General features: G+C 37.5%; 1 protein-coding gene across 3 annotated transcripts; it reads left to right on the top strand.

Moving 5' to 3' along the window:
- Positions 1–12,678: 12,678 nt before the first annotated feature.
- On the top strand, positions 12,679–60,163 carry cyth1a (cytohesin 1a). 3 transcript variants are annotated; one of them, XM_079379318.1, is made up of 13 exons: positions 12,679–13,094; positions 43,135–43,217; positions 45,121–45,185; positions 45,442–45,508; positions 45,601–45,719; positions 47,115–47,195; positions 47,684–47,796; positions 48,060–48,208; positions 49,027–49,138; positions 55,025–55,101; positions 55,733–55,801; positions 55,922–56,076; positions 58,762–60,162. In XM_079379318.1, the coding sequence occupies exons 1-13, from the start codon at positions 13,019–13,021 to the stop codon at positions 58,838–58,840; spliced, it is 1,245 nt and encodes a 414-aa protein (XP_079235444.1). In that variant the 5' UTR covers positions 12,679–13,018; the 3' UTR covers positions 58,841–60,162. The 3 variants fall into 3 exon arrangements, with proteins under 3 accessions (XP_079235444.1, XP_079235445.1, XP_079235446.1); XM_079379319.1 differs by lacking the exon at positions 12,679–13,094 and adding an exon at positions 27,079–27,245 and having other exon boundaries at positions 58,762–60,163; XM_079379320.1 differs by lacking the exon at positions 12,679–13,094 and adding an exon at positions 36,644–36,867.
- Positions 60,164–63,330: the final 3,167 nt, after the last annotated feature.

The raw sequence follows: 63,330 nt of genomic DNA, 5'->3' as shown, positions 1-63,330 counted from the left end.
TTCAACCCACTGGAATTCACAGAGAGTCATATAAATACATGCTTTACACAACTGTTGCTGTTATTATAAAGGCTCGTTTGAATAGTGTACATCATGTTTGTCATGTTATTTTCAAGTCATCGTTGTGGCGTGGCAACACAATTATTTTAAGCAATACATTTCTCAAATACAAGCCTTCATTTCACTCAAAATGCAGAAATGTTCATTTTACACTTACAGGTTAATTATTTTCGGACAATTGCTCCTTGTAAACTCAAAGATATCGAACAGGACAGTTACCACATGACCCTGAAAACAACAGGTCTGAAGACAGCCTAGAATTTTCTCCAGGTATTTGGAAAAAAAAAACACATTTCCGATTCGGCTGGCAATCACAGTGACTGATATGTTCATGGTGAAATTACATAACGTCTGAAATAATCAAGACACAGGTCACGCCGAGGCGTTCCCCATAGTGACCCCTAGAGGACGTTCCCTACTCTCAGGGAACCATGGTAACCTGAGACGATCTTTCTTATCTATTTCTTCTATTTCTTAAAAATGAACATGATTAAACTAAAGGTTTAATCATGTTATCATATAGAAAACACAAATTACGTAATATAACTACCCCAAGAATCACAAAATGAACACAAATAGCACACATTTATCCGTATTTGAACATTCAGTAGCAAAACTGATGACACGGCAGTCAAAATCTCAGGATAATATGAACAAGAGCACAGGTGGCTATGTGTTTTGGAAAATTAATCCCGGTAGTGGGAGACAAAGAGGAATAGGATGAGGAAAGAAAAATGAAGGGGATGAGGTCAAAGGTCATTTGTTCCTGATGAAATATAAAGCACTATAGTTGAGGATGTTCTTGTTCATGGAATAAGCATTAGGAGAGCTGCCTGAAGGCTCATCTACTTACACATTACAATTACAGTACTTAGTAGAAGTATTTCAGATGAGAGAACTTTCACTGTTCTTTGTACTGTAAATACTGTAGCACTCACCCTCAAACTTGTAACTGTTGAACTGATTTGTAGCCAAGTACTTTTTACATGTATTTGTGCAGAACTGAGAGTCGACTGTCTAGGGGAGGCAGAGAAAGTCTTTTCTCAGAAGACTAAGAAACTGAATTAGTACAAATAAGGATATTACCAATACTGTAATGCAACTTGGCAGAGGATGCTGTATTTATTTATTTATTTACAGTATTGCTGTACAGAAACTGACAGGATATTCCAATGTGTGTTTACTGTATATTCAGTTGTTTGGTTTTTGTACTTTTCTCTTCTAGTGCTTTTCATCTACTGTAAGATAACTTTACAGTAGTGTAATGAAAGTAAACTTTTCCTAAAGTTTATTGGTGAATTTTACTGTATCTGCACATCTCTATTTATGCTGCATACTGCATACATTGACTTGCAAGATGTTTCATGTTTCCCAAAAGGAGGTTTTGTAACAGTGTTTTGAATTGATCCCACTAGCGTTCTCTAGTCAGAAAAATAGTCTGTGTATTTGTCAGGTTTGTGTGTCATCTGAGGCCAAAGATTAGATTCCAACAAAAGAGAATATGTTTTTGACTAAAATGTTTGACTTTGACCTGGAAGTTTGAAGTTTGCACAAGTTGGTGTGTAGTTTTGAGATTGTGTTTATAGTTGTGAAAAATGGTGAATTGTTTCATGAATTGTGTGTTAGCAATCGAGAAAAACTGTAATCACTGACAGCAATTTCATTTTGCCAGTAAAGCCTTTACTGCTGCAATTCTGTCACTTTTCTTTTACATTCCATAAAGTACTGATGACTCCTTCACTATGCTGTAAACATACTATCTAAAATTAATTCACTCTAAAATTCACTCTAAAATTAATTCACTCACACAAAAATGAACTTGCTAACCTAAAACTAACCATTGTTCTCTATACGTTTTTTTTTTTTTGGTTATTTTGAAAATATCCACCCTGCGACGTTCTGGGAACGTTATTTTATGGTTGCAAAAAAATAACCTAAAACTAACCATTAGGGAGCGTTCTCTATAAGTTAGTTTTTGGTTATTTAATAATAACCACCATGCAACGTTCTGGGAACGTTATTTTGTGGTTACAAAAAATAACCTAAAAAGAACGTTTCCCTAACGTTAGTATTTGGTTCCCAAAACAAATAACCAAACGGGAACCAAAAACTGACATTAGGGGAATCTTCTGTGTTTGCTGGGATGTTAGTGTGTGTGCAAACTGTAACTGTATGTATGTGCGGTCTGTGAGGGAGAGAGAGCGGGAGAGATAGAGTATGTGCTTTCCGTATAAAGCATAATTTTGTGGTAAGAACATGGACATAATCTGTTGTTTTTATCCTTTTGTTTACTATATTTATTTGTTTGGCCAGTGTCATTGTGGGTTTTGGTTCTTTTGCTGTTTTAGGCTGTAACTAAGGACCTTTGAAATAACAGAAATCATTTGGCGAAGTGATATGGTCATGTAATGCGGTCAAGAGCTGCCTGGAACTACGTTTCCCTGAAAATAATTGCACACCTTAGAACGTTCGTCAGCCAATCAGTTTCAATTTGTGTGTGTGTGTTCCACTGTGCTGCATTTTAATTGTTATTGTTGCACTAGATATATGAGTTTGACCTTTGCCATTGCATATTGTTTAGTTTTCACCCTTTAACCAAACTTCTGTATGTCTGTCAGGGGGAAAAAAGTACTTCTACTTTTTTAATACTTGAGTACAATTTTTCAGTGTACTTTTTTACTTTTACTCAAGTATGTTTTTGGCCAGATATTGTACTTTTAATTGAGTAAAAGTTTCACTGAGTATCTGTACTTTCACTTGAGTAAAAGTTTTGAGTACTTTTTACACCTCTGGAAAAAAAATACTTTCTGTGATATACAAAAGACCATTGTACATCTTTTTTTTTTTTGCGTTATTATTATTTTTAAATTAATTTATTTATTTTTAGAATGAGTTATGTACCCATCTCTCTCTCTCTCAAAAAAATAAAAAATTAAATAAAAAGGTCAGAATATGTATTAACATTTTTTATATTATTTTCTGATATTTTAACTTTAAATCCCATATTCTATATATTGTTAATCTTTTACTTGCCAAATTTTGTTTATTCACAAATGTACATTTTTGGGTAAGAGCCCACTACTGTCAGTTTTCCTAGTTGATTAGCCTATAATTCTTACGTTTTGTGTTTAATGGCCATTAAAATATATATATATATACAGTGCTCTCCATAAGTATTGGAAGAGTGAAGACAAAATTGCTCTGTTGGCTGTGGAGTCAAGACATTTGAAAATATGATTAAAAGATGAATATGAGACAAAACTACAGAATGTCACATTTTATTATTAGCTGTTTCAACACATAGATGTTTTACCAAATAAAAAGAACAGCACTTTTAGAGTTCATCCCACTCATTGATGTGAGCATAAGTATTGGGACAGGTGAACATAAGGCAGATATAAAAGATTAAAAGCTATTATTTAGTTGCAGATCCCTTGCACACAATCACAGCAGTGAGTCTGTGACCCATAGACATCACCAGACTCTTGGTCTCATCCTTTGAAATGCTTTTCCCAGCCTTTAATGCAGCCAATTCCAATTGTTGCTTGTTTTGGGGAGTTTCTGCCTTTCCTCTCCTCTTCAGCTGGTGAAATTCATGTTCAATCGGATTTAAATCTGGAGATTGACTTGGGCAATCTAAGACTTTCCATTTCTTTGCCCTTATAAATTCCTTGACTGAACTGGGAGGGTGTTTTGGGTCATTGTCCTGATGCAATATGAAGCACTTCCCAATGAATCTGGTGGCATTTTCTTGAATATTGGTAGGCAAAATGGTTTTGTACCCTTCCAAATTCATTCTGCTACTGTCATCATACATTAAGTCATCAGTAAAGTTGAGAGGGCCTGATCCAGAGGCAGCCATGCATCCCCATGCCACGACACCACCTCCACCATGCTTTACAGATGAGGCTGTATGCTTGGGATCATTGCAGTTCCCTTTTTTCTCCATATTTTTGCTTTCCCATCACTTAGATAAAGGTTCATCTTTGTCTCATCGGTCCATAAACACAGTTCCAAAACTCTTCTGGCTTACCTTTGTGCTTTTTTGCAAACTCTAATCTTGCCTTTCTATTTTTGGTGCTGGTCAGAGGTGTAGCATCTGTAATTCTGTGTCAAAGTCTCCTGAGGACAGTAGATTGTGAGAGCATCACCCCAGCTTTCTGGAAGTTGTTGGTGATTTTACAGACATGTCTTTTAGGATTCATTTTCACAGCTTTTATGATTTGTCTGTCATCAACTACTGTTGTTTTCTCAGCCGATCATGTAGTTGTTGGTTGCTGGTGTCGCTGGTGGTTTCCAAACTCTTGATTTCTCCATGCCCTTTATTTTGCTATAACTCTAATTGACTTCCTCTTTTCTTTTAGCATCCAAATTGCTTGCTTTTCTCTCAAAGTGAGCTCCCTCATCTTCATCCTGGTTTGTGTGTGTCATCATCGAATGCAAGATTCAGAATACAGAAGTAATGGATATAACTGATACAACACATTCCCTGCTTTTAATATCTAAAGAATGAATGCAACAGGACACAGCTGATCACTTAGATCTGTGAGGCAACTGATCCAATACTTATCCTCACATCAGATAGGGGGATGAAACTCTAAAAGTGCTGAACTTCTTAGCTGGTAAAACATCTATGTGTTGAAGTGGCTAATAATAAAATGTGACATTCTGTAGTTTTGTCTCATATTCATCTTTTAATTTGTAAATGTCTTGACTCCACAGCCAACAGAGCAATTTTGTCTTTACTGTTCCAATACTTTTGGAGGGCACTGTATATGTATGTGTATGTGTGTGTGTGTGTGTGTGTGTGTGTATATATATATATAGCTATATATATATATATATATATATATATATATATTCAAAAGTAAAAAAAATTGCTTTCATTGTATAACCTTGTATAATTTTCCCTCTCGGGTTCATGTTATGTTATTTGCTTTTTTTAGTTTGTTTATTTATTTTACTTTCTTCCTGGTATTATTTTTGCTATATGTTGTCCTCTATTGTTCATGATATTGTATAAGTTTGTACTAGTTATAAAGGATTTTGGCATTAATAATAAAAAATAAATACTCTGACTCTGAGTGAGTGACATCATCACATGTGTCTAGGAGGAGTCAGTGAGAGAAAGAGAGAGAGAGAGAGAGACTGCATGGGCTGGGCAGAAGAGAGCAGGTGGATGCTCGATGTTACTGCTGACAGTCGCCCTGAGACACAGCTTCACTGCTCTGCGTCAGTGTCACTTCACTGGAGATGGATGAGGAGAGCTACGGTAGGGCACGCGCTTCAGCATCTGATAAAAACAGTACTGCACGCGCAGGGCTGTGATTTACTGCATTGAAGGAAATACTGTACATGCTGCATGTTTCTGGATTGGTTTCGCAGTGCTAGGATGTTGATTTCACATGCAGTGTTTTGTTTGCATGGGAAACACGTTTGATATTTCTGAGGATTCGTACAGTATGTTTTAAGTTTTGGGCATGTCTCAAACAGGTCCTTTAGGCTTACCGCGGATTCTGAATTATTGAAGAGCATTAAGCTCACGTACCTTATTCGAATATTAAACATAATATATGGGTAGAGCGAGCTAGTTTACTTAGGTGGATATTTATTATTTAATTGTTATTTGTTGTTATGTATTTAAATATATTTAATTACACATAAAAATGAAACTGCAATTTAGTAAATGTAAAATATACTCACTTTAAATGTAATATCCTAGTGCTGTCAAACGATTAATTGTGATTAATCGCATCCAAAATAAAAGTTTTTGTTTACGTAATATATGTATGCGTGCTGTGTATATTTATTATGTATGTATAAGTACACTCACATGCATGTATATACTTCAGAGAAATATATAGCTTATATATTAAATAGATTTATATATAATATAAATTGAATTAATATAAATATGTACATGTAAATGCATGTAAATATTTTCAAAATATATACTGTATGTGTGTGTATTTATATATACATAAATGTACACAGTACACAAATTATGTAAACAAAAACTCTTTTTTTTTGGATGCGATTAATCGGGATTAATAGTTTGACAGCACTAAATCACACAATATAGGCCTAGTTAAAATCATAATCAAGTAGACCTACATTAGGCTATATGTGTATGTTAGTCAACACATCAAAAATCAAGTACTGCTTTAAAATCGCAACAAAAAATTACTGAAACATAACGATTTAAAATGTCCTTTAAAGCAAGGCCTTTTATTTGACATTGCACAGTAGATTTTTTTTTAAAGAATCCTTAAGTAGCAGGATGATCTTGGAATTTTAGTTTGATAGAAGTGACAATTTATTTATTTGTATAGCCATATATTTAATAAACCACTGCTAGAGAAAATAAACATTTGAGTCAACAAATTTTGTCTCAAAACTTCTTAAAGTTTTTTTATAAAGTCCTTAAAGCCAGAATCTCGCTTAAAAAAAAAGAGTAAACAATGTAACATTTCCACAAAGCTTTGTTGAGGAAAACAGGATGCCTATACAATCATACAATTTACTCTTAGTTCTGTAACTTCTGAATTCATTAAATCAATTCTTAGAAAATCAACAATAAAGACATTAATGCAATTTGCATAAATGTGGAGACTGATCATGCTGAGACTGACCAGCTTCAAAATGCTCTTCTTCAGGATAGTGTGTGCTGTTTTATGATGTTCATCTGATGGAAAGACTCTCAATTATTCATTGTTCAGTTTACTGAGAGCAGAATGCATTCCAAAATAGAAAAGTGTTGGCAAGTGCCTTGTTACAGGATGCATCTGATGTAGCATCTTCATGGAAATCACATGTCAATTGCATTTGGTTTGATTGATAGTTCACAGGGAGATTCTTGTTCGTTTGATAAAACTATGGAAAATTCAGTAGACTTCAACTGAAGGAGACCACAACAACCACATACTGTCTAAACATCTGACACCCACCCACAAACCCTAGCATTGTGACAATGACTTTTGAATGAGAATGTTAAAAACAATTTATGATCCTGTAATCTAAAATGGACTTTAAACAGTCTTGTCTAGTACCTTCAATGTTTTGAATGACCTGAACTCACTAGACCTGAATGAACTTCACATGTTGCTGAGTTTCAAAATTGAGGCATTTTGTGACCTGCGAGTCAAGAATGAGATTCATTCGTTTAGTTTTTCGGCATACAAAAGATTTTCACAAGTTATATTTGTGTGTCATTTTATAAATACTTTAGACACTAAACCTGTTAGTTGAGATTAATTCAGTGCTATCTCACGACCAATTCGTATGTATTTTACGAGGTGGCTAATTTGTACGAATTCGTACGTTCTCACTCATACGATTTTGTACGATTTGTCTAGACCCCAGTGATGGGTAGGTTTAGGGGTGGGGTTAGCTGTAGGTAATTCGTACAAATTCCTACGCATTGTGAAACTCGTAAAATACATACGATTTAGCAAAATTTGTACGAGTGAGGTCATACGAATTCAATGGGCTGGATTAATTAGTGTAAGCTTACTGTTGAAAAGTGAGTAAAATCTGAAGCAAACTGATGAGGAATCAATGCTTATATCAGTCTTCACTGATCCGGTGTGTTTCTGTCTGTTGTGAGGTCAGTGTTTATAATTCAATATTAGAGGACAAGATCTCATATCATCTCAGTGTTGACTCTGACTGTAGATCAGTTCATTTCTTGAATGCACAGGCTTTAAGACCAGGAAACCCAGCCTGCTGGAAGATGTTTGAGATTCAGATGCATGTAACATCTGAACCAGCACGAGTGAGGGTTTCTGAGCTGTTTTTGTAGGTATTTGAACTGCTGTGGGCCGAAAGCTTGAAGTTCTGGCCACCTAAGAGCTCTCTTCCTCCCACACAAACAGCGCTATAGTTCAACACAATACACCGTAAACTCACAAACAAATGCGGAAAACTTCCACGCCACATTTAACCGCATTTATAGTTCTGTCAAACTATTCAGATGTGTAAAATATTGTCTAAAACAAACAGTTCCATAAACTAATGAACACTGTCTTCATATGAAAATGAAAATTCTGTCATCATAAGTTAAGTTAAGTTAAGTCGTGACGTATTGTCAAGTATGGTGACCCATACTCGAAATTGGTGCTCTGTGTTTAACCCATCCAAGTGCACACACACAGCAGTGAGTAGTGAACAAATGCACACACACACACACACACACACACACACCGTGAACACACACCCGGAGCAGTGGGCAGCCATGCTGCGGCGCCCGGGGAGCAGTTGGGGGTTCGGTGCCTTGCTCAAGGGCACCTCAGTCATGGTATTGAGGGTGGAGAGAGCGCTGGACATTCACTCCCCCCACCTACAATCCCTGCCGGCCGGGGACTCGAACCCGCAACCTTTCGATTACGAGTCCGACTCTCTAACCATTAGGCCACGACTTCCCCACACCCACGCCTCCATGTGGAGACCAGAAACCTCAACAACTGAGAAGGTGGAAATGCCTTGAGTCTGGCGCCTTAGACCGCTCGGCCATTCTGACCATGTACTCACCGTCACGTTCCTCTAAGCATGCATTAATTTTTGCAGTCTGTGCCTGTGCAGTGATGTTTTTGAGCTCACATGAGATAAGGTGAGATCAGACACTAGACACCCTGCACCCCAGAAATACATATTGCTGCTTGTCGTGGCCTAATGGTTAGAGAGTCGGACTCGTAATCCAAAGGTTGCGGGTTTGAGTCTCGGGCCGGCAGGGATTGTAGGTGGGGGGAGTGAATGTACAGCGCTCTCTCCACCCTCAATACCACGACTGAGGTGCCCTTGAGCAAGGCACCGAACCCCCAACTGCTCCCTGGGCGCCGCATCATAAATGGCTGCCCACTGCTCCGGGTGTGTGTTCACGGTGTGTGTGTGTGTGCACGATGGATGGGTTAAATGCAGAGCACGAATTCCGAGTATGGGTCACCATACTTGGCCGTATGTCACTTGTTTATGAAAATATGAAAGTGAAAAAAATAATCTAGAATTATAAATTGATTAATTCATGGCAGAATGTGAGATTGTGTGCAGTTTGAGCTGTTCTCTCTGTGTTGACAGATCTGTGTGTGAGGAGGACAGGAGGCTGCGTAGGAGGGAACACTCTGCTAGCTGTTACTTTCCTACCAGTTTATGTGCCATAAATTCAGAATGCCTTTGAAATTCCAACACAGTTCCTGAATTTAAATTGAGGTAGAAAACAGGATGCTGGATTATAGTTTAAATTAATTTAATGACGTAGAAAACCGAGACTGCTTGAAGGATAGTTTTAATGGTTTAATTAAATTTTTTGATATGAATTTATCTTAACGCTATCATATAACATATTGGCTTTTCCAGCATTATTAGATTATAATTATCAATGGTTAAAATGCTGCCCAATAGAGATTAGTGTTGCTAATTTAAAAATCTGAAATTACCACATATATTGTGAGATAAAAGACTACAAGAATAGTATTTGGGGTAAAAATCATTAAAGGTGCCCCAAAATTCTTATTTTATTTTATTTTATACTTTGGGACTATTGTAATCTAATCTAATTCCCATTGTACCCTATCTCTGCTCAGCTCATTAAAAGGGGCTTGGATCATTTCTACGACTGGCATAGGGTTTCACTAAAATATTGAAATCAGGGGTCTTGAGTCCTGCTCCTGATACCCGCTGTCCTACAAAGTTTAGCTCCAACACACTGTAGTTTTCCTGTAATTTTTCTAGTGATCTTAAGCACATTAATGAGCTAAACTCAAGTCACCAGGAACCTGGTTGAAGAGCCCTGATTTAAATAAGAAGTTACTGAAATCATAGTTCTGCTATATAAGCTTTGCATCTCTAAGAAGAAGAGGCTTCAACATGAAGTTGAGCTGAGGTTTTTGAAGAAAGAAAAAAAAATCTGTAACAATTTAATTATTGATGTTACACATTTTTGATGTTATTACACTTGATGGCATTTGAGGGGCGACATTGTAGCATAATTTAAGTCTCCTGTTTTGCATTTCATCAGCATTTTAGACTAGCCTACTAAAAGGAACGGGGAAACGCATTACTGCATAGACATTAGTGTTATGATTATTAATGTCATGACTTTGAGATGACACAGGATAGGATCTAAATGTGCATGGTGTATTTTTCAATGTGAATTATAAATGAAACTGTGATATTCAGAGCTCTGCCATCTTTAAATCTATATATTACATATAATATTCTAGTCCAAGAAGTAGTACCTTCTTTAAGAAGTATATTTGCACAGATGCACACATAAATTGTACAGATTCATTCTTCACGCTTATGGAAAACGTATATAAATATGATTTTAAATGTCCCTGGCTATAATAATGACTAAATAAAATCCTAAAAAATATATGGGAAAGCATGGACAATTCTACAGTAATTACAACTTATTTCTAGTTATGCAGAGCTGAAATTGTGAAAGGATTTTGCAAGTAGAAGTAAAAATTAGCCTAACTATGGTTGGTAATTTTACTGGGAAGTTCAGTCATTGTAGATTTAGTTGAATTGTGAAAATGATAGTCAGACCTTTGCTCATGTAAGTGACACAAGTGATTCAAATAAAAACACAAACCAGCTGTTAAAGAAAACTTCTGTCATTTATTCTATTGACTTTAACACAATGAAAATCACACACGTGAAATATTCCAAAATGGGAGAAACTAAATAACAGTGTGTCTTTACAATTGTGTTTAACGGGTGAAATTTCACAATGAGATGGAGAGTGACAAAATAGCTTACACTGCATATCACTAAAATACATACAAAAACAGCTAAATACTATTGTCATAGTGACATAAAAATATTAATAAAAAGAAATGGTTGAAATTCATGAGTTCATTGCTCAGATGTGGTGGGACCTCTTGTTGGACCTCAAAAGAGCTGCTTCAGACTTTCAGAAGGTGCCGTTTATGAATGTTATTTTGCCTGATTGTTTGCATGTCTTCAGAGCTGCAGAATAAATGGCAGCGCAAAGGGAAGTGACAGTCAGATGTGAGGAGAGATGCTGAGTTGACAGAAAGGTGATGTGCTGACGTGCTGTCCTGTGACGCGTTTTATTTCAGCTTCAGCATTTTCAGTCTCTGACTTTGCAGCTCACTCATGACGTTTGTTCCCCAGCATCTCTCTCCTCTGCTATCTGTACTCATGATTTCCACTCTCTTGTTGACTGTGACTGACAGACAGACAGCTGGCATGCTGAAAGCTAATGTAATGTGTTAGAAATGTGACCGCTGGGGTGATTTGCAGCTAATGACAGGCACAGTTGGCCATTGAAGAGATCGACATTCAAGGACAACAGTGTCTCTCTCTTTCAGTGAGCCACGTCACATTTCAGTGCATGTATTGCTTTAAAAAAATGAAAGGGAGTAAATAGTTCTGGCAGACAGATGTGCAATAGTTTTTCCATATGTGTTTTCCAAAGTGTCTGATTATAAATAATAGATAAAACAATAAACCAGCAGCTTACTGATTACCACCCAGTACCACGGTATTTCTGCCACATGTTGCTAAGCAACAATATCGCTGATAGTATTCAGAGGTTTAACAAAGCATAAAGTTGTGAAAATGTCTTTGGAGGAATAAATTGGGGCTGTTGGTAAGTGAGTTGTTTTGTTCATGTAATATAAGATCACAATGTCAACCTCAGTTGGAAAAGACAACAGAATGTACACAATGTTATACATTTAACAGAAAGAAACTGAATGTGTACAACATATGCTACAACAGTAAACATTAAATACATATTTAAAAATAATGTAAAATTTAAAGAAGAAATGTGGGGCGGGACTTAATTTTATATAGATAAATGATTGGGTGGCAAAAAATAGGCATTGCCAATCAAAATGGAGCCTGAACTGAATGCACTTTCTATCATATGTAATGTATGTGACAATGTTAATGTGTGTGGACTTGGTAGAATCGATCTGCTACAATGCTGCGACAGAGCAAATACTGAGACTTGCTGCTGCCAAATACATCCACAACATGCTGCTGTGAGCATGTAAGAAATACTGCTGCTGCACATATAACATATGTATAACATACATGAAACTGCTCTGTAGCAGATCTATACAGGTGGAGCTGGGGAAGGAGAAGGGCTTCTGAAGTGTGCTGCGACTCTTGGCAAACATTAGACAAGTATTTGAATGTTGCGCAGCGAGCTCATTGGCTGCCGATACAGAAAGAACCAATCAGCTGCATCATGTGATAATAATGTCATTGTGTCAGATTGAGTTTGACCTATCGGACTGTGCCATCTAGAGGTTCATGACTGAACTTTGGATTTTGCTAAAGCAAATGGGCATTTTTCTATTAGTTATGATTATCCAGTAGTCCACATGACCTAGAAAAGTCATTTCAGTGTGCATTAATGAGTTGTTCATGAATGAACTATTCATAGGACGACAGAAATGTGAGTCAAGATTACATGTGATCAATTCTAATTTAAAAAATCTTGATTTAAAAATGTACAGGCTTTAGAATAACAGACACAATTACCTTGGTGTTTGTCCTTTTGCATTTTTTCCTTTGTGTTTGTGTGTGCAGATTTCAGAGGATCTAAGAGTCAGTGTGTGTGAGAGAAAGAGGCAGATTAGGAGCAGAGAAGTGGAGCGAGAGATTATTAGCAGCGAGTGGGGAACCGAAGCATTACAGTTTTTTACAGCAAGTTGAGTAAGAGGAAACAAACACAAATTGCATTGTGAAGTACTGAAAGTGTCAAAGAGAAGTTGAGATTATCAAGCAATGCAAGAACGCACACACAAATATGACGACTTAAAGAGGAAGAGGACGAGACCCATGGACTACAGAGCAAACGCTGTGAGACATTGAGACATGACAAGCAGGCTGGTTTGGGTGTGCGTAGCTTGACCTGCACGCTGAAATTGGGGAAGAGAGAAAAGCAGCAAACACAGAGCAGAAAAACATTCATTCTGAGATCATGGGGAGTGTTAGTGAATTGTGCGTGTTCAGTTTTCAAGCTTTCTTGTGCCCAACGTTACCAAGGAGTCTTTCAGGTAAGAGCTGTCTAATCTTTTAGAGCATTGTAATCTTTACCAATAAGCTTTCTATTGATTTTCTGGTTAACCCATTACTACTGCTTAGCAATTGTGCTGTTACTTTATGCAACCAGATTTAAAAAGTTTTGACTGGTAAATGATAAAACGAGAAAAAAATCCAGCTGTCTTACACAGAAGGAGGGACATATGATGCCAGAATATCATACAGATTTGGAGGTGGGTTCTTTTTAGCTGGACCAATAAGCAGCATTGTTAAGGCATTCGTTGTTCAGTCACCCATAATTTATATCACTGTGAGAAGATACAAGTTTGCAGCCTTCATGTGGAGTGCAACAGTATTTTTATGCATTTGAATCAACATGTCAAAGCAGACGGAAGGAGTTTGGAGTTTATTTCTGCTAATGAATCTTTATGGTCAGCTTACAGGGTCTTTAGTCTCACAGGCAGGAGCTGAGAGAAGAGATCAGTTAATGCCATTAAGGACTATAGGCAGATGTAATCCCTCAGACCCAGTGCTCAAGAGTGTTTATAAGAGTCTTCACCAAAAGCCTCAAGATCAATTTGAGAAACTTAGTGTGTGTTTAGGTCTTATTACTTGGTGTCTTTGTCTCTGTCTTACAATTTACAGTAATCGTTCACCCAAAAATTAACAGAAAGGCAGATATTTTGAAGAATAACTGGTCTGTTTTCCACTGTGTGACATGGCCTAATGGATAGAGGGATGGACTTGTAACGCGAAGATCGTGGGTTCGAGTCTCGGGTCCGGCAGGGATTGTAGGTGGGGGAGTGAATATCCAACACTCTCTCCACCTTCAATACCACCACAACTGAAGTGAGACCCTTGAGCAAGGCACCGAACCCCCAATTGGCTACCCACTGCTCCGAGTGTATGTTCACTACTGTGTGTACACTTGGATGGGATAAATGCAGAGCACAAATTCCGAGTATGGGTCACCATACTTGGCCACACACCACTTCCCTTTCCCTTCCTTTCTGAATATCTGTTATGAAAGCTTTGTGATTCTATAGTGCTTTTGCTTTTCTTTTTAAACTTTGAAAGACCCAGCCCCCATTTTTTCAAAGTGTGTGATTGAAACTGAATATACAAGTCAAGTCACCTTTATTTATATAGCTCTTTTTACAATGTAAATTGTGTCAAAGCAACTGCACAATATCAAAAAAGGAAAATAGTGTGTCAATAATGTAAAAAAAAAAAAAAAAAGATTTTCAGTTAAAGGCATACCATTATTGAATTCAGTGATGTCATCATCCAGCTCAGTTCAGTTTAAATAGTGTCTTTGCAATCAGGTCGACAATATCGCTGGAAATGAAGTGTCCCCAACTAAGCAAGCCAGAGGCGACAGCAGCAAGGAACAAAAACTCCATCGGTGACAGAATGGAGAAAAAAACCTTGGGAGAAACCAGGCTCAGTCAGGGGGCCAGTTCTCCTCTGGCCAAACGAACCAGCAGTTCAATTCCAAACTGCAGCAAAGTCAGACTGTAAGGGCTCAACTGGTTCCAGTGGTCTTTCCCGATGGCTGTCTAAGTGGCAGGGTCCTCACTGGGGATCTGTCTCTGGCGCTCATCCAGGTGTCCGGCCTCCGCCGACGATCAGGGCCACATACATCATCTCCCGGCGCCGATCCACCATCTGATCCGGACACGGACTCAGAAACAGAATAGAAACAGACAAATATTAACGTAGATGCCATTCTTCTTATGATGTAACGAGTACATCATGTGTTATGGGGAGTGTTCCCGGTTCCGGTTGATCTAATTAAACAGATTTGAATAATAGAAGTGTATTAGTGTGTTATGTGTAAACCAGGTTAAAGAAATGTGTCTTTAATCTAGATTTAAACTGATAAGAGTGTGTCTGCCTCCCGAACAGTGTTAGGTAGATTGTTCCAGAGTTTGGGCGCTAAATAGGAAAAGGATCTGCCGCCCGCAGTCGATTTTGATATTCTAGGTATTATCAAATGGCCAGAGTTTTGAGAACGCAGCAGACGTGGAGGACTATAATGTGATAAGAGCTCGCTCAGGCACTGAGGAGCTAAGACATTCAGGGCTTTATAAGTAATTAACAAGATTTTAAAATCTATACAATGTTTGATAGGAAGCCAATGCAGTGTTGACAGAACCATGCTAATATGGTTGTACTTCCTGGTTCTAGTAAGGACTCTAGCTGCTGCATTTTGGACCAGCTGTAGTTTGTTGATCAAGCGTGCAGAACAACCACCCAATAAAGTATTACAATACTCTAACCTTGAGATCATAAACGCATGAATTAGTGTTTCTTCATTTGAAGTTGAGAGCATAGGTCGCAATTTAGATATGTTTTTGAGATGGAAAAACGCAGTTTTACAGATGCTAGAATCATGGCTTTCAAATGAAAGATTGCTTTCAAACAGCACACCTAGGTTCCTAACTGATGAAGGAGAATTGACAGAGCAGCCATCAAGTGTTAGATAGTTTTCTAGGTTATTACATGTGGGGTTTTTAGGTATGATAATTAGTGTCGAACGCAGCGTTTAGATCCAGTAGAACTAATAAAGAGATACAACCACGATCAGATGATAGAAGCAGGTCATTTGTAACTCTAATGAGAGCAGTCTCAATACTATGATACGGTCTAAATCCTGACTGGAATTCCTCACAAATACTATTTTTCTCTAAGAAGGAATATAATTGCGAGTATATTACCTTTTCTAGTATCTTTGACAGAAAAGGGAGATTTGAGATCGGTCTGTAATTAACTAGATCTTTGGGGTAAAGTTGTTTTTTTTAATGAGAGGCTTAATAACAGCCAATTTGAAGGTTTTGGGGACATATCCTAATGACAATGATGAATTAATAATAGCCAAAAGAGGATCTATGACTTCTGGAAACAGCTCCTTTAGTAGTTTAGATGGAATAGGGTCTAACATACATGTTGTTGGTTTAGATGATTTAACTAATTTATACAATTCTTCCTCTCCTATAGTAGAGGATGAGTGGAATTGTTCCTCAGGGGATCTATAGTGCACTATTTGATGCGATATTGTAGCTGACGGCTGCATGGTTACAATTTTATCTCTGATAGAATCGATCTTGGAAGTAAAGGAGTTCATAAAGTCATTACTGCTGTGCTTTTGGGAAATGCCAACACCTGTTGATGCTTTATTTTTCGTTAATTTAGTGACTGTATTGAATAAATACCGGGGGGTATGTTTGTTTTCTTCTAGAAGAGACGAAAAGTAATCAGATCTAGCAGTTTTTAATGCTTTTCTGTAGGATAGGGTATTTTCCCGCCAGGCTATACGAAATACCTCTAGTTTTGTTTTTCTCCATCTGCGCTCCATTTTCCGGGCTGCTTTCTTTAAGGTGCGAGTGTGCTTATTATACCACGGAGTCTGACTGTTTTCTTTGATCTTCCTTAAGCGAAAAGGAGCAACTGTATCTAAAGTGCTAGAAAAGAGATAATCCATTGTTTCTGTTAGATTGAGGTGTTGACTAAAATACTAAAATAATTGCATTTAATATGACTTAAAACTATATTACAATTTCATTTCATATATTTTTTAAAGTACATTGTTTCCATAATTGGTCTTTACTTGGTCTAAGTCGTAAGAGATGGTCTTGACTTAAGTAAGCATTTTCCCATTCCTTTACTATGTTAGGCATTTTCGAAAATTAAAATAAAATTAAAAAAGTTGCAAACCACTAACCAAACCAACAAGCTTCGAGTTGATTCAAAACATTAAACATTTTAAAAGTGCATCATGAGGATGAAAATACAAGTGTGTACTTATGAAGACTTGAACTACTCAGTCCGCTATAATGATGTAAACAAATCTGACTGGATTTTTATGTCTCTTTAACGTATCAGGAAATACCAATACTGGCTCTTCCGCTTTTCTGTAACATTAGTAATGTTACCTGGTTAAGTTATCCTTGTGTTTCCCTTTTCTATGTCTCAAATTAGTTCAGGTGGAACTCACTTCAGCATTGTGGGTTTGGTTGTAGTACCTCACCAGGAATGTGGAATTTAATTAAACAGGGACTCGCAGCGGTAAAGAAAAACAGCGTTCTTCAAAAGGTGCAGATTTATTGCATGCAGTAGGTATTTGGTGGGCTGACATTGGCCCAGGGTTATTTCCAGTTACCATGTTCTCTAGGCTGCCAGATTAAGGAAGAGATTCAAGGATTTTGTCACTATGTTGAGTCAGAAGAAAGAATGTGTCCAGAAAGAGGGTGTTTATGGGACAGGAATTTCTGAACTTGAATATTCTGGTTTGTAGGTTGAGCTGGTGTGATGTAATTGAACAGAGGACCACAGGGGATTTGTTCCTCTTGTGTTGGGAAATTGAGCTTTGTTCGTAAATGTCGTCATCTGGCGGTGTTACAGTTCATGTGAGTTCATGTTGCTAAACTCTGCGACTCCATCAGCTTTATCACCCTCCCAACTTAAACAAATGACGGCAGTGAGTTTGAACTAATGTGTGAATGCTGTCGGAAAGCCTTGCATGACTCATCTAATGGCTGGATCACAATTTCATACACTTAGTCATAGCTGAATTGCCGATGTAACTGTTTAAAATAAAGTGTCTCCTCCTTATCATTGCTAAAGTGAACATACTAGTCCATTTTATGAGTTTACACTTGACAAGACCTTAATGTCGCTTTCGCTTTTCCTCCAGTGCAATGATATTCTGTGAATGTTTCCTCCAAACACATGAAAACCTCCAGCTAATTGGCACAGTGAGCGTAATGAAAATGTGAAATGAATCCTATGATCGTGTTGCTTCAATTACTCCTGATGATTATTAGGAGATTGATATCACTCTAATTAAATCCCTGTGTATTTCAGTTCAGAGCAGATGCTTTGAAATTATAGCTGCCGTCCACTGTGTGACATGGAAATTGTTCCTTACGTTTTGATTTTTGGTTGGAGACAGCTGGAGGCAGCTCTGAACTCTGGGAACAGATCAAGACAAGGGCTCATTACTCTGACTGCTGGAAAAACACAGAGGGTTGTGGAAGAGGTGGACATTCTAGATTTAAGATGCATGATTCAGTACTTGTTGTATTTGTCATCGCTGCTTTAGATTTTGTCACACTGTGCTCACTAGAGAAGATTATCACCTCTTAATACATGAGAGACTGTTAGTCTGGTAAATACACTTTAGTATACTTTTAAAAAGAGTAGTTGCTATGGAAATAATATACTTTAAATAAATATACTTAAATTTAACCTAAATGTAATGTTTTCGAACAATAGTGCCAGGTTCTCTCACTTCGGTCTAGTTTATTCATGGTTTTGTGATGGAGCCCTGACACTCCCTTCTTGTCTTGTCTACTCTCGTCTCGTGGTGTTCGGATCCCGGCACTCTTGTCTTGTTCAGGCTCAGTTCTGGTTTTGTGTCGGGGTTCAGACACTCACGCTCCAGGTTTGTTCTTGTTGTAGGAGCATGCGGTCTCGTGTTCGCTCGGGCTGTGCGCTCCTCTGTGTGTGTTTGTGTGTGCGTTTTGTTCGCCACGCGGTTCGGTTTCGGCCGCGTGCTTTCTCTTGTTCTGTCTTGCTATGTGTTGCACGCAGCTTGTGTTTTTTCACTGGCTGCCTGCTTTCATGTTTGTCATGTTTTGTGTGAACACGCGGGTTATGAGTCTCCTCATTAGCTGCGTGTTCGTGTCCTCTTTTGCATATGGCTAGTGATTTTGTTTTGCTGGCCATGTGCTTGTGTTTTTGTTTTGTGTGAGCACATGACTTGTCTTGTTTGGTTCTATGTGCCATGCATGTCAATTGTCTTAACCCCACCCACCTTGTTTCCTGATTATTGGTTAATTTGCCCCACCTGTGTGTTCTCGTTACCCTCCTCATTTGCTCCCTTTATAATCTCCTTGTGTTTGTAGTCCTGTGCCAGTTCGTCGTCGATGTTACCCTGGTTAAGTCCTGTGCTTGCCTTGCCAGTTTTTGTCAGTCTGTTTCCCCTATGGGGTAGTTTTTGTTTGTTGATTTTATTTTATTATTAATAAAGCCCTATTTCCTCCTGCAAGTGAGTCCTCGCTCTCCTTCCTTCACCCACCCAGTGGTGGCCAATGATGCTGCAACACCCCCAGAGGCGGCTGATGAAGTTGCAGTACTTCTAGAGGCCACCGACTATGCAGCAGCTGCCCCAGAGGCGGCAGGCTCCATGCCACCGCCTCGTTCTCAAAAACCCATCCCACAAGGCCGGGAGCTCTTGTGCTGGCCAGGAGGCCGTTCCAGAGCTCCGTGCCCTGTCGGCTCCACCCAAGCTCCTGGCCCTGCCGGCTCCGCCCCTGCTGCCTGCCAAGCTGCTGGCTCCGCCCTGGCCTCCTGACTCATTGGAGCCCGCCTGATCTGTGCCTCCGGCCCCGCCCTGGCACCCTGCTGGGACTCCTGAACTGCCTGAGCCTCCCTGGCTCAACCCTCCCGACCCTCCCTGATCCCTTTAATGATTTTCTGGGCTGTTCTGTTGGCTGGCTTGGCTCCCCTCCCTCTCCTCTTTGTGTTTTGATTTTTCTTGTCTTGTCAGGTGGCGCCCCTTTGGGGAAGGGGTAGTGTCAGGGTTCTGTCACTTCGGTCTAGTTTATTCATGGTTTGGTGGACACTCACTTATTCATGGTTTTCGGACACTCACGCTCCAGATTTGTTCTTGCTGTAGGAGCGTGCAGTCTCATGTTCGCTCGGGCTGTGTTTTGTTCATCACACGGTGCTTTTTCGTTGTTTTGTTGCACACAGCTCGTTCTTCGACTGCGTGCTCTTTCTTGTTTTGTCTTGTTCTGTGTTGCACGCAGCTTATGAGTCTCCTCATTAGCTGCGTGTTCGTGTCCTGTTTTGCACATGGCTAGTGATTTTGTTTTGCTGGCCATGTGCTTGTGTTTTTGTTTTGTGTGAGCACATGGCTTGTCTTGTTTGGTTCTATGTGCCATGTGTCCTCATGTCAATTGTCTTGACCCCACCCACCTTGTTTCCTGATTATTGGTTAATTTGCCCCACCTGTGTGTTCTCGTTACACCCCTCATTTGCTCCCTTTATAATCTCCTTGTGTTTGCAGTCCTGTGCCAGTTCGTCGTTGATGTTACCTTGGTTAAGTCCTGTCCTTGCCTTGTCCTGCCTTGCCAGTTTTTGCTAGTCTGTTTCCCCTACAGGGTAGTTTTTGTTTGCCTTTTTATTATTAATAAAGCCTATTTCCTCCTGCAAGTGAGTCCTCGCTCTCCTCCCTTCACCCACACCTGAAAAATGTTGTTTGTTTTTATTAACATATGAAAATGTATTATAATTTAAACATATTAAACTTAATAAACTATTGCGTTTTTTTTTTTACCCACTTAAGTAGGATATAAGCACATTATAACATTAACATTGTAATTTCATAATTAGTTTTATGTTTGAAACATGCTTCTGAATGTACTGAAAAGCGTTTTTGGTTAACTAAAACAGTTTTATGTAATTTCTATAAATATTTTGTAATGTATAATAATAAATTTTTTTGTTGAAAAAATTATAAATTGTAATCAAGTACTTAACTTGTGCTTTAGTATATTATTAAATACATCTAATCAAGTGTATTTCTTAATGACAAAATAATATTAAAACGGTGATTTAAAATGTATTTTAAAGTAAAACTTTTATTTTTGACTTTATTACAAGGTGCTCTAAAAGTCTTAAGAAACATCTAAGTAAATCTATACACTTAAGTTGCCTTGAGTTTCATTAGGGGCTAAGTACTGTATCTCTTCGTCTTCTACTTCTTCTTCCGCTCTTGAGTCTATGGTAGCCCATAGAACCGCTTCTGGGAAAGTTGTGAAGTATGGAACACAGATAGAGGACAGTCTCATCATTAACCACAGCAAATTTGGATTCTCTAACTTAAACCCTCTAGCACCACCAAGAGCTCAAACTTGCACTTATGGTTATGCTAATAACTTTTTGAACCATATGCTTCTATAGAAGCAAAAATCATTTTTCCTCTTATTCCTTGCCTCATGCCGAGGCGAATGCACACCCAAACTTACATTTCTATAGGTCAAGTTTTTGGCAATTTTTAATTATTTTGAAATATTTTTTTTTTTAATCATCCTAGACAGTTTTTCTGGTTTATCTGAAAAAACTGACTGAGATCAAATTCAGACCATGCCGACAAAAAGTTAACAAAAGTTTTTTTGATAGACCCATCTGTGCTCAAATAACGTGCAAATGAATTTGACGACAAAGATCACACCAAAATGGACCTGAGGCTTATATCTCCACAATTCTTTTGTGTATTCAAGTCAGTTCAAGTTTATTTGTATAGCGCTTTTCACAATGCAAATCGTTGCAAAGCAGCTTTACAGAAAATGAAAGTTTCAACATTATATTTAGTAATATATATTTATTTACTTTTTAACGCCATGCCAGCATCAAAGCTATTTTATATTTAGTAATAGCGTATCAGTGGTAACTATCTCAAGTTGATGTCCATATGGCCGAAATGTACAGTAAAAATCAAGCAGTTAGTTAATGTCATGTAATCAAACAGACGATGAACACTATTAACAGCAATGATTATATGTTGTGATCAAACTTATAGCAAAAATTGGTAGTTTTGTATGTTGTCTAAGGGTTGGCATCATCTGAGGTCTCCTGGGGGGTTGGCATCATCTCTTCTCAGGTGTTCGGTCATTTCAGATCTTCGTAAGGGCTGGAACCAGACTGAAGCTTGTGTAATAGTTACCACGGGATGCCTATCCTGTGGCAAAAACAGAGAAGGTAATAGAGAAAAATTTGCGTAGATGCTGTTCCAGCTAAGCAAAGATGACGTGTTCAACCCAAGCTAAAGAATAATAAAGAGCATTTCATCAGATATAACTGCAGTACAAGATTACGAGATACATTATTTGAATGCTTGGCTAAACAGATGTATCTTTAATCTGGATTTAAACAGAGAGAGTGTGTCTGAACCCCGAACATTATCAGGAAGGCTATTCCAGAGTTTGGGAGCCAAATGTGAAAAAGCTCTACCTCCTTTAGTGGACTTTGCTATCCTAGATACTACCAAGAGTCTAGAGTTTTTGTGACCTTAGGGAGCTTGATGGATTGTAGCGTGATAGAAGACTAGTTAGATACACAGGAGCTAAACCATTTAGGGCCTTAAAAGTAAGTAGTAATATTTTGTAACTGATACAGATCTTAAGAGGTAGCCAGTGCAGAGAATATAAAATTTGGGGTAATATGATAATGTTTTCTTGAGCTGGTAACAAGGATTTAGCAGCTGCAATTTGGACAACCTGTAGCTTGTTTATTGAAGATGCAGGACAACCAATTAGCAGTGCATTACAAGAGTCCAGTCTGGAGGTCATGAATGCATGAATGAGCTTTTCTGCAACAGAAACAGGTAACGATCTGTAGCTTGGCAATGTTTCTAAAATGGGAGATTGCTGTTTTTGTAACAAGGGAAATATGGTTTTCAAAAGACAAGTTGCTGTCTAATATAACAACCAAATTTTTGACTGCAGAGGAAGTAACAGAACATCGCTCCCTTTGCATGGTCCCTTTAGAGTCCAGTGATAAACAGTGCTTGAAGATGTGCGATGTTGGCTGTCTGCCATACTGAACACCTTTGGAAGGAACTGGAACAGTGAGCCAGACCCAGTCATCATCAGTTAACATCAGAGCCTGACCTCTTGTGTCTTGATGAACATTTAATTTTAATTGTATGAGGAGAAAATGAGTAATCCCTTCCTTTGCTGCTGCTGTATAACAGAAGCAAACTCTTCGGGGGAGGTTTTCCACTAGATGCTAAAATATCCACCTGCATGTAAGACCAGCAACTCAAAAAAATTGAATCAAACTTTGTCTCATCAGGTAAGAAATGGAGGAAACCTTTTTGGCAGTAGATATGTAATATGTGTGTGGGGTCTATGTCCTAAAGTGGGACATTGTGTCGCTGTGGGGCCCTTGCCAGGAAATGCCCACCACTTTAATCTAATTACTAATTACTTTAATCTCCAGCAAGGTCAGAAACTGAGAGGAACCAGCTGGAGAGCCAAATCCAGGATTTAGTGGATTACTGAAGCTCTTATGGCCACAAAATAACCTTAATTCCAATTGATTTCCTATCAGCATCGAACATGAGTCATGAAATTTACCGTAGGCTAATGAAATATGGCAAAAATATAGTATTTTGATACATGTTCTCCTTAAGTCTGCATATATTTGAAGTCTTCCTTTGGATTATTTGCTGTTAATTCAACTGTGTTCAAAACAAAATGCAGTTACAAAAAAATAAAAAATTGCAAAACAGTGGTAATAAACGAGATATTTTTTGTTATTATTTCATGCCTTTTTAAACCCTTTTGGTGTTATATAAAATAAATAATATATAATATTAAATAAATAAATAAATAACATATATGTTTGGAACAACATGAGAATAAATAATCAAATAATAAAAAAAATGGCTTGCAATATTTGGGTTTCATTCTCTGTTTGTGTTGTTTCATGGCAAACGCCTCCTGAAAGCTTCTTTGAGGCTGGATCTGATATTATGTGCTGTGCTATTAGTTTCTAGTAAGAGCCAGCAGAGGTCACTCAGTGCATTTCTCTTGGAGCAGATTTTGGCCTGTGATCATAGTATCTTTGCAAGCTTCAATGTCAAATGGGATTCACTGAAATGTTTATTCTTGTCAACATGAAATCAAAATCGACAATTGAAAATATTTGCTTTTTTAATATAGAAGGTTTTTTTGTTCAAGATTGAGCACAAAAGAAGATATTTTGAAGAATGTTGGAAACCAAACAGTTGATGTGAGCCACTGACTTCCATTAAAAAAAGCACGGAAGTCAATGGCTACCGTCAGCTGTTTGGCAGAATGGACTGTTTATCTGTGTGCTTTCTAATGGTTGTCTGAATGCTGGCACATGCAATAAGTACATGCTGGATTCGATTTGTGTGAGAGTGTTCATGACATAACTGGCCCTCGTTCCCACAACCACATTCCAGTGTTCCCGACATTGCCTTTAGAAACAATACAAGGAAAAACAACATTCCACAAATAACTATGCTTGGGCTGCTATGATAGCAAGCCAAAAATCACATTTACAAAGCAGTTTGAGAGCATGCATTTGGCTGAGTAGAGGAATCCTGCAGATTTCAGAACATACAGACCTGTTTTTATTTTATTTTTTTTAAATAGGTTGCTAGTATACAAACCTTTAAACTAAGAATTAACTTGACTCATGATCATGTGGCTTATTGAGGAGAGGTGTGCTAGACTTAGCTAAGAGCTCATATATGCAATATTCACTTTGTGAAAGATAAAATGGGTGAAACACAGATGGCTCCATTTTTCCATTTTCTTCAGAAAATGTATAATCTGGAATTTTACTCAGAAACTGGTATTTACAGCACATGCGTTTTACACAATAACAGTAGGCATGGAAACCTTAGCAACAAATCATGTCAATTTGACTTTTACATAATATTTACATAAATCAGATTTTCAGCCCACATCTAGACAACTAATTTGTATGTTGAATGGACTGCATAATTCTTTATTGCATAAGAATCTGAAAGTTTGCTTATTGTAAAACTGACCTGACATCCGAAAACAAGGATTTCTTGTCCTGTGTAATTGATGTATGTAGGTCAGTTGACGCACTTGGAATACATTCTTCATATGCAGTACAGCACCGCTGCACAGAGGACGCATTGTTAGACTGGGACACGGCTGTGATATTTGTTCAACTAGACAGGAATGCTCTCTAGCCCTTGTGAAAAATAAGTGTGCTTGTTTGTATCAAATGTGCACGTGTACTGTACTTCAAAGTACAATTTAATTGTATTTAATTATATTTCTCTCAGTCTAACTTTTAAATAATTATATGTAAATAATCTCTCGATCTGAATTGAAAAAAGCACACTTGTTTTGATGTGTTGACTAATAGGCTACTAAATCACATTTAAATCACTTGATTATAATTTAATTGCAGTGTGATATTTTATATTACATTTAAATTGAATGCATTTTAAAATGTACTAAATTGCAACTTAATCATAGTAAATACAAGTTTCAATAGAAATGACAGCTTAGTTTACCATAAATGCTTATCAGTACACGTTTAGCATTTTTCAATGACATTATAAGCAATTATGAAATTGCATATATGTACTTAAGTCCTACTTAAGTGGGTAAAAATAAGCAGTCTTAAGTTCAAATAATTGCATTTAATATAAATGTGAAGAACTAATAAATTGTATTTAATTGCAATTAACATTAATTTCACACTTGAGTATATTATTTTAAAGTATATTATTTTCATAATAAGTTCTCACACTAAAATACACTTCTTTTTTTACAGGTAAGTACACACTAAAACACAGGCTTTTCCTCTTCCTTAATTTTTTTCTCAGTTTCTGTTCCTGAAAACACTTAGGCTAAAGAGCTCTCCTCCATTATTGTTATGTTTTTATTTATTGTGAAACATAATACTCCTCTCACCTCAACATGCATGAGTGTTTATCTAAAAAGACTTTAGATTTGATCTCAAATGGGCCGTGGCAACTTGATTATTTAGTACACTAATCTCTGTACTCATCACAGTGGCTAGAAGTATGAAACTATATTACAATAAACAAGAAAAAAGTTACATGTTTCCAATTATATATCCAAACCCAAACTTAAATAGATAACGCAACAGGTGTGGTGTGTTTCTCCAGAACATCATTAAGTGTTTTGTGACTTAAATCTTACATAATTAAAGAAACTGTGTTCACTGTAAATCTTCTACACCCTTCTTTTATTAGCATGATGAATCAAATTACTTTTACCTTTGTTTAATTAGCTTATTGGTAGAAATGTGCAATTTTATGGCCACGCTACACACAAGTGCACCTATAAAACAGATATAAAAAGGGCTCATTCTGCCGAGTGTACACTAGTTTTAATAGCTGATCAGGTGTTATCTGTCTGATGTTGCTCTCGGTTCAGGGCCACACACACACACACGTTCTCTGTCTGCGTTCGTCATTCACTCTCCCTGCCCCCACCTACACACACTCCTCACAGCCAGCACAGGGTGTGGAGGCGAAACTCAATACTGCGGCTTTGTCTCAAACCCTAGTAAGCTGCCTACAGCATTTTAGGGAATCGTATGATTAGAACATCTCAAACCCTCCAAAGTATTTTTGTGCTTATTGAAGTAAGAACTTGTTAATTGCATAGCTCAGAAGAGGAGTTTATGAGGAGTTTGGCAGCACATGAGTGGCTGTCAATGGCAGGACACACTGTGAGGTTTTGGGAGTGACAAACAGAAGTGAATCTCCTAAATGAGTTTTTTTTGGGGCGTAATAAGTCACTCCCGAAATGTGACGACTGACATAGTGATAATAACCATAACAAAGATTTGGATTCTGTAAAAATAGCTGTAAAACACTTTCATCCATTTAAAAGTGATCAGAGTAAAGGTTTTGTTTATGTTCTGCCTATGAGAGATTTAGTAGAAATTATAGGAGTTAAAAAATTATGATTTGACAAAAAGTTGTCAGAGCAGGCTATCCTAAACTCTTCTGTTAAATTTGCACATTTGATTTATCATTTTAATTATGAGATTATTACTTAATTCGTTCAATCATTGAAGTTTTCTTGCTGCCCTCTTTGAAGTTTAATAGGCTCATACATGAGGAAAGGTGGCATTTATAAGCTGTCGGTGTAAAAGTGAGCCAAATTAGCCTACTGTAGCTATATCACGTTTATTTAATTGTTTAATAATTTCTCATATTTACAAATACAAGCTTGATTTCAGATGCATTCAAACTGGAATTGTAGCGTTTATTGGTAATCTGAGAAAATGTGACTGTGTTCACGCGCTTTATTTTAGGCAGTGATGATTGATCCGGGATTTGAGACACGACCGGTGTCGGATCAGTCGCTTGTGCTCTCGGTCTCGGTAAACTCTCGGGATTGGCTGGTGTTACGGTTAAAGACACTCCCCTTCCTCGACCGCAATCCTTCCGCTCTCGACTATTACGTAAAATACCCGATTCTGTTGTCGAAAGTTGACGGTAAAGCTGAGTTGTAGAAGTAAAGCGAGGTATTTTGAGCTCTGTGTTGATTTATTGACGGTATCGAGTGACGCGATGGTGCTGAAATCCGAGGACGGTGTCGGTGAGTGACTGACGACCAGCAGCTGCTACTTTCTTTCCTTTATTCTTCATAAAAACACGCGCTTTGAATAATCTGCGCTGTTTGTCTGAGTTTTGAGATACGTTAACAATCAGTTGACGTTTGTTTCACTATTCAGCGCTTTAACTCATTTAGAAGTTGACATTAATGTGTTTTTTTATTATTATTTTTTTTTAATAAAACGTTTTATGCCCACAATGTTTTTATATAGTTTTATTTGGGAACAAACTAGCTTTAAATAAATAAATATATATGATGGTCTTATTTCATAACTCATGGTTCTTCATAACTAACACCAAAAAAGTACTTTGAGGGAAGTCAAACCCCATTTGTATAGGGGATTATTCAGAATGAGTGTGGTATTCATACTATAGACAACATGTGAACTGTCCATCATCTTTCTTAGTTGAGTATGCAGTTATGTTGTGAATTATTCATTGTGAATGAAAGCCTCCCTGAAAGTGTTTTATTGTTCCATGATCCTCTTATTTATTCTCTAATTGTGCAAACCCCTCGCCACATATGCTTTCTGTTACTTGTGCTTTATTACTGTAGAAAGTTTGTTTCTAGTGTGACTCAGACAGGCTGCAACTTGTCCAAACACCTGAAGTCTGAGGCAATATCCAGCATACCACTGAATGCATGAAATATATGATTTCTCTTTGAATTCCCTGCTTTTTAAGCAGCATGTTTCCTGAACGTTTAACAGTATATTGTTACGTGCTGCAGTCATGTGTGTTTGTGACACTTGTCTGATGGTGAGGAATGTGGCTCAGCTGTCTGGGTTTAGTGAAGGGGGTTGGGATGTTTTCTTGGGCAATGCTGAATGCTGATATCGCAGTCTCTAGACTTTTGACTATCGAGTATCAACGTAAAAATATTCTTCACTTTGCAAGTGTTTGAAGAACTAGCTACAAAGAAAGAAACATAATTCATTTTGGCCCAGTCACAAACCACAACATGCAAATATGCTTGAGCATTTCTTGTTTACATGCTTCAAAGAATCTTATGCAAAACTGTAAAAACAAAATTATATACTGGATATGTTTCAAAAATATCAAGAAGATTGAGCCCAAAGCATACTAATAATTATAATTATTATATGTTATTACTAATATGTAATTATAATTACTTCTAAATGAATAGGCCTAAATGTGAATGCAACTCCACTTCACAGCAGGACTGACTGTACGTTTTCCCACCTAGTTCTACTTTTTAATAAAAAAAAATATATACATGAAATATGGATTGGTGTCTTTTTGAAATATATTGGTTAACAGATCATCAGTTATTATACACTCACCTAAAGAATTATTAGGAACACCATACTAATACTGTGTTTGACCCCCTTTCGCCTTCAGAACTGCCTTAATTCTACGTGGCATTGATTCAACAAGGTGCTGAAAGCATTCTTTAGAAATGTTGGCCCATATTGATAGGATAGCATCTTGCAGTTGATGGAGATTTGTGGGATGCATATCCAGGGCACGAAGCTCCCGTTCCACCACATCCCAAAGATGCTCTATTGGGTTGAGATCTGGTGACTGTGGGGGCCATTTTAGTACAGTGAACTCATTGTCATGTTCAAGAAACCAATTTGAAATGATTCGAGCTTTGTGACATGGTGCATTATCCTGCTGGAAGTAGCCATCAGAGGATGGGTACATGGTGGTCATAAAGGGATGGACATGGTCAGAAACAATGCTCAGGTAGGCCGTGGCATTTAAACAATGCCCAATTGGCACTAAGGGGCCTAAAGTGTGCCAAGAAAACATCCCCCACACCATTACACCACCACCACCAGCCTGCACAGTGGTAACAAGGCATGATGGATCCATGTTCTCATTCTGTTTACGCCAAATTCTGACTCTACCATCTGAATGTCTCAACAGAAATTGAGTCTCATCAGACCAGGCAACATTTTTCCAGTCTTCAACCGTCCAATTTTGGTGAGCTTATGCAAATTGTAGCCTCTTTTTCCTATTTGTAGTGGAGATGAGTGGTACCCGGTGGGGTCTTCTGCTGTTGTAGCCCATCCGCCTCAAGGTTGTGCGTGTTGTGGCTTCACGAATGCTTTGCTGCATACCTCGGTTGTAACGAGTGGTTATTTCAGTCAAAGTTGCTCTTCTATCAGCTTGAATCAGTCGGCCCATTCTCCTCTGACCTCTAACATCAACAAGGCATTTTCGCCCACAGGACTGCCGCATACTGGATGTTTTTCCCTTTTCACACCATTCTTTGTAAACCCTAGAAATGGTTGTGCGTGAAAATCCTAGTAACTGAGCAGATTGTGAAATACTCAGACCGGCCCGTCTGGCACCAACAACCATGCCACGCTCAAAATTGCTTAAATCACCTTTCTTTCCCATTCTGACATTCAGTTTGGAGTTCAGGAGATTGTCTTCACCAGGACCACACCCCTAAATGCATTGAAGCAACTGCCATGTGATTGGTTGATTAGATAATTGCATTAATGAGAAATTGAACAGGTGTTCCTAATAATCCTTTAGGTGAGTGTATACCCATATTTTTCAGATTCCAAAGTTTGAACAACATATTTACATGAAGGTTTATACTTGAATACTTGTAATTACATATTGCAACATGTCTGGGTGTTGAAAAGTATGTTGGGGGGTGTGGGCTGTCTAAACCGCCACTTGAGAAAGAGATTTGACAGGAAATGTCACCTTAAACTGAACCCTGGCAGGAAGAAGCCTTCATCTCACTGCCTTTTAAAACTTATTGCAGCTGAGGATCATGGGAAATGCAGTGCTGACTAATATTATTAGTTAGTTGAGCAGTGTAAAGTGGGTTGGTATTGAATTTTCTTTTCTCTGCTCAGCTCTGCTCAGTTTCCTGTCTGTGCGCTGTTGATTTTCTGTGTGACCGCTGTGGTCATGTGACTTGCTGTCATGTGTGGGTTAGGTGCTGTGTTAAGCAAGTGAAGGGCATGTGTTTCAGTGTTGTTATCATATATAGGACATAGATGTTTATAGTGGTACATATAGGCTACATGCACAGCAAATGTAATATGCTCTTGACTGTCATTTTAAATAAATCCAACCATTCATCCTTCAGTTTATAAAAAAACACATTTCTGTGGATGTAACCTATTGGATGGTTATTAGGCACTATGATGGATACTACTCTGCTCTCGTGTTGTTTGTGTCCTCTCTGGATGAGGAGCAGACAGTGGTGGCAGTGAGTTGTGTTGACAAAGTTCAGCAATTTGGAGTGGATGGAAAATTTCAAAATGTCATAGAGTTCATTCATGATATTGTGTGAATACGTTTGAGCACAAGTGTACTTTGGTGAGAGAGGAAATAGGAATACAATTTAAGGTGTTTAAATTGCCTGCTTATTGTGATTAAAATCAGCATAGGCCACATGTTTAATTATGATTATGGTTACTTCAGTTTTGAGCTTAAATGCATCAGTTTGATTAAAGTATTGTGTTTACATGAGGTAACGTTTAATCACAATATTGCCCAAATCTCATTATAATTGCATTATGACGGTGCATGTAAACTGTAGGCTAGTCATTGTCTTCCATGTAATAGCAGTTCTGGACCCCTCCAAAACTTTTGGATGGTGGTTTTTAGCAGTTTAACTGGCCTACATTACCTGAATGGTTCACTTTCACCGGATGTCCATGCTGCTTTTCTTTTTACAATCAAAGTGGATATTTTGGACATTCTGTTTGACATAATTTTCATTTATAGGTGAACTATCCCTTTAGACATGGTTTAAAAAGCAGAGGCTAAATAGCCTACCTCTACATGAATGAAAAAAATTGGTCACACTTTATTTTAAGGTCCATTTCTCGCTATAAACAAACCATTAACTATGACTTTTGCCTCAATAAAATACGAATTTCCTGCTTAGTAAGGTAGTTGTTAAGTTTAGGTATTGGGTAGGATTAGGGATGTAGAATATAGTCATGTAGAATATGTGCAAAAATGTAATATTAAGAAATTGTGTGACTAACCGCTAAACATTTCCCATGGTAACTGTCACTATCAGATCAAAAGGATCACTGTCTCGTTCGGGGTGTATGGTCATATGTGGTGATTGCTCATCAGATTTCTCCTGCACACTTTCATTTGTTCATATAAACGGCAGGATGTTTACTCTGCAGAGCTTCAGGATGTTTGCTCAGCACAGCGGCCTGTCTTCTCCGGGCTCTCCCTCGCAGATCGCACATCAGATCTGCAGCAAAATCCTCATGATTGTTTAGCTAGGCTAATGATAAAAATAAGTTAGTCTGCATTCTTCATACACAGCTTGAAACACTCTGTTATTGTAGTTCGTGTTATTTTTGGCTTATGTCTGCTGCGATGATTCCCTGGCTTTCACTCGCTCATGTGAGTCATGTGATATTGAATAAGAGTGTGTCTGGAGTTCTGCCCTCCACTCATTTGAGAGCCTCTCAGGACACACTGAAGCTGACGGAATCCAGGAAAACACATTTAAAGATGATCTCAGGCCTTGATGAGCTGTCATATTGATCATGCTCTTATTAAGTTTATCAGCATAGATGAGCTACATAGAGCGGGCCCACAAATGTAGAGATGTAAAGAGAAAAGTAAACAACAAAAAAAAAAGAATGATGTTGACATGAACACATTTTACACTAAAAATATATATTTGATATATATATATATTTTTTTTTTTTTTTTTTTTTTACATACTATATATGTGTATTCTGTGTATATTTGTTATGTATATATAAATACACACACAAGCATGTATATATTTCAGATAAATATTTTATGTTTATTAGGGGTGTAATGATACGCGTATTCCTATTGAACCGTTCGGTATGAGGCTTTCGGTTCGGTATGCATTACAAACCGAACGATTCATTGGACTAATCTTATTATGTTTGGAAAATAAAAGAGCTTAACGTGTGTGAAATATAGTGTTCTAAGTGCCACTGCGCTCAACAAGGCAGCCCAAACGACATAACCTCCCCTTGCTGGGGTGCGTCGAAAGACGATGATCTTGCATCAACAATAGCCAGAGATATTGTCAAAAACATCAATTATTGGCAATATTAAGAGGATTTGGCATTTCCAATTAATGTAGGCCTGTTGCATTCTTTTATTAGGCTATTATGAAGTTACTTTTATTATTAAATTAAAATTACATTTAATTTGCCCCGCAATAATTACCACATAACCATTAAGCTATTTACTCCTCAATTAAAGTGTTTTTAAAAAAGGTCTTTTACAACAGGTCTATTAGACTATACCAGTGCTTCCCAAACCTGTCTGGAGGTTCCCCCTGCCCTGCACCTTTTGTATGTCTCCCTTATCAAACACACCTGATTCCACTCATCAACTCGTTAGTAGAGACTGCAAGAACTACATTGGGTATGTCTGATTAGGGAGACATACAAAATGTGCAGGGCAGGAGGTCCTCCAGGACAGGTTTGGGAAGCACTGGGCTATACAGTAGGCTAAATTATAGTCCTATAATTAAAATATTAACACTGCAGTCATCAATAAAAATCAATGAAATAAAAAGCTTTCAAAACTTTCAAAAACAACCTGTTTAACACAAAATACGTTTCTTCTCATTTTTTTTCACTATGTATGGGCCACAAGTGAAATATTAAGGGAATAAATGAAAACAGCTATAGCCTATATCGTTCTCAGCATATGTTGAAGTAGACTGGTCTCTCGTCGTCTCTGAGAGAATATGCGGCGTCAGATGCCGAAAGCTCCATAATTCCATTTCTTTCTGCTTATAGTGAATTGATTAAGATGGTCACCGGCATAAATATTGCGCAAAGTTTGCACGTGTGCAAATGCGTGCTTGTGTGATATCCATCGGCTTACCTTCATGGTTTAAAACAGAAATATTTCCAACATTGCGACGTAACCAATTACCCCGCCCCCTGTATCGAAAACGTACCAAACCGTGACACCACTGTGTTGTATCGAATCGAACCGTGAATTTTTTGAACCGTTACACCCCTAATGTTTATATATTAAATATATTTATATATAATATAAATTATATGAGTAAGGGATAATCAATGGCTAGCCGTGCATTAAAGGATTTTAATGCACGACGTGGAGGCAAAGAACCGCCCGACGCGAAGTGCATTGAAATCCTTTAATGCACGGCTAGCCATTGATTATCCCGCTTATTCCATGGTCATTTGCCAAGTTATAGACAAGTTAAAAGTTTTATTTCTCTTTGCAGTGCAATATTTGACCTGAAGGGTAAAAATGACGGTTATTTTCGTCAGTTAAGGCTCCTTAGGCTAGCATTCTGCCAGCTTCAAATCAGACACGGAGATGAAATAGTGCGGTAAGACCACATTTATTTGAATGCATTAGCATGCATTTCAATTAATTGTCGATAGAGAGAGAGAGAGAGAGAGAGAGAGAGAGAGAGAGAGAGAGAGAGAGATGACAGTTGTGTTTACCTGCTTGCTGCGTTTTTACCTGCTTGCTCTCTCTACAAACAATTAACGTTACTTCAAAAACAGCGATTTTATCACCTCGATGCTGGTGAATATATTGTAGCAATCTATTAGGCCTATCTATCTTTTATTTTAGTAATAAAAATCGCGGGGAAGCGTTGACAAGAAGTTTATGTGTGTGCAGCACAATCTGTGATCTCCAACCTCTCTCTCTCTCTTTCTATATGTGTGTGCGAGCGAGTGATGTGTGTTGGTTAGTGTGCATCAATTAACCTGTTACCCATCACCCCCTATTGTGGGCCTCACAGGTGAAAATAACCTACCTAAATTAAAATGGTAACAGTTCCTGACAAAGTGTGCTTACACAAACAAATTAGGTATCTTTGGAAAGAAGACACTCTAGGCTTTACTATCTATCATCCAGAGTTGATAATGCTCAAAAAGATAAAAAGTTATAGGCACTGACGTGCCTTGAAAAATGTTTTTCCACACTGAATGTTTTTTTATTTCATATACAAATACATGAAATAAGTCCTGGAGCAATCCAGAAAAGTAATGGGTTGAAAGCCACGTGTCTCATGAGTTCATATTTCAAATTTGAAGAAGATACCATGAAAAATGAGATTCCTGCAATATTTTTTCTGAAAATATTTATAGTCCCCCCAGCCCCTCTGTTTGAGGAAAAATAACCACCAGAATTGCAGTATTGCAGAATTATACAAACTATTTTAATCATTATACATATTCTTGGCATGGTCATATAGTCAGTAACAGCTGATGTGCGTCCATACAGATGATAATCATACAGATGGGCCATATAATCAATAATAGCTGATCACTGAATCACAATGATAGCCGTCATAGATTCGCTAATAAACACGCTGATGTGCGTCCATACATATGATAATCATACAGATGGGCCATATAATCAATAATAGCTGATCACTGAATCACAATGATAGCCGTCATAGATTCGCTAATAAACACGCTGATGTGCGTCCATACATATGATAATCATACAGATGGGCCATATAATCAATAATAGCTGATCACTGAATCACAATGATAGCCGTCATAGATTCGCTAATAAACACGCTGATGTGCGTCCATACATATGATAATCATGCAGATACGGCACATTCCACACACACACATATAAAAAATGTAGAAAAAAAAAAAAACCAGATCGCTAAGTTACGCCCCGCTCAGATGACAGCGTGCGTCACGCTTTCAGGAGAGAGAGCGCCAAATTCAAATAATCTATATTCCGCTTTTCTGAGACTTTTTTCCGTGGACGGTCTCATTCTGTTTGTAAAACTGTATGCTACAACACCGTGTTGTTTTTTACCACCAAGACGCTGTTTTTGAGCATAATTTATTCCATAACAGACGCGAACAATAACTCTCCCGAAGAAATGAGCATTAATATTGAAGGTGATTAAACTGACCTGGAACTACCTGTGCAGTTAAACTAATTTAATCAACACCTGCCAGCCAATCAGAATAGAGTATTCAGACAGACCATGGAATAAATATATACTTGTAAATACATGTAAATATTTTAAATATATATACTGTATGTGTGTGTATTTATATATACATAATAAATGTACACCGTACACACACACATAGTATGTAAACAAAAACTTTTATTTTGGATGCAATTAATCGCGATGAAGCTTTTGACAGCACTACTTTGAAATTATACACAAAAAAAAAAAAAAAAACACAGCAGCTGTAGTTACCAGAACTTTACTGTAAAAAAAAAGAAAAAAAAAATTGGTAACTGATTCATAAATTTTTTAATATACCAAATTACTAAAATCTGTTTTTACTTTTATAATATACTGGAATTGGCACCTATCTTAAAAACCCAGACGGTAAAGAAAAAGCCACATGATGAATCAAAATTCATCACAAGTAGCTTTAAATAGCCATAAGGTAAATTCTTCTAAATAGAAGGTGCTCTGTGTCAAATACACAAATATAAAACAAAACTTAATGCAATAAACATTAATGTAACATCATAAGAAGTTAAATAAAATATGCATAACTAGTAAGAAACTTAGACACTTAATTAGAAACTTACGCTGCCAAAAACTGTAAATGTACCAGTATTTTACTGTAAAATTACATGGAATTTTCCATTTGATATATTATAGTTTTTCACTGTATAGAGTAAGGGAACTTACCATTAACCAATTAACAAATTTGGTAACACTTTATTTTAGGGTAACTAGTAGCTTATTAGCATGCATATTACTAGAATATTAGCCTTAATATTAGTCTTTTGCCATTAAATTTGATCGATTTTAGTGTCCAAATACATTTGTAGGGACTTGCATAGAAATTAAACCCATGACCTTCACGTTGATAGTGGCACGCTCTGTTTGAACTACGTCAGCGTTACATTTACACTGCAAATAGTCTGTGTGAGTGACGTGAATGTGACCCTTTGGCCTCAGTGAGACGATGACATTTCCTCCCCTGCATGCCCTCGTCATATGAACACGGCACTTCACACACCGAGATAATGTCTCTCTAAGATAATGCAGCTTTGCAAATGATTCAACAGTAGTGAGATGCACCTAAATCTAGCAAAACTGTGGTTGGTCAGATTGTATGTCCTCAGCACATTCCACATTAAACTCTATGTGGACCAGAATAACAACATGAGACTAAATTACAAATTAAACATTATGAAAAAACTCATTGATCTCCTTGTCCTTAGGCTGGCACTGATATAACTTGGGCCACGTAATGGGATCCCTCTTGTGGACAGTCATCTTCTTGAGCTAGAAAAAAAACAAATTAAGAGTGAACATCTGCAAGAAAGACTAGAGAATGACCACTAGATGGAGCTTCCTTGTTTGTGATGGCATGTCTGAGAGAGGAGGGAAGAGAGAGAGAGACAGATTGTGGGATGGAGAGGAGAGGAGTGTCTACACATGGACTTCAGCAGTATGTGAAATGTGTCTTCCTGTTCCTCGGTTTGCTCTCTCTGCCGTTCTAAACACTCGACTGCCACTTCTTACCTGGATATGTAGTCTGGGTTGAGTTTATCTGTGGTTGTGCTGCTAACTTGGAAAATGAAGAAGAAGAGAGTGTGAACAGAAGTGGACTGATATCAGAACGACAGATTGATTTCACTAAAAATTGCAGAACCGGGTCAGTTTGCTTTAATACTTAAATGGCTGTACTTGGCTGGGTTTTTGGAAATGTTGAGTGACGTCACTTTGTGATGTTTCAAGTATGACGTTACATTTTCTTTGCTGTAGAATGAATGTGAGTGTCTGTAATATGTACTGTGTTATATATTGAGTGGTTTGATTGCATTCAGAAGGATCATTTGTGGACTCGAGTAAATCTCAGCCGTTATTAGTCTCTATTGAGCATGTGAGGTTAGTGGCACATGGCTTCTCATTGCAGTCATCTGTTCCATTCCTGCTGCGTCTAGTAGTCACTGGCCAACCAGCAGCTACATTTCATCCATCCACAAGAGTTATTGCATGTCTGTGAGGAGTTGTATGAGTACTAATTATACTTATTCATGTTCAGATGAAGAATGCAAGGACAGAAAATATGTGGTTGGCAGGTATGTTGTAATATATGTAAAATATGGAGATTTCTGAAGCAATCAAAAGAAAGGTATTGTCTCATTTATCCAGAGGATAGTTGCAGTGGTGGCTTTATGGAGTTCAGTGATCGATGATCTGCCCACTGCTTCTGTGTTCGTCTGCCAAGCAGTCCCACGCGGCCCTTGGAAATGTCAGACTCTGTATTTTTCAGCAGGTCAGAACTGGTCCCCGCTCCATTAAAGTGTGGTCAGTTCCTTGAACAATGACCCTATACATGCAGTTAGTACTTCAGTCTCTTAGGGTCATGCTACCAGAGGTCAGGTATGTGTCAGTACCTTTGCAAGGGCCATTCTATGTGTTATATATTTGGCACATTCAATTCCTGAGTTATTCCCTTCCCAACATGGTAAACAGTATTCACACTGATTCGGCAAATGTTTCACATTTTGGACTCAATAGTACAATTTTAAAGGGACCTAGATTGGGAATGGGATAAAACTCTTATTCAGACGAAGCAAATGAACGACATTTGCAAATAAACACATGGAAACATAGATGTGTTGTTGGGTTATGAACAGTTTTTTTTACAGTTGGGTTATGAACAGGTTGGCGGGACAGTGGCCCCTTTACAGAGACTTAAAACCAAGCAGATAGAGGTTCTACTGAATTCACTATGCAGGGAATCAGCTGTTTTTTTAGAAATAAGGACACAATGGTCATGTCGTTCCAAACCCGTAAGACCTTCATTCATATTCAGAACATGAATTAAGAAATTTTTGATGAAATAAGAGAGCTTTCTGACCTTGCATAGACAGTAACACAACTACCACGTTCAAGGCCCAGAAAGGTAATAAGGATATTGTTAAAATAGTCCATGTGACATCATTTGTTCAGTCTTAATTTTATGAAGCTATGAGAATACTTTTCGTGTGCAAAGAAAACAAAAATAATAACTTTATGACATGAATTGATCGTGGTACTCTCGTCAATGCACATTGAAGACCGACGCGGAAGAAAACAAATTGTTGAATAAAGTCATTATTTTTGTTTTCTTTCCGCACAAAAAGTATTTCCGCAGCTTCATAAAATTACAGCTGAACCACTGATGTCACATGCACTATTTTAGCGATGTCCTTATTACCTTTCTAGGCCTTGAACTAGTAGTTGCGTTACTGTCTATGCGAGATTAGAAAGCTCCCGGATTTCATCAAAAATATCTTAATTTGTGTTACGAAGATGAACAAAGTTATTACGGGTTTGGAATGACGTGAGGGTGAGTAATTAATGACATAATTTTCATTTTTGGGTGAACTATCCCTTTAAAGGTCCCATATTAACAAAACTGAATAGTCTAGGGGCTATGTAACTACCATACAAGTTTCAAATCAGTCAGTCCACAGTAAATTGCACACAGCCTGCATAAAGTAGCTGTTTTTTCACGATCCCTTGTGACTTCCGTAAAAATGTGACGTCCGTACTACTTAGTCACCACCTTCAGTCACCATCCCGAGCACCACCCACCGTCCTTTTGCCAAACCCCCAGACAGCATCGCATCCATACCATTGCTGAGCAACAACACGGAAACATGTTGAAAAGGTTAACTTTAATGGACGAAACCAGATCGGCCGACCTGTAACGTTACACGCTCACTCAAAGGATGGACGATCTGACAGGACTGTTACTATGAGGTGGATCATATCTAACATGTATAGTAAAGACAATCTCACCTTGTCTATCTAGTCATGATGAAGATGTAAATACATTTCAATTTCAGCAGGCAACTATTTTTACTGCTACAATATTATTCCAGCCTCAATTAATCACAACAATGTATATACAATTACAAATGATTATATATAAATCGTCAGTTTGTTGTTTTACACACATGCACACAGATATTATTTCATACACGACAGTCGTGAGATGCAAGAAATCTTCAGACGCGCCCATAACAACAAAAGACAATACTTTATTGAACCTTTTCTGATAAGAATCGTGTGCTGTAAACGCGAGCATTTTTGACGATAGTTTCTGTCCAGTTCGCTCGTTTTATCGCATTTAACCACAGCTGTAGTCAGTTTTTTTTGTCTGGCATTGGCAGCAGGTATGCGATCAAATTTCTAATTTGAGGCTGTATTACATCGATTCTGGTACCCAACATCACAACAAGATGATATTTTAAGCTCCTTATGAAGCCGAATCTGTGCTGGTTTGTTTTGCTTCCAGCTTAGCGCGGTGACATAATTGTGACGTAGGCCCTACATGACCCTAGTTACCTGTGATTGGCCTAGCCGCGTGTCACTCAGAAAACAACAGGCCAATCAGAAGAGAGGCTCATGAATATTAATTAGACAGGCCAAATCGACCTGTTTTTACCAAAGCTCATGAGAGAAGAGCTGTAAAAATATATTGAGATGGTATATATATTCTTAAGGACATCAAAACCTAAAGTAAAACTCCAGAAAGATGTACAATATGGGACCTTTAACAACAATGGAGAAAGTTGAGGTGTGGTGGTGAAGGTTGAGCCCTTTTTGTCCCCACAAGGAGTGAGCCATAAGCCATCACTTCAGTATTCCACTTAGCCAGCAAGTAAATAGACATTTACCACATTCCATCCATTCGTTTTCCAAACCACTTGTATTATATTGGGTTGCAGGGATGCTCTCAGGCAGGGAAACACATCTGGTTACACAGCCAGTCCATCACAGGGTTAAAATGTCTTTGGATTATGGGGGAAACCAAAGCACCTGGAAAAAAAACCCTTGCAAACTCCACACAGTAGGGACTCGAAACAGGGACTTTCTTGCTGTGATGTTACAATTCTTCCTATTAAGCCACCATGCTTCCATTCACCACATTCTTTCAAAGTGATTCACTGCACACTTGTAGGAACAGTCTCCCTTGTGCTGCCAAGAGTTAAGTGCTGAGGGACTGACAGCTTGTGTCCTGTTTTTGGAGAAGAACCTTCTGGAACCTTCTACTTTCTGGTCCGGAGCTTCTGAGCTTCTTGGTGGGTTGTACAACTGTCCTTGCTCCAATCCTTGAGACAAATTTCTGTCAGCATCTACTTTCATTATCCAGTAGATGTGTGTTGCCTTAGCAATGTAATTCTGTAAGCGTTACTGCAGGTTCCTACAATGATCAGGAATAAAACCAGGATCACTTGGAGAGGTTGTATGTCTCTGCAGTTTCTTCAGCTCATTCATTACATATTAAATTCAGAGCACTTGAGCTTATTTATGGGCTTTTTTTTTCCGTAGAGCCTTGGGCTCCCATAGGCACAGGCTAAACTGGGTTAGATCCAAGAGAGGAGATCATCGAGTATTAATTTCCTGACTTTGAGAGGAGAGTTCTCCAGTGGTTCTGGATGGAAAATAAGTGTGTGCCAATTCTGACAAGATGGAAATTGGGCTGGGTCTTCAAGGGCTTGTTTATGTCAAGAGGCTCTCGGTAATTGCGGTTTTCTTTGCTGGGTTATGGTGCCTCTGCCCATTAGAAAGGTGTCCACCCTTCTATTCACTCTGAACAACTGTAGAGCTGCTTTAGCGACTAATCAGAGCAAAGCACTCTTCACTGTTCTGGCTTTAAATAAGGACCACACAAACAGGTCAATAAAAACTCCTGCTGCTGTCAGCAGCAGAACTCCGAGGAGAGATTTGAGCATGCACACTAAATATGTCAGCGAAAAGCCCATGATAAACCAGGTCAACGAATAAGCAGAAGAGCATGTTCTGGATAATACCCTGATCAAACCAGCTGAGCTGTGTTTCACAAATCCAGAACATGGGTGTGTGAGACACGAGTCGAGGGGTGCTGGTTTTGGCACTTTGAATCTTCAGTTTCTGTTATCAGTTAGGGACATATTGGTTTAGTTGGAATATTTTATGTTTTATATTCATACGCAATCACTATTTAAAGCACGTCTGAGAATATAGGCTACATTGTGTTCCAAAAATCTGGGACCACTAACGAAAAATGTGTTTAGGTTTATTTTATGCCATAATGCTTCTTTTCATCATATTTCATATTTTCCTAAAACAGACTGAGATCTAATAAAACCTAAGGTAAATACTTAGGAAAATGCTTAGTCAATGGTATTTGAGCAATATAGACACGCAGCAGCTGTTTGTAACTTGTTTCTAATGTACAATAATTTTAGCTGTCTGCTTTATATTGCATAATGGTATTTCTTATATTTTATTAACTATCACCTTTAAGTAGCGCCAGTAGTTTTACCATTTACTGCAGTCGTTCTTCTAGTTATTTACCTACAGTGGCTAATCAGTTGAATGACTTGCATATTGACAGAAAATGGTTTACTTTTGCATTGCAAAATAAGCTGGATAGGGACAGAAAGAGCGAGATGACTGGTTTTGTTTGTGACTCTTGACACTTTAGCTGTGTGTGTGGGTTCATGTGTGTGGGATGTTGTAGCATGTGTGGGTGATTCTGATTAACAGCCTGACTGTTCCAGTCAAATTACTCCATTTGAGACCTGATCTGATCCCGCAGCCCTAACATTTGAGATTGACTCATTTATCAGTTTTGTAGCTATGCTGTCAAGTAATTTAATTTTTAAAGGCATCTTTTCAGGAAATCATGCATTTACATCTTACAGCCCCTAGGGAGTAAGTCCGAGGCGGTTGTGCCAAGGAAAAAAACTCAAGGAGATGTTTAGGCAGTGGAGGGAAAGAACCTATGTGGGAAACCAGTCCTCCTGTGGCATTACAGTGAAATCATGCTCCTCATGTGGGTTTTTTGAGCAAAGCAAACACTGAGCTCTGTCTTCACCTCATTTCATTATTCATTGCTGAAGAAAGCAGAACTGTGACGTTTCTGTCTGTAACTTGCATGATTTTGAGGGGTTTTCCATAATCAGACTGCGTCAGTACAGGAGTCAGAATACAGCAGTGTGTATGTGAAGTGGTTCACAATGTCTTTCCCTCAGACTCTGAGAATTTACAAGGGTTTTTACATGGTTAAATTAAGTTTCTTTTCAAATCAGCTTTCATTCATTCTGTGCAGTATTTGTGTCACATGTTTTTTTTTTTTATAATTGGGGATGGTGTTTGTAGGGCATAATCACTTTTTAGGGTGATTATGCCAAGGTTTTTAGAGTGTGCCAACCCAGTATGAGCAGATTATTTTGCAGTTTAACTTTTATTTTATGATTTTGATGGACTGTGATGAAATCTTTGAGTTTTATTTGTTACAGTTGGAAAAATCACTGTATGATCCCTTTAATTTCAGTCGTAACTGAATGTTTCAGAGGGATTATTTGCTGTGAGATGAGTGGTTTTGCCCACTGAGTTTTCGGCACCCTCACAGATGGGTTTTCGAAACAGTGATGGATTGCCATGGCTACAGGAGGATACTATGAGTGAGAGCTAGCAGTCACATGGTGAATGAAAGTTTGTGAGGACACTGTGGCGTCTGGCTAGGGAGCAATAAGCCCATTTCTGTGATGCTGAAGAAGGCAAAATTTAGGCAAGTTTGCTGCTCCGCTGATTTTTTTTTTATTTGTGCATTGTCATTTGGATCTGTTTGAGCCTCTTGAGGACATCTGCAGGTATTTGCAGGTCTTTTATGTACTCTTTTGTGCCACTATGCTTTTTTTGACTCTCTCTTGCATGTTTGGAGCGGCTTACACTTACCTACTCAACCTCCTCTTCATCCAATTACAGTATTATAATGCATCACAATGTTGAACCGTGGAAAGGAAACCAGGCCTGGTTGTTGTTTCTTTCCAGTGATATATTGACAATTGATGCGTGTATGTTCCTTCTGTGTTAATTTACCATATCACCCCTGTTGGCACTTTTTTTTTCATGTTTTTATTTTTCTTGTCCTCAGTGCCTGACGACCTCACGCCTGAGGAGCAGAAAGAGCTGGAAAACATCCGCCGGCGAAAGCAAGAGCTGCTGGACGACATTCAGGTAATGAAGAACTGGGGGGAATCATTGTTTTAGCCGCATGTCTAGTAGAGGCTTTTTGGTTTCAAAATAATGTTTGAAGGTTTTTCTTATTAAATCATTGAATGTTTGGTAACACTGTAGTATTGGGACCAATTCTCACTATTAACTAGCTCTTTATTAGCATGAATGTTATTAACATATTGGCTGTTTATTAGTACTCATAAAGCACATATTCTGCATGAGCATATTCTGTATTCCTAATCCTACCCAATACCTAAATTTAACAACTACCTTACTAATTATTAATAAACAGAAAATTAGGAGATTATTGAGGCAAAATCCGTAGTTAATGGTTTGTTAATAGCAAGAATTTAACCTTAAAATAAAGTGACTGAATGTTTCAGTTTTTCAGAGAGCCTGTGAGCTGTCTCTGCATCTGTCCTCCACTCAGTTTTGCTGATCTTTTATTAAATGTTTATTTACACATCAGAGATTTGCTGAAGAAGGCAGTGCCTTAACAAAACGACATTGAAACAGAAATTTGGCATAAACCAGATTTTGACATTTGAAATACCTATATTATGGTATTTTGTATTTAGTATTCTCCCAAATGTGATAAATTTATGGCAAGTTATAGTAAAGACAGACTGATGTCCCATATTTTACTCTTGCTAGTTATTTTGAAAGGTTTTCTTTGGCATTCACATTCTGTGTTAATGTGCCAAGTTGCTTAAATAACAATAAAGGATTTAGTTATATTATTATTTCATCTTATTTCACAGCTGCTATTAAAGAACTTCAGGAATCTAAAAATATATGTGGCATAAGTGGTGATAATGTTAAATCTGACCAGTAATTCACTAAATATGAACACAATTTCAGATAGGAAATGACTCAAGCTGACAGGAACAGGGCGGAATTGTTTAGGAAAGGACACTCATACATGAGCTAAATGGTGATCATTTTCAGCTTTGTTACTATGACACAATCAAATTGATTCAATCTGTCATGGCACTGACTTCCAGTATACTACATACATACTTAAAACTACATTTTCCATGCGAATGTTTAATTTCTTACAGCTTAACAAGTTTAAGAAAACTTCCCTCCCCTCTCTAAAACACATTTCTACATGTTAAGGTCTTCTGACAGAGAGATTCTGTTCTTGAGGCAGTTTTCCATTGGGAAGACGAATGTCTGGGAAAACCAAAACAGCCTTTTCTTTGCTAGTGAATTTTTTAGACATATAAACAGACAAAAACAAACACTTGAGTGAATTTCACCACCATACAGTTGGTGGTTAAACAGGAAAAATGAATACGAGGAGGGAAAGCTCTTCATTGTGTGACCTCAGGACCAGTCTGGCTCCAGACCGTCACTAAACCCTTGGCAGAAGAGATGGGCTTGTATCCTAACTCCATTAATCTCTACAAACACATGGGGAAATAATCTAATTTTGATGTCTCTAGTCTTTACTCTGGGGCCTTTCTCCAGTTGTCCTCCTTTAATGACATTTATATCAAACAGAGCAGTTTAGAGCAAACGATTCATTCGCTGGAATTAGATTTGAGCCGTTAATGCCAGGCCTCAGTGAGGTGGGACAGGGCAAATGCACAGCACTCTCTTCTAGTAGACCTTTACACATTGTCCTAATCATGCCCAGATAAGGGTGTTTAAACAGTAAGGTAGGAGAATCAAACCTCGATTGGTTGATTTTGTTTCTTAATGCTGAATTTTGCTTTCTTCGAATGACTTGCTGTTGAAACTTTGAAAGACATGGTGACTGTAAATGAGGTTGTTTTACTCACAACACAACAGAATGTGCATGTCTTTTTGTTTCATTTCTCATCTTTATCAACCACTGTAGTAGTGTTATCTCTGGAGTCTCTTTTGATTTGAACCATCTCATGTCCTCTCACCACAGCGTCTGAAAGATGAGATAGCCGAAGTGACTAGTGAGATCGAGAACCTGGGTTCTACAGAGGAGAGGTGAGTGGGTATCCCCCGACAGGCTATGCACCTCACTTACACTGACACGCTCACTTTGTGAGTCATTCCAGTACAAAAAAAATAATGGAACATTTCAAAATGAGAACCAAATTTCAATTTAGTTTCTCGTTTGGATCCATTAATCAGAGATTATGGAGTATGGCTGTATATGAAATAAAGTGAGATCTTTTGTGAAAGGGCATAAAAAACATTAACATCAGAATTTCATGTTTAAAAGACATTATTATCGCTGCAGGAAAAACATGCAGAGGAACAAACAAGTGGCAATGGGCCGTAAGAAATTCAACATGGACCCCAAAAAGGTGATTTAAGTAGTCTATTAAAGCATATTCACTGAATGAATTTTGCTTTTTTTTTTAAAGGCTAAACACCTTCAATGCATGTGTTTTTGTAGGGTATCCAGTTCCTCATTGAAAATGACCTTCTGAAGAACACCAGTGAAGACATTGCACGCTTCCTCTACAAGGGTGAAGGTCTTAACAAGACCGCAATAGGAGACTACCTGGGAGAGAGGTGAGTGTGTGGATATCAGCGCATGTCCACTGGGTCAGATAAAGGACCATACACTCAATAGAAAATAAAATGACGGAACCCAGTTAGTGATGCTTGACTAAGGCAAATCATTTTTTTCTCAGTTAAGGCTTCGAAGAGGTAGAAAAAGCTGCAGTCTATCCATCTGTGTTTCTTTAAGATGCTGAAATTAGCAAAATTTCACTGTCTAAAAGGTCCATTGTGTCCACTGTCAGTAGTGTAGAGATGCACACAAAGCTCCGCTCCCACAGAAGTCAGCTTCAACCCAAACAGCATTCTGCTGGTCAGCACGGTGAATTCATGATGAAAAATCTGTGTGGGGAAATGTTTTGCTCCTACGAAATATTACCGATCACACAGATTCCTATTGAAAAATGCAATGCAAAATTTCGCCGTTCAGTGGTAAATGTGACTGTGAAGTTGTTAGAATCTCAAAATTCATATCGCAGAATAATTTTGACTTTAAAACTTGTAAGGAGCCTTATATTACTTCTATACCTTTAAATCCACCATTACTAGAAAAGTTAGTTTAGTTTAATATCTGTCAGCCAGTCTTTGTGCTAAATTCCTGGAAAACGGTGTCATCTTCTTACTGTAATTTGTACAGATATACAGGATAATGTGGATTGCTGTAAATCCCATCTGCATCTGTCTGATTAGCTTTTTATCCTGACTCTAAGCTCATTTGACTCTTCATATTTAAGGAATGTTGACTCAAACAGGGCTAAAATTCATCAATTCAAAGAGGCGTGTTATTCTAGTTTAGAGAGCAGGGCTCTATAAGACAACAGATCAGATTGTATCTCTGAGCACTTCAGCTCCTCTGGTAGGGAGGGGTCTGCGGTGCTTTGTTCAGTGTCACCAGATCACTGGGGAAGGGTGTAGAGATAATATTTATTTGTGGGTGGATAGTTCTCCCAAAATTAAAGATTCTATCATTTACTCATCCTCATGTCATTACAAACCCTTAAGACTCATCTTTGAAACACAAATTTCATCGAAAATGAATTCCACCAAAACTGTCAAGCATTAAAAAGTTCATAAAGACATCATACAAGTAGTTCATTTGAGTAGTTCATTTGAATCAAGCAGTTTAATCCAAATAATTTAAAGAGAGAAATCATTTGTATGTGATCAACAGTTTTCATTTAGATTTTCATTTACATATAAATAATTAGCAATGCACATGTACAGAACACTTAAATATATGGTAAGCATAAGGTGAACAAAAATATTATAGATATAGAATATAAAATATTACTTTCTTTTTGAGTGAACTATCCCTTAAAACTGTTAAGTGTACTATAGGTTCCTTTGGATAAATTTGTCTGTTGAATGTTACTTACCACTTGCTCTAATTTTCTCTTTGCTCAACAGGGATGACTTCAACATCCAAGTCCTTCATGCTTTTGTGGAGCTGCATGAGTTCACAGATTTGAACCTGGTTCAGGCTCTCAGGTAAAACCGACTGTTGAATCCAGTGTGGGCTCACTTAGTCTCACTGTCTCTATTGGTATGTTCCAAATGGCATACTACCTGCTGCCTATTCATTATATACAGTATGTATAATATGTGGAAATAATACATTTGGAATTTATGAAAGACCTACTATATTTGCCATTGTGTGCAGTTTGCAAACAACACAATTCATTGGGTATAGTATTCCAATATATCAGCTGTGATATCAGACACCCAAGTATGCAATATAATGAGATCATAATGTGGCAACAGCTGCTGTTTGAAATATATATAAAAATACTACTACATAATTGCTGTATAAAAAGCAGCACATTGGCATTTCATTGTAAATATAATCAGTGTATATTACAAGTATGTGTAATTTAATCTCAGTGCTTAGTGTTTTGATCCTGACGCACACATATCACTTTGAATGTTCTAGTATATAATGTGTTTTAAATATCATTATTATATTTGTCTCCACACAGGCAGTTTCTCTGGAGTTTCAGACTTCCTGGAGAGGCACAGAAGATTGACAGAATGATGGAGGCGTTTGCCCAGCGCTACTGCCAATGCAACCCGGGAGTCTTTCAGTCCACAGGTGGGTCTGCTTTACATTTTACTCTGTGTTCATTGTTCAATCATGCATTTATATCATTTCTAAGAAACATGAGCTTTGCTCTACCAATAATGCTTTCCACAGCAATTCTCACAAATTGAGAGTTTGAAATATTGAATTGGACAGATGCATTATTCTCTGCATTACCAGTAGCCTATATTTCCAACAGTTAAAAGAAATTTCTAGGCTGAAATTTCTGAATGTTATTGTGAACGGTTGTGACAAACAGTGTGCTTTTTTTGCAGACACATGCTACATTTTGTCCTTTGCCATCATTATGTTAAACACCAGCCTTCACAACCCGAACGTAAAGGACAAGCCCACAGTAGAGCGTTTCATCTCCATGAACAGAGGCATTAATGATGGAGGAGACCTGCCAGAGGATTTGCTCAGGGTTGGTCTCCTCTTAGTTCTTTTTATGTCTGTAGATGTATTTATATTGTTGTCTTTATGTTTTTGTTGTATTTGTTTCTCCATGTGTCCCCGATGTATTATACATCTTTACCTAGCTTCCTCATTTCTGGTCCTAGAGAGCCAGTCTCCTGCAGAGTATAGTTTTAGCTCACGCTCCTGAATCATATACGAGTGTATGGCTGACTGAATGAATTAATAAATGAGTGAAGCACACATGAGCACAAAAATATTTCTATAAATGTTTGGCTCCTTAAATGTATATATTTTATGGTTATGTACTGTATATCTGTGCTTGTCCCTACCAGATGTATTCTGAGATTTACAAGGTAATGGTTTTATGTCAAGCACACATTTTGGAACATGTTAATGAATAAAGATTTAAATGTGTAAAATAAAGTTAAAATTATAAGTAGGCCATGGTTGCACCTTCTTATAGAGGACTTTCGTCTGCTAGACGGCCATTGGGACAAGGCAACAGGAACCGTATGAGTCCTCTGCACAATCTGACTCTGCTGCAGCCTAGATGTAAACTGCTGGTTTTGTTTGGCCAGAGGAGAACGACACACTATTTTGATACACTATTTCCCCGTTTTATACTGTAAAGCTGCTTTGCAGTGTAAAAAGCGCTATATAAATAATGGTGACTTGACTGCCTAACCATTCTGAATGAATAATTTGCATGCACTTCTATTGCGTTGCGTCTTAACATATAAGGATATTTGTTGCTGTTCTGTAAGTGTGTGCTTGTTTGTGCTTGTTTATGGTTAACTTCATAGTCTTCTGCTTTGAATCGTGCAGAATCTATACGAGAGCATCAAGAACGAGCCCTTCAAAATTCCTGAGGATGACGGCAATGACTTGACACACACTTTCTTCAACCCAGACAGAGAGGGATGGCTGCTCAAACTGGGTGAGTGGGACTACATGAGTAAAATATGTATTCATTTTTACCTTCACATGCACTTACACTACAAAAAATGTCCTGATTGAACACATGGACTGAGTGTGAGATTTAAGGTTTACACACACTTCTTGTTGGCCCATTTCTATGATCTTCACAACATTTATACACGTCATATTATACAGTAGCTCATCTTTCCCTCTGTTCTCTTGATGGATCAATATCTCCTCTCACATCATATGAAGGTAATCACACTTCATGATCACAATGAATCAACTGCTTGAGATTGAACACATCCTTTTACAATTACACATAACTCGGTTGGATGTTAGGAATCAGAGTGCTGTCACTGTCATGAGAGCTGCAAGAGAAACTGCTCCTTCAGTTTTCAGTTATAATACAACTGGTTGTTATTTTAATGAATAATGAATTATATAAAGGTGTATCCGTGGTTACTGTAAAATGCCAATAAACACATCTATGAGTGCACGTTCTATATTTATACATAACAAGAAAAATGTGTATTCATAAAATGTAGAAAACTTCCCAAGCAGTTGAGGTCTCAAGCAGGTCTAGAAATCACACTTTTATAATTCTTCAAAGCCACCTTGTTGAAAACTATAACTTCAGAGCATTATAGAGACTACATAGAAAGCATAAATCATGACAGGCGAATGATACAGGGATCTTCATTGAGGGTTTCACAGAGAGCGCACCGATTATTGTTTGAAATGACAAAATGCAACAAAAATACAATATTTAACTTCAAAAGTCGGTCACCAAAGTTGACCAGTGTCCCTCCCATATTGTAATTAAGTAAAATAACATAATTTACACAAATACCATTCATACATATACATCAGTTAGTTACACTGTTTTGCAGTATAAGCATCAGACAAAGTAAATTCATTAGTATTTTACTATACCATATTATTATGGACCATGCTTAAAATGGTCTGACAAAGGTTAAAGACCCCTGAAAACAAAACTGCACTCAGAGATATTGTCCTACTTTACTGAAATGGACAGGAAAGCTGTGTTAAATTTTGTGAATTGAATGCTTTCCAGTGTATATTTGTACTTGTATCCCCTGTTTTATTTTGGAATGGTCCTCCGTAATTCACAGCAACAGGAAATGCACAAGTTCTTCCTTTGATCAGAGAGGCAGCGTGTGGGGAGTATGATTTCCTATTTAATTTAATTTATTTTTTGTTTCCTTTTCTTCCTCGTTTGTTTGTTTGTTCCCATGATTTTGGCTGTTGTCTTTCCCTCAGGAGGTATGTACATCTGTTCTTCCCAAACAATCGCTCATCTCTCGCTCTCAGGTGCTTTTGGTGATCAGCCTTGCTTCCTGTCCCCTCTTTCTGTTATTAGCCACTAGAGGTTCATTTTTTTTTTCCATGGGGTTCGTCTTTCCATGAGTTTTTACTCTAGTTTTTACATGTTCCTTCATTTGTTTGTCTGATCGCTCGTTTTGTTCATTGAATCAGCGATTTTTGTCCATGTGCCACCCTGTCTCTGCGTGGTGGCGGGTGCTTGGTTTTTGATTTTGTGACCACCGTATTGAAGAACACCTCTCTGTGTTTGCTGTGGTGTTCGAAACGTTCTCTCTGTGTCATTTCCACTTTGGGAGCTGCAGTATTTTCTGCTTCCTCTCAGTCTGACCGGAGCCCAACAAACACCATTGAAAACAGCAAAAAAAAAGATTAAAGGGATCAGCATAAAAGAATAAAGGCATAGTTCGCCCAAAAATGAAAATGCTGTCACCCTGATTTTGTCCCAAACTCATATGATTTTCTCCTGAGGAACACAGACAGCATCTATCCCCATTCAGACTCATTTTATGTAGGAGTGAGCGATACGCTGCAATAAACTGGTATAAATTTGTCTACGGTTACAGATTTTGGATTATCGTCTCTTTGAGATTAAGCCATTCCAATAAAAAATATATATAAATAAAATGATAAAGCACTATAAACCGCAAAAAAAGAACTCTGTGAGAAAAGCAATGTCTGAGAAATGTTTCTTTGTAAACAAACCTCAAGCACGCAAACATAAAGCTGCCTGTCAAGATGCAAACGTTTGCGTCCTATTGTGCTTAAATGGGCAAATAGCTTGTTATTTCTCAGTTGGTAGAAAATCATGTGTATCAGTACATTTACATTAGATTTGTGCATTAGGTCTTAAAGTGACAGCTGCCAAACACACATTCTACTGTCTGTGTAATGATAATTAAACAACACAAGACTCACTGCTCTTGAATGAGTCATTTTTGTAGATTTTTAATAAGAATCAATGTATATTTAATTCATGTATAAAAGGTTTTTTTAACCTTTGATTATTTATTCATTTTCTGTAGAATTGAGTTTGTTTGTTTTGTCGTTTTTTTTTATAGATGGATGTGAAAAAGATAGACCTGAATTATATTCACTGTACATATGTTCTCACTGTCTGTTTACTTTTGAGCTTTTACTTGCATTAGTATTTTTTAATATTAGTGTTTGCAGTGAATTGTCAAGAATTGTGAAATTTCTAGGCTAAATATTATTTCTAGGCATATGTTTCTAAGCATTTCTAGGTATAAGTAAATAAAACAATCTAAAATGATGTCAGGACAAAAATAGCTTTTTTTTGGCAAAATTAATATTTTTACCATGAAATAAAGTTGCACTATATAAAGATTTTGGAAAAGAGCAGCTGGGACATACTTCTAAACATTGTCTTGTGTGTTCTATTGAAGAAGGGATTCATATGGGTTTGGAACAAAATGACAGAATTTTAATTTCTCTGAGAACTGTTCCTTTTAAAATGGTATTCAATCAATAGTGCACAGGATGTGGTGTTTTATCTGATTAGACTGAGTCAGAAAACTGCATCTGGACCAAAGACTGCTGTTCTTCATGCTCTATGTAAAGTATAGTGTAAAGTATATGTGTGTGTGTGTGTGTGTGTGTGTGTGTGTGTGATGCTGGATTGCAGCGCTGAGGAAAGTGTGTGTGTGTGTGTGTGTGTGTGTTTGTGTGCTAGGTCAGATCAGACTCACCTCTAGGATGCTGGGTGAGGGTGGGTTTTGTGAATCACTGAAACCTAAATCAAACCCTATCTGAAGTGTTCTGATTCCCTTACAAGTCAAGAATATGAGATAAACATACATTTGTATTATCAAAAAAACTTCTAAAAGTAATCAAGGATTGAGCCTTCTTGTTGTCACATCAGAGACCTGACTAGGAACGCCCATCTCTCACCCAGCCCTGTATCAGTGTGTCAATCAGTCAGACAGTCTGCCTCCTCTGCAGCCCAGCACGGCTCTTCACGCCCCCCTCCACAAATCTCCTCCCTCTCTGAGGCATTTCTGGACGGGGTTTCTGCTGTACGCCCGCAGCTGGAGTGATCATTATTCACAGCCGATAACTCAATCAGCCAATCATCTTGCTCCGAAACCTCTCACCTGCTGTAGTGCTCTGATTCCTGTTCGTTTTGTTTGTCGCTCATGCCAATATTAGAATACAATGGCAGTCTGGAGTGCAGGAGGATCATTTCCTGTTTAGCAGAAATGCTTGAAATGCTTTCAGGTGGTTGACATGACCTGCTTGTGTGCAGTGCTGTATTGCATAGAAAACTAATTGAACAACATTAGGCCTGTCACAATCTGATTTTAAAAAAGCTGATTTTTTATGCTTTACAGGAAAACATGTAATTATAGGCCCATATGATTTTCTTTACTGCTGGAAAAATAATAGTTTTTTTATAATATAATATAATATACAATAAAATAGTGTGTACAGTAAAATATTATACACTATTGTGAAATATTATTACAATTTAAAATCGGTTCTCTATTTGAATATATTTTAAATTGTAATTTATTCGTGTGACGTCAAAGCTGAATTTTTAACATCACGTCTTCAGTGTCACATGATCTTTCAGAAATCATTCTAATATGCTGATCTGCTGCTCAGTTATCATAACTTATTATTGCAGCTAATATATACATTAAATTGTAATAATATTTCACAATGATAATGTTTTTTAATCAAATAAATGTAGTCATAGTGAGCACAAGACCTTTTTAAAAAACATCTTAAAAAATCCAAACTTTGATAATATAATATAATATAATGAGTGAACATACAAGCCTTTATTTTCTATGAATAAAGAACTGAAGAAGTGTCTTTGTATACTTTACAGTAGAGTTTTATTATTTTCATAAATAAAATGAGCAACTCATCTTCTTGTCTGTGACTGTCATTAGCGCTACATGAAACTCTTAAGACACAAGAATGTTTAGCGTGACAAGGATGTAAAACCAGAGCATTTTTTGACCATAACGCACATTAATCCTTAACTTCTGCATGAAAATTGACATTATTTACATTATTTAAATGGCAAAACTGCAGTAGTAACATGGTTATCTCAAATATGCGTGATTCGATAAAAGAACCATGATCAGGTGATTAATCAGTAATTGCGACAGGCCTAAATAACATTTTGCTACTGATTTTATAATCATTGTGCATGCAGCTTTTATGAGCTCGTTATTCACTAAGAGACTTCATATGGTACTTGTACAGCACATTTGAAAATCCACTGCAGAATCAGCCAAAATAAAAATTTATATATAATTCTGAACAGGTAGAAATAGACTTTCTCTTGTATATTAAGTTTTAAATTATTTAAAGTTGTCTACAGACATCAACCACACTTATACACAGTTAAAAGTGTTTTTGGTTGCATCTCCTTTGCCAGTGTGATCAGGTTTGCCTGCAAAGGAAATGAGGGTGGCGCAGGTCAGAGGTCATCCTCGGATCACTGAGCGCGGTGTTTACCTTGCAGTCCCTATAGAGAGAGACGTGGGAAAATGTCCCAAGAATGTGATCTTAATCGCTACTGCACTGACCTGCCATCAGAGTCTGTCACAGCAGATTACTGACATAGTCTCTGTAAGTTAATTAGGTGGCTAACATTATTATGACCAAATAGAGCGCTGCAGTGTTGACGTATTTTTGCAGGCCAATCCAGTAGTTTGCAAAAGCCAGTCAGTGTTTTCAAAAGGTTTTTCGATTATTGAAGAAAAAGAGATCATCTTCACAAATGAACTACACCATGAATTTACCCGTTCGGTTTTCAAAATCAAAGCCTTTTTAAGACTACTAATAGTTTTAAAAATCACAAGGGAGTATTATTGATGTACCTTTTAAATAAAATGTAAGCATATCTTGAGCTTGGGTTAACCACAGACCTTATTTCAGGCCAAAAACCCATTTTAAAACACCCACTGACAAACTGGATTTTGATCTCATTTCAGGGATTTGTTCTTCAAAATTGTCATCCCTGCTTCACTCGTGAATCTTTTTCTTTTTTATTCTTAGTTTAGTTTAGTGTAAAAAAATAAATGTTTTAGGCATTGTTATTCAAGTCTACATTTTATTAATATTTTGACATTTTTGCCAATTATGCTATTAAGAATATAAGAGAGGTCAAGAAGACGGTTTCGTGAAATGACAACCTGTGTAGTTCACGTTTCTGGAAAGCAAACCTCAACTAGTTCTAGAGGATATTGCTCCATTTAAACACATTTTACCTTTGGCTGGTCCTTTCGGAGGTAAACAGTTTTTGGGTGGGGTTAAGAGGAATGGCAACTCTCAGGCGATGTTTGATTAGTTGTGAAGGTCGACTCGTGGAGTGTGTTGGACCGCGGCTGGATTGAGCATGGTGTGGTGCTGGTAAGGAATGCTGTGCTTGGGCCTTATTGGACATGGAGTCGCTGTAGAAGAGCTCTCATTGTCTGTTCATCTGTCTGTCTGCTCTTCTGCCGCTCAACTCTTCAGCTGCACGGATCTGTGACGTCTGACGACTCATCACACGGAAAACTAACACTCATCTTTTGTTCCTCAGGGGGACGCGTCAAAACCTGGAAAAGACGGTGGTTCATTCTCACAGATAACTGCCTTTACTACTTTGAGTACACTACTGTAAGTACTGAAGGAAAAAGTTGTCATGCTAGATGGAGAGATTTATGGCTTTATAGTGTCTGATATCTGACATGCAAAACTGTTTTTTTTTTATTATTTATTATTGACTCAACAATAGATAAATTCCTACTATAATTCAGTAATTTAAAATGTTATGAAAATCTTTTTTAAATACTTAAATGCAATTGAAATATTTGCAGATTCATTTATTTTATTATATAATTTTATCATTTACATGCTGTGTATTTTTAATTATTTAATGAATGTAAAAATGATTTATGCAAATAAGTTACTCATCATAAACCATTGGTATGATGGTTTATTACAGTGGTATAATGTTGTTTTCTTTAGAGAATCACTAAAATAGTTGCATTTATCAATGACTGAATAACTTAATTATAAAACGTATAAATATCATTTAAGAAAATACCAATCAAGCTGATTATTTGTATACCGATTTCTGTATTGTTTTGATGTAATAGACCCTATGAGTCTTTTGCCAGCTTGATTTTCAGTAATATGTTCTTAAAGCTGGTAAAAATGTATTGATTTTTTGTTTTTCTTAAGGCTTTATCATGTGGTAATTGGTGAATTGTAATAAATGGAAACTAACGTGTCTCCTTTCATGTAGGATAAAGAACCAAGAGGCATCATCCCCCTGGAAAACCTCAGCATCCGTGAAGTGGAGGACAAGAAGCCAGTAAAACATCCTTCTCAGCTATTTTTAAACTGCAGAGACATGATCTTTTCCTAAATATCTAGAGAGAGTTGACACCCTCGTGGACAGATATGTGATTGTCTGCATGTGTTTGCTTCTCAGAACTGCTTTGAGCTCTTCATCCCTGACAATAAGGACCAGGTGATCAAGGCTTGTAAGACCGAGGCGGACGGACGGGTCGTTGAAGGAAATCACACCTTCTACCGCATCTCCGCTCCCACCACCGAGGAGAAAGATGAATGGATGAACAGCATTAAGTGAGTGCTACTCATCAAGGGATATTCTGGTTTAAATACAGTTCATTTATGGTAATGGAATATTCTTTTGTGGTCAGATACAGACAATTGTTAAATGTGTTAAATACATGCTTGCCGAATCTGTTTTGATTCTGATTGGACAATCATTCTGGAGTCAGGTATTTTACTTTACTGACACAAAAATGTATAACTGACCAATCATTTAAGGGTTAGTTTTGTGTCCCTCATATGACTCCACTCTCACTTTCCTCTGACATAATGAAATAAGTCAATATTTAATGTTAATTTAAGTTGTGATATTTATTTTTCAGTGTGTCTATTTACACTAAAGTAAAATTAGCTCATCTTGTCGGCTGAGGCTATTTACACTAACTTCGTCCACAAATGTGTGGTTGGGATAGACAACACAGGCGTCATGCCCATTCAAAGTGTGGGGGCACGTGACCCCTCAGATTTTTGAGCCAAGCGGATTTTGAATGCAGCTTCCAAAAGACAAATTAATTAATATTTTCTATATTTAATACAATCACACCGGTGTGATTAAATCGTTCAGTGCATCTATCATCAGCTGCTAAATTCAAATCTGTGTTCGCTGGCTGGCGCTGAGCCAGAGACAGGCACATGTTTACAGCACTGCGCATTATGAAGTGAAGTGAAGTGAAGTGAAGTGACATACAGCCAAGTATGGTAACCCATACTCGGAATTCGTGCTCTGCATTTAACCCATCCATCGTGCACACACACAGCAGTGAACACACACACACCGTGAACACACACCCGGAGCAGTGGGCAGCCATTTATGCTGCGGCGCCCGGGGAGCAGTTGGGGGTTCGGTGCCTTGCTCAAGGGCACCTCAGTCGTGATATTGAGGGTGGAGAGAGCGCTGGACATTCACTCCCCCCACCTACAATCCCTGCCGGCCCGAGACTCGAACCCGCAACCTTTGGATTACAAGTCCGACTCTCTAACCATTAGGCCACGACTTCCCCACTGAAGTCGTGATTATAACCGACTTCAGTAATTGGTGATTCACAATTCACAATAATTGGTGATTATAACCAATCACACACAATGCTGTTGAGCTTATGAATGCACTGACCAATCAGAGGCGTTCAGATGAGTCATCGCTAAAATGCCGGTGATTTCTTCACTTGGTCGCTGACTCAAAACCTCTTTCTGGCGAATTCTCTCGTCAGAAACAACAAAGTGCTATGTGTGTCTGTAAGTAAGATATTCATTTCATAGTGTAAACAGCTTCAGTGATTTTAATGGGAGTTTTTGAGTGTTTGAACTCTAGACTGTCAGTAAAAATGTTCTTTGCTCTCTTTCTGTACAATGAAAGTGTTATGATTAGTAGCCTAACTTACAATGTTTTTATTCACATTAACTTTCAATGTTAAATTCACATTAAATATAAAGTCAGTTATTAAAATATGTTATGGCATGACACCCATATCTGTTAATTAAGTAAACAGACAGGTTTTTATGCATAGTTAATAGATTACACTATTAGGTTACTTTGACCATCGCCCACTAGATCAACTAACATAATCTAAAGGTGCGAATCAAGATATAATTAATGCATTTGAGAATGTTTCGAATAAAAAGGAATAATAAAATAAATAAAACATATGCTGTTGTGGCTGCTGTGTGCCACATGACAACCCCCCCTCCCCCAAACTAGTGCCCCCTCAAAAATAATGAGTGCCTGATGCCCCTTATAGACAATATTACAAAAGACATGAGTTTGAATCTGCCTTTCGCCAAACTTGTTCTTCTCTCTATCTTCCCTCTTTCCCCATCACTTATCAGATCAGAAAGGTGTTTATTTTCATTAAAAATGGAGGGAATATTCAAAAAGTGGAAATAAAGTGCATCATGAGTAGGGTTAGGGGTAGGTGCATGGTGGGTTTTACTGTCCCTTTAAAGGGACATTAATTACTCACCCTCATGTTGTTTCAAACCCGTAAGACCTTCGTTCATCTTCAGAACACAAATTAAGATATTTTGATGAAATCCGAAAGCTTTCTGGTCCTCATAGACAGCAAGGGTTTTAACATGATCAAGGCACAGAAACGTAATAAAGACATCGTTAAAATAGTCCATGTGACATCAGTGTTCGCAGTACAGCAGTAAAGCAGCTTTACAGAAGACAATAGTGTCGCTATTCAGTTCAGATTTAATTCATAACAATGTCAATATTGTAAAGTTCATCAAATGTGAAATGAGTTCAGTTGAGCTATAAAGCAGCTCTACAAAAGCTCAAATTCAGATTTTGTGCCAACGCAAGCCGTCTTTTGTGTTAAAATAGTACTGTTAGGATTTACTAAGGATGCGCTAAAAAGGCATGGACACAGTTGTTTTTGTGCCTGACCTTATTAAATATGCATTTGTAATTGGCACTGCTCTTGGTTGATTGCTCCTGGTCATTATGGAAATGATCTGCTTCTGTGTTCTTTAATATATGCACATTGTCATTAAATCACACGCCTTCCCATCGGCACTTTTAAGGAATCGTGCTCTAACGCTAATTCGCTCTGTTTAGTAAATCTGGCCCTAAATTTTGTTCTCATCCAATAGTATCATTAGAAAGTATTAAGTGTTATTTAACCACAACTGAGCAATCTTTAGCTCTAACATTAGAAGAGAAGCAGTTCTCATAATATTCCTCCTCTTCATCTCCAGGGCGGCCATCAGTAGAGATCCTTTCTACGAGATGCTGGCAGCAAGGAAGAAGAAGGTCTCCTCTATGAAGAGACACTAGAGCTGCTCAGGACGCTGGTGTTACAGATTCAGGAACTGGAACTCCTCCCCCTCGTGGAGACAGCTGTGGTGTGCAGAGAGAAAAACAACCTCAGCTTCAGAAAGAAACCAGACCGGATCAGCGAGGGCAAACCTTGCTGGACTCTGCGCCTCTTTTTAAACATCTTCTTGCTCAGCTCAAGTGTGTATGTGTGTGTGAGTGTTGGAAGGAAGTCAGTGGGCTTTTTACTTGCTGCTGCTTCCTTGAAACCCCCAAAGAGAACATTTTTCCTCACGCTTAACCAAAATATGCTCTCTCTCTCTCTCGCTCTGTCTATACCTCTCGTCTCTTGCACGCGCGCACACTCTTACATTATCTGAAATCAGCAGGTCTGACAGAATGTGGAAAACCAAACGAAAGTTCCTACGCGCTTCAGAAAAGGAAGATTTCCTTCGTGCTGATGATATGTACAGGCAATAAGTGTTTTTTTACATTTTTTTTAATCGTGCACAAGCGGCTTAGTCCTCAGAGGTTTATTTGTGTATTTAATTGTAAAAACATTTTCTAAGAGACTTCTATAATTTGCAAAGGAAATCCAATGTTGCAGGTAAGGTGGGAAATCACCCTAGATTTGTTGGCAGATTGATTTGCCCCGAACGGTAAACGGCTCCACGGGCATTTGTTTATTTTCTCGGCAGACGCCAGCGCGTTTTGAAATGCGACATGCGTATTTAGCTTGTTTTGCGAGAAGCTGCTGCAGTGCTTTGAATATTGGCAGCTGGGTTTGCAGTTTAACACGTAAGCAGAAAGACTGGTCGGTGGCCAGCTAGGGATTATGGGATATCAACATTACCGGTACTACCTCTCAGGCAGACAGGACGGTAATTAGCATATTGTAATGTTTTGTTTAGTTTTTTTATTTTACGTGAGGTCAGTTAACCTAGAGTGTTTGGACTTTCACATAAAATGCTTTTAATAAAATGAATAAATGTGCCTATAATAAGAATTCAAGTTCAATGGCAGTTCAATCAGAAGTCCTCCGGATGCTCCAGTGCCTGCTTGCGTTTCTCCAGTCACCTTCGTTTCTTGGGTTTCCATCAATCTAGCAGTTATTCTTCAAGCTAATTATTAAATCTAAGCAGTATTGGTTTTATTTATCAAAGATGTACATACTTTAGTGTATAGAGAATATTGGTTTCCATTTTATAAATATGTGTACTGTATGTAGCAGTATTGTACTAGTCGAGTGCTATTTTCTTTCTATTTTATTTTTATGTTCTGGAGGTCGATACCATTGTAGTGGTAGCCAGATCATGCTGAAATAAAGATATTATAGCAGCTGTGGTTGTGTTTTGCTTTTTGGCTTTGTCTGATTCATCACATAAACGCTGATTACTGACTAAAAAGAAAGGAAAAGCACAAAATTGAACAGATTTCTGTAAAAGAGGAATATAATCTGTACGCAATATCTGATGAATATCGGTAGGTGGCAGCATAATGGCATTTTTGCTAGAGTGCCTGCTGAGAGGTAAAAAGATGTAGGGTTTTCAGCGAGGATCTGTTTCATTTCTATTTATCTACAATAAAACAAGAAAATCTGATTTAAAAGCTTGGAAATCAGCACATTTTGCTCTATCCTGCATCAAATGACAAACTATTAACTGCTGATAATTATTTAATAATTTGATGAAGTAATTATTATTATTTTTTTTAATGGGATTAATGCTATCAGCCTTTATGATCCATTGGCCTGGTTTCATAGACAGGGTTTAGATTAGGCAATAGATCAATTAAGACATTTAAGTAATTTTTATTAAAAAAAAAAAACATTGCTGGTGTCCATCTTGAGACAAAACAAAGGCACTGATATATTTTAAGATCAGTCAGTGCAAATTGCTTTCAGTTGAAACAGCTCTGATTCACATTTTAGTCTGGGACTAGGTTTAAGATTTGTCTGTGAAACCGGGGGTAAATGTTTTGGATTATCGTGTTTTTTTTTGCATAAACAACGCGATCTCATGAAAGTGCGTATAAATAGTACGCCAAATAAAAACGAAACTTGTGGTATTGAAAAGTGGACTTTGGCGTGTAGATGCTACGCGATAATTAAATTTTTGGTAAGTGTAAAGGCGCTTTCCCAGCAAATTGAAATTAATAAGCGTCAAGTCTGAAGGAAATGTTTCTGCCTCTGCACAGAAGAGCTAGGAGTCAGTGAATAAATTGGTAACTCGGATATTTTATTCTACATTTAAAAGTAATGCGTTACTTTACTATTTACTTTAAAAAAAAATTATAATAATAATAACTTGCATTGCTTGTAATGTGTTTCCCCCAACACTGATGGACAATTTAATACACTAATGGTCACACTTTAGTTTGGGACCAATTCTCACTATTAACTACAACTTTTGCTTCAGTTACTGGTTAAGTTAGTAAGGTAGTTGTTAAGTTTAGGTATGGGGTTGTGTTAAGGGTTTTAAAATATGGTCATGCAAAATAAGGCATTAATATGTGATCTATAAGTACTAATAAACAGCCAATATGCTAGTAATATGCATGTTAATAAACAACTAGTTAATACTGAAAATTGTTGTCTATACTAAAGTGTAAAAATCTGTATATTTAGCAATAATGCACTTTATATGGAAGTTCAATGCCCCAATGTACAAATGTTAAATATTAAAATCCATATTGTTTTCTATAAAATACACCCACAAGACTTAAACATTAGATATGTTGCTTTAAGACAAGTTGGGTAAAGATACCAATACAGTCTGGACAAGTATACTGAATCTTTCAATCTGTCATGAGCATGTAACTTTTGCACGATGCACGAGAAAGTAATGAGTAGAACTGGTGTGGACACAACAAACGCTATAGTCATCTCACCCTTAAAGGAAACCACTTATATCTCAAAGAGCTCATTTTATATCGATAAGCATGTCTCATTTCTGCTTTTAAACCATCCAAATGTCTTGCCGCATACTGTTTGTTGTAGATGATAATTTATTTTCAGTGATAATTCGTGCCACAGATGTATTTACAGTGAATATGATCACACAGCTAATACATAACAGCAAATGCTAGTTAGTGATACATTAACCAAAAAAGGAAAAACTACATTATAATTGGATAAAATCCAAACTTACACATTCATTGGCAAGGAAGCCAATTGTTACTGCACTCATATTTAAAAAAATGAGGTCTGGGAAGGGCATCTGTGACACATTTCTTTGTCCTCTATTACTTCCTTGCTGCATCATTTTCAAAACTATTGCAGCACACTTTACTGAAAACTGTATCATATATATTTAAAGACTTCTATGGACTCCTTATCAATGCTCCCAACATTGACATTTTCTCATGACACCCTCTTGTTGTAAATCTCTTGTCAGCTCTCCTGAGGAACAGAGGGGCGTTTGATGTGCTTTGTAGAAATTTGACATTTTCCAGAAACCGAAAGAGTACAGATTGTGTGTGTGTGTGTGTGTGTGTGTGTGAAAGAGAGAGAGAGAGAGAGAGAGAGAAAGAGTACAGCATTTGAAATGAAACCAGAAGAAATGCTGTTTTGTTTTGGTAATTTCACACAGTTTTGGGAAGTGTGAGCTCATGAAAACAGCACAGTGTGTCTTCAATACAGAGCCTTTTAGCAAACCTGACAACTGAACAATAGAGGTGCTAGAACAGTCAGTCATTTTCCTTTTGTTGTGGTAATGTATCTGCCGTTCAGTATTTGATGTCTTCTCTAATATATTGTGAGGAGGCGTCTATACAACGTACTGACCTCAAGATAAATAAACATACAAGAACTCAGAAACAATCCGTTGTCACAACATGCTTAACTGCAACAAGACTGTGAGTCGCCTGGTTATGATTAAGGAAATGTGTAGCAGGTGTTTATTCCAAGAAGGCAAGGGAAGCTGAGCTGTCTTTAAAAAAAACCCAAGTTCTGTAAAATAATGCAAAATTGCTGTTATTGGCTGATCACTCTGATTTATCTCTTTTATTGGTTTATCACTGCAAAGCTGCTTTTAAATAATCTGCACTATAAAAAAAACTATATAAATAAAGGTGATTTAATACATTTGTATTGTAGCGATCATATATGTTAACAATATATATTTAATTTATATATGCGTGTTTATGGAAACAACATAAACAAAAAATCTGTATGTATATATGTATTTCTTATTTTTTATAATATATATATGTAACTCTGGAGCACAAAACCAGTCTTTAGTCGCTGGGGTATATTTGTAGCAATAACCAAAAATACATTGTATGGGTCAAAATTATATCTTTTTATTTTATGCCAAAAATCATTAGGATATTAACTAAAGATCATGTTCCATGAAGATATTCTGTAAATTACCTATCGTAAATATATCAAAACTTAATTTTTGATTAGTAATAGGCATTGAGAACTTCATTTGGTCAACTTTAAAGGCGATTTTCTCAATATTTAAATTTTTTTGCACCCTCATGCATGTATGTATGTATATATATATATA

This window comes from Barbus barbus, assembly GCF_936440315.1.
Source record: "Barbus barbus genome assembly, chromosome: 3".
In the NCBI taxonomy this organism is placed as follows: domain Eukaryota; kingdom Metazoa; phylum Chordata; class Actinopteri; order Cypriniformes; family Cyprinidae; genus Barbus; species Barbus barbus.
The sequence above is the reverse complement of the archived record's forward strand: the minus strand, read 5'-3'. Positions and strand labels throughout refer to the sequence as shown.

Excerpts from the sequence above, each read along its gene's own strand:
- cyth1a (XM_079379318.1), top strand. The coding sequence starts at position 13,019 with ATGGGGAGTGTTAGTGAATTGTGCGTGTTCAGTTTTCAAGCTTTCTTG. Across the intron at positions 55,102-55,732 it reads ACTACTTTGAGTACACTACT|GATAAAGAACCAAGAGGCAT; the intron begins GTAAGTACTGAA and ends CCTTTCATGTAG. Across the intron at positions 56,077-58,761 it reads GAATGGATGAACAGCATTAA|GGCGGCCATCAGTAGAGATC; the intron begins GTGAGTGCTACT and ends CTTCATCTCCAG.